The sequence below is a fragment of the Castor canadensis genome, chromosome 16, assembly GCF_047511655.1.
Source record: "Castor canadensis chromosome 16, mCasCan1.hap1v2, whole genome shotgun sequence".
Lineage (NCBI taxonomy): Eukaryota > Metazoa > Chordata > Mammalia > Rodentia > Castoridae > Castor > Castor canadensis.
Window position 1 is genome coordinate 60,708,651 of NC_133401.1, and position 60,948 is coordinate 60,769,598.

The 60,948-nt window shown below is 37.0% G+C and overlaps 1 pseudogene; it reads left to right on the forward strand.

Moving 5' to 3' along the window:
- The first annotated feature begins 28,593 nt into the window (after positions 1–28,593).
- Positions 28,594–53,540, forward strand: LOC109690623 (cyclin-I pseudogene; annotated as a pseudogene).
- The last annotated feature ends 7,408 nt before the right edge of the window (positions 53,541–60,948 follow it).

Consider the following 60,948-nt stretch of genomic DNA (forward strand, 5'->3'; position numbering starts at 1 on the left):
TTCTGTACTGTTAGTGAGGCTTTTCTAATCTCTCTCTCTACTCTCCTTCTCTCTGTACTGTGGTTTGAACCCAGGGCCTCATGCTTGCTAAGCATGTACTGTACCACTTGAGCCATACTCCCTTCCCTCTAATCTCTTTAATCTACCACCTGATGTGCATGTATAGGCATCTTCAGGGCTTCTGCATTTTCTCTCATCCTGGACTCTTCCTTGAAGTTAAGACCATTTATGCAGCTGTCTTCTGAATATCTCCTCTTGAGTGCTTCAGAGGCATCTCAACTACTCATTAATTCAGTGCATTCACAAAAGTACCTATTAAGTACCTGTAGTGTTATACAAATTCTCTCAGTTGCTAGGAAATATGACCAATTCCTTTCCCTGATAGAACTTACGTTGTAGTGGAGGAGGAAAGATAATAAATATATATAAAGAAGAGTAATGAGGAAAATTAGGCATGGCAAACAGAATGTGAGTAGTCATGCTATTTTCTTTTTTGGTAGTACTGGGATTTGAACTCAGGGCCTCACACTTCCTACCTAGGTGCTCTATCAATTGAACCACCTGGCCAGATAGGATAGTCTTATTCAAGGAAATGGCATTTATGCTGAGCCTGAATTGAGAGAATGGGCTATGTGAAAATTTGATGGCAGGCCATTTTGGGCAAAAAAAACAAGTGAAAATGCCATAACATGGGAATATGCTTCACAAGTTTGAAGAAGAGGAAAGAAGTTAGTGTGGCTGGAGCAGAGTGAGTAAGAATACGAATGGTTGAAATTGTGGTCTGAGAGCAGTAAAAGGTTATGTGTCATGGTAAGAACTAGGGATTTTATTGTAAATGTGCTAAGAAGTGCATCTTAGAGCATATTAGAGCAGAGACATGATCAGGTACACATTTTTAATTTTTTATTTGAAATTTTTATTTCATTTTAATTAAATTTAAATAGCCTTATGAAACGGTGGCTGCCACCTTGGACAATACTATTCCATTATATAATGTATATAATATGTATATACTAATACATAGATATTTATAAGTAAGATGGAAAATAATCTGTGAATCTGTGATTCATGTGTCTGCCTGCTTAAACCACTATAATTCACTCCAGGGGAGAAAACTCCAGACTGAAGGAACTCTTAAGTTTCTAAGAGCCCTTGGGTTCTGTGCATCTATGTGTAATGTTGCTCTGGTCTTAAGGTTCTAACTGGTGCTATTAGTCTATCTTCTAAAGACTTAGATATATAGAATTATCACTTCAGCTACCATATGGAGAATAGAGTAAGGGAGCAAGGAGACCTTGTTAACCTAGTGCTTGGTCAGATAATAGTGTCTTACACTAAGGTAGTGGCAGTGGTATGACTTAAAATCTACTTTAAAGTCAGATTGCCAAAATTATCTGATTAAGCTGAATGTTCGGGAAGAGAGAAAAATAGAAATATAGGGTAAATACTGAATTCTTGACTTGAGTACATATGTAAATGGTGGTATCATTTATTGAAATGGAAGGGAAGCATTGTAGGTCAGAGCAAGTTAGGAAAATGATTAAGAAAATTTGTTTTGGACATTTTAAATTTTATCTATCAACTTACATGTATGCGACACATACATGCTGTGTTATTTCACTATTCTGGATGATAGAACCCAGAATAGAGGTAATCTTTGGAAAGGAACTGCCAACTGGGAAAGACTAACTACAGGGTTAACTTCCAGGGTTCTGGAAATGTTTTTTATATCTTGATCTGGATGGTTTGCACATTGCTGAATACATATACACATAAGACCTGTGACTTACTGTATGTAGGATGCCTTTTGATAAAATACTTTAAAATGGAGATTCTTATTAGCCTTCAAGTGGAGATGTTATGAAGGCAGTTTGTGACACAGGAGTCTGTAAATCAGATCAGAGACTGGTGCTGTAGCTATATGTTTAGAGTCAGCATGTAGATGTTTTTGAAGCCATAGAATTAGATTAAATCTTGTAGGAAGTGAAAACAAATAGAAGAGAGACATCTAAAAAGAACTTTATGCATATGCATCTGTTTCTTGCAACATTTAGAATTAGGGAAAGAGAAGTATCCAGCAAAGGCAGCTAAGACTTAATGCAGTTGTAGGAAAACCAGGAGAGAAGCCATGAGAGAAGAATGTCTTGAGGGAGCGATTCCAACAATGACAAAAGTAATCAGGCGATTAAATAAAATGAGGGTTGAAGACTGAGAATTGTCACAACCCAGACCTAACATAGTCCCAATCGTCGTGATTGTGCAAATGTAGTATAGCAAACCAGAAACCTGCAAGGGGAGAGAGGGTCGTCCTCTTCCCTTTTCTATGCAATCTATTATAAAATCTTAGTGCCAGTTTTATCTCCTACAGAACTCTCAAACTCACGTTCTTCTTGACACCTTGAAAAATGAACATGTCAGGAGTGATTAGCCTCTAGATTTACCAGATTTAGCAAATAAAGATGTAGACTCTCCAGTGAAATTTGAATTCAGATAAATAGCAAATAATACTTCGATATAAATAAGTATCTCCCAAATACTGTATACATTTGTACTATTATATGGGATATACTTACACTAAACTTTTTTTTGTTTTTCTGAAATTCAAATTTACCTGGGCATCCTATATTTTCTCTGGCAACTCTATTTCAGTCTCTAAAATGAGTCTGAAGAATATGTAAGCGATGCATGAATCATAAAATGACGGACTTTGCATACCAGATTAAGGAGTGTGGGTTTTATTTTTTAGAAGTTTGAGTTTTAACATGAGGGTAGTGGAAAGCCATTGATGAGTTTTAAGTAAATGATACTAGGTTTATATTTTAGGTGCATAAAGAAGTGAACTACAAATGACCCAAGCATTGTATGCACATATGAATAATAAAACAATAAAAATTAAAAAAAAAGTGGACTACAGAGGGAAGTAAATTAGGAAGTTATTGGTTCCTTAAATCAAGATAGTGCTGTATATAAAGAAAAGTTGAATATGCAGTATTCAACTTTAAAAATTGGCACATAGCAGATAATAAATAGTGTTGTTTTGGACTGAATCTGGAGAATGAAGAAAATGGAAGACTGAGGAGGAGCCGTAAAGGGAGGCAGACAGGAAAGATGTTCAACACTTGTTTTATTGAGGTCCAGAAAGATAGGACAGGAAAGAGGTCTGCTGATATCAGCAGTAGCTAAAACTGGATTGCTCTGGATGTGAAAGTAAAGAGTAGGAGAAGTAAAGTTGGTGTTAAACAGCTCTTTGAAGAAATATGACTTATGGACAGGAGGAGCTGTAGCAGGAAGGTGATACTCGGTAGAGAAAGTTTTTGATAAGCTAAGCAAAGCCTGAATTTGTTTTAAATGCTTATAGAGCCAGGTATAGTGGCAGGCACCTGTAGTCTCTGCTACTCGATGATTGAGGCAAGAAAGTGGCTCAAGTCTAGAAATTCAACACTAATATGGGCAACAAGGCAAGATTTTGTCTCAAAAGTTAAATAAATGAAAAATAATAAATAAATAAATATTGATAGAAAAGTTGCGGTAGAAGGGAAAGCCCCAAGACACAGGAGAGTGGAAATGGTAGGGTAATGAATGAAGAATGTTAATTACATATACATTTCTCTACTAATTGAAAAGAAAATCTCTTCTGTGAAACCTGGAGCTCTGCAGCTAAAGATATTTTTAAGGATATATTTTCCCTAGGCACAGCAAGTAAAATCAACATATATGAAGTTTGTCTTCCTAAACTATTACAAAGGCACAGTCATTAAAATCAGGGTGTTTGTTTTGTTTTGAATTTGAATTATTTGTTTTCCTTTAATGACAGGTTAAATAGAGTATTGAGCTATGTTTTTATTTATAGATTATGAAACTTGTGAAGTTTTACTGACTGAGAAAACTTGCCCTTCAACCCTCAAAAAAACAAAGAAAAAGGCAAGTATTGAAGCAGAATATTTCTATAAATCATAATTTCATTAATAAAGGATGCACTTTTAAGTAACACTTTTGTAGGAACTATTTTTCAGCTATTTAATGGAATAATTAAAAGCATTTTGGAGTTTAAAAATTAGATTATACTTTTGTGAAAAAAATGCAGCAGATAGATGAATGTGTACTCTAAGTTTAAAGAAAGAAGTAAAATCTATTTTATATTTTCCAAGTTCCTTTCGAATAACTGGATGTCCATTAGTTACTAATGTAAGGTAAAAATGATAAATTTACTATGTAGCCAGAGCACCATTTTATGATTACTTGTAAGTTATTAATTATGTATTTTTCCTTTGCCATTCCAGTCAAGTGTATAGTTGGAGGTTTGTTGTTGTTGTTGTTATTGTTTACTTGTTAGTTTGTTGGTACCTATTTTATACCTGAGAAAACTGAGGTTTAGATTTTCACCCTATTTTTCTAGGAGCTGCTGCAGGTCTTTCTTGATCTAAAACTTATACTCTTCCCACTGCACCATGCTGAATGTTTTGTAGATTAGGAGGCCAGTTGCAAAAGGGCAAAGTGTTAACAAGGAGACCCATTAGTAAGAAGTTAGAAAGATTTTTTTGGTAGAGATTGTGGTGGCTTTGATAAGGGTATTTTATAAGAGAGATGGAGAGCTATACATAGATTAAAAATAATTTTGCCTGTATATTTGATGGATTGACATACAGGATGAAGGAGTGAGAAATGTTAAGAAAGACTGCCAGGTTTCACAATCAAGAGACTGGAAGAAAAAATATTTGCCAAATATTCATCTAACAGGATTAATATCCAGAATATAAAAAGAACTCAGAAAGTTAATCATCAAAATAACAATTCAGTCAATAAATTGGCAAATGAACTGAAAGATACTTTTCAAATGAAGAGGTACAAATAGTCAATAAATACATGAAAAAGTGTTCAACACCTTTAGCCATAGGGAAATATCAATCAAAACTACGTTGAGATTCTACCTTGTCCCAGTCAGAATGGTTATTATCAAGAAAATAAAGTAACAACAAATGCTGATGGTAGGAATGTAGATTAGTTTAGCCACTATGGAAATCAGTATGGAGGTTCCTCAAAAAATTTAAACTAGAACTCCCATATGACCTAGCCATACAACTTCTGAGTGTATACCCTGAAGAAGCAAAGTCAGCTTGCTATAGAGAAACCTGTATACCCATGTTTATTGTGCAAAATTATAGTCAAATTACAGAATCAGCCTAAGTGCCAATCAATGTATGAACGGATAAAGAAAATGTGATCTATGTCTATATATCTATACACATACAGATATATACAGTGGAGTTCTACACAGCCATTACGAGTAATGAAATTATGCCATTTACTGAAAAATGGATTAAACTGGAGATCATCTTGTTCAGTGAATTAAGCCAGTTCCACAAATACAAATATCACATTTTTTCTCTCACTTGTGTATACTAGGGGAAAACCAAACCAAAAAAACCAAGGTTAGGAAAATAAAAAGGGGACAACTAGGGAGGTAGGAAAGAAAGGAAAAAGGGAGAGGGACGAGGAGGGAAAAGAAAGGGTAACAGAGTGAGTAAATCTGAAAGTACATTATGTGCATGTATGGAAAAGTCATGATGAAACCCCTTACTATTTACAATTGATACATGCCAATAATATATTTGATTAATTGTTGCATACTGTAAAAAGACTTCTAAGTTTCTGTCTTGAGCAGTTGTTATGGCTAAAGATGCTACTTGATGGTGAAAAGACAGGAGGTCTGAAGATACATGAAAATGGAAATGTTGAGGGGGCATTGGCTATAAATCTAGAGGTCAGGAGAGCACCTGAGAACTGTACAGTAATCCTTGAAAACACCAGTAATGTAGAAAAAATGGGCAGAAAGAGGAAAACAAATAGAATATGGTAGCACAGAAATCAAGAAAGAGCATTTTAGCCATCCAAAGGGAGGTGGTCAACAACTTTGAATGGTGCTTGCAGGTCTATTGTGATAAAGAACTATAAAAAGTCAATTATAAGATTTCCACTTTCTAGTCCAGCACATACAAATCTTAGAAGTCGCCACTCTGTCCTAACAAGTAAAAAGGTGAACAAATTGAAAAATGATCAACTCTGCTTAGATTTGTTAAAAAAAGTGATGTCACAGGGCAACTGCTGCACCAAACATTGGAGAGACAGATAGAAGAATCCAGAGAATCACAACTTACCAGACTAGAAGCCCATAAGTACAAATACCCATGGGAACCATTGCCAGGATAGGAAAACCTAAACTGTATATATAAATTTCTAGAGGCTTAGTGCGGACAAGTCTGAGAGTTAAAAACATCAGAGAGATCCAGTCATCCTCCACTGACAGTTTTGTCAGCTTTATATTCAGGTCTTCACATAAAATCCCCCATGCTTCTGTCAGGGTAGAGGGAAAAGAGCCATTTTGAAGTAAGCCAGACCTCTCTGTCCTCAGAAGAAAGTATTTTCCCAGAGTCAAATTAGCTGGAGTCTTATCTGAGCCTAATCTACCTGGGGGATGGGAAATGCCTAACTCTAACCCTCTTTAGCCATTCTATCCCACTTAAGGGAAGGAGGGACAAAAATAATCAAGAAGTGCTGGTAAAGTTCATAGTTGACAGTGCAGAGGCATAGACTCACCAAAAGTCCTGAGCACTTTATCAGGATGCATCCCACACCCAGTCCCAGCCACATGTTCTTTTTTAAAATATGAAACACTCTTTGAATATAAAAACACATTTAGATTAGTAATAAGGGATGATAAAAAATAGTAAGGGGATGGAGAAAGATATACCACTCTAACAGTAAAAAAAATAGGAGTAGCTATATTAATTTCAGATAGAGTAGACTTCAGGGAAAGGAAAATTATCAGGGATAAAGAAATATCACATCAGGATAAAGGGGCCAAGACTCCAGAAGACACAAAAATTCTTAATATATTTGTACCTAACAAAAGAGAATCAAAATACACAAGGCAGAAAGTAGTGGAACTGCAAGGAGAATTAGATGAATCCAACTGTTATAATTTGAGACTTCAACACCCCTTTATCAGAGATGGACAGGTCTAGTAGTCAGGAAATCAGTAAGGACATAGTTGAACTCAAGAGCATCATCAAACCTGGGTGCCATGGCGTGCATGTGCCTGTCATCCGAAGCCACTTGGGAGGCTGAGATTGGGAGGATTGCTGTTCTAGGCCACCCTGGGCAAACATATTTATGAACCACCCCCCATATCAATGAAAAAAAGCTGGCCCTGGTGGCATGCACCTGTCATCCAAGCTACAGTGGAAAATAGAAAATAGGAGGATCACAATCCAGACTGTCCCTGGCAAAAAGCAATAGCCTCTTTCCAAAACAACCAGAACAAAAAGGGCTGAAGGCATGGTCAAGCGGTAGAGTGCCTGATTAACAAGTGCAAAGTCTTGAGTTCAAACCTCAGTACCACCAAAGAAAAAAAAAAAAGCACCATCAACTTAGCATATGTGACATGAATAGACTACTTTATTCAACAACAAGTTACACATTCTTCTCAACCACACATAGATCATTCATCAAGACCCATCACATTTGAGACCACAAAGTACTTCTTAACAAATTTAAAACAATAGAAATTGCTCAACTGGGCATGTAGCTCACTGGTAAGAATGCTTACCTAGTATGCATACAGCTCTGGGTTCAATCCCCAGCACCATGTGCACACACAAAACAAATTTAAATAGTAAATAAATAAATAGAAATCATACAATATGTGCTCTTAGACTACAATAGAAGTAAAGTAAAATAATAGCTGAAAAATTCCCAAATATATGGAAATTTTACAACATGTTTTTAAATAACATAGATCAAAAAGGAAATCTTTTTTTTTTTTTGTGGTTCTGGGGTTTGAACTCAGGGCCTACACCTGAGCTACTCCACCAGCCATTTTTTTGTGATGGGTTTTTTCAACATAGGGTCTCGTGAATTATTTGCCTAGGCTGACTTTGATCTGCGATCCTCCTGATCTCTGCCTCCTGAGTAGGTAGGATTACAAGCATGAGCTTAGAAATCTTTTTTTTTTTTAATAGGCCTGGGGTTTAACCTCAGGGCTTTGAACTTACAAAGCAGGCACTCTGCCACTTGAGCCATGCCTCCAGTCCTCAAAGAAGAAATCTTACTCTTTTCAAAACCTTTTGAGGTCAATGAAAATATAATTTATCAAAAATTTTGGTATGCAGAAAAATCAGTCCCTACAGGATATTTTATAGCATGGAATGTATATATTACCAAAGCAGATTGGCTGAGGATGTAGCTCAGTGGTCAAACACTTGCGTAGCATGCAGGAGGCCCTGAGTTCAATCTGTATCCCCACGCAAAAAAAAAAAAAAAAAAAAAAAAAAGAAGGAAAAGAAAAAAAAAAAAGCTTCTCAGCTTGACAAATGCACTATTATCAACTGACCAACAGAGCTAATTCCGATAAGTGATTGCAATAGGCCTTTTCTTTTCTTGGACTTTTAACCTTTTGCTGCCAATGGGATGGGCCTTATTAAACTGCCAAGCTGACAATTTTATATCCCAAAACTTTGCTTTTCTGTTGTGATTTTTCAATAGGAAGCTCAAAGTGAACTGGGGCTTTCATTTCTGAGGCCATGATAATACTTAGCAAACTCATGAATCATTGTTAGCTGAATCCAAATGTAGAAAAAAATTAAAAGTCATTGATTTGGAAAAAAGAAGGAAAAGTGGAAAGATCTAAAATTAGTCTATGTTAAGAAATTCCTACCTTAGGACACTGGAAAAAGAAAATTGAATTAAATCAAAGTAAGCAGAAGAAAAGTAATAAAAAATTAAAAAAGAAATCTTTGAAATTGAAAATAAGAAATGAAGAGAGAAAACGAACAAAATAAAAAGCCAGTTCTTTGAAAAGATCAGTACAATTGATGTCTTTAGCCAAACTAAGGAAAAGAGATGGATGACACAAATTGCTAACATCAGAAATGACAGAAGGGACATCATTACAGATTCTATAGGCATTAAATAATTGTAAAGGAATATTATGAATAACTTTGCCCACTTACTTGACAGTCTACATAAAATGGATCAATTCCTTAAAGGCACAATCTGCCAAAATTCACACAAGAGAAAAGTAGATATAGGCTGATATATATTAAAGAAATTTAATATTTAATAACCTTACAACACAAAGCACCAAGTGGAGTTCACTGATGAATTCTATAAAACACTGAGAGAAATTATACCAATTCTCTATAATTTCTTTCCTAAGATTGAAGCAAAATGAATACTTCCTACCTTATTCTGTGAGGTCAACATGTACCAAAACCAGACAAAGACATTGCGAGGCCAGGTGCCGGTGGCTCATGCCTATAATCCTAGTGACTTAGGAGGTAGAGATCAGGAGGATCGTGGTTCAAAGCCAGCCCGGGCAAATAGTTCACAAGACCCTATTTCAAAAATACCCATCAAAGGGCTGGTGGAATGGCTCAAGGTGTAGGCCCTGAGTTCAAGCCCCAGTACCCCCCCAAAAAAAAATACATTGCAAGAAAACCGCAGATCAATTTGCCTCATGAACATAGATACAAAAATCCTCTATAAGATACAAGCAAATTGAACAATATATTAAAAAGTATATACCACAACCAAGTGAGATTTATTCCAGACATTCAAGACTGAAAATCAGTTAATGTAACTGATCACATCAATGACTGAATAAGAAAAATTTCATGACTGTATCAATAGATGCAGGAAAAGCATTTGACAAAACTCAATACTCATTCATGAAACTCAGCAAACTAGGAATGAAGAATAACTTCCTCAATTTAGTAAAGAAGATCTTAAAAACAAAAAACCTTCAGTTAATAACATATTTACTGATAAGCTTAAAACTTTCTCACAAGGATCAGAAACAAGGCAAGGATGTCCTTTCTCATTACTGCTTTTCAACATTGTGCTGGATGCCCTAGCTAGTGTAGTAAGACAAGAAAAGGAGATAAAATGTATACAGATTGAAAAGTAAGAAAGATAATTTGAAAGAACTGACAAAAGAAACCTTCCTACAACTATTAAGCATGGTAGCAGGATACAAAGTTCATATGAAAAATTCAAATTCTTCCTACTTAGAAATGAACAAGTAGAATTTGAAATTAAAAGCATATCTTGATTTATATTAGCACCAAAAAATAAAATACTTAGGTATGAATCTAACAAAATCTTTATGAAGGAAGCTAGAAAACTCTGATGGAAGTATCAAAAAATTAAATAAATAGTATTCCATATTCATGGACAGGAAGACTCAATATTGTCAAGGTGTCAGTTTTTATTCAGGTGTGGAGGTACATGCCTGTAATCCCAGCTACTCAGGTGGAGGCAGGAGGATTGCAGGTTTAAGACCAGCCCGGGAAAAGTTAGACCCTATATAAAAAAAAATCCAAGTAAAAGGGCTAGGGTGTGGCAAAGTACTTGCCTAGCATATACAAGACCCTGGCTTCAATCCCCAGTAGGGATGTCAAATTTTCCTAGCAGATCTATGCATTCAGTGCAATTCCAGGCAAAACTCTTAGCAAGTTATTTTGTTTATATTGAAAATTTTATTCTAAATATTATATGGAGAGGAAAAATATTCAGAATAACTAACTCAACACTGAGGAACAAAGCCAGAGAACTGATACTACCACCTTCAAGAATTACTGTAAAGCTACAGTAATCATGACAGTGTGTGTTTGGTGAAAGAACAGGCAATGAATCAGAGTAGAGAGCCCTGAAACAGACCCCCATAAACGTAGTCAAATGGTCTTGGACAAAGGGGTAAAGGCAGTATAGTGGACAAAAGTTGATCCTTTCTACAAGTAGTGCTGGAATAGTACATCTATATACAAAAAAAGTGAACCTAGACACAGACTTTATATCTGTTTCATGAACTAACTCAGAATTGATCATAGACCTAGATGTAAAATGCAAAACTGTACGACTCCTTGACGATAACATAGGGAAATACCTAGGTGATCTTGGGTATGGTGATAAATTTTTTGTTACAATGCCAAAGGTGAAGTCCGTACAAGAAATAATTGATAGCTGGACCTCATGAAAACATTGTTTTAAAAAACCCTTCTGATTTGTGAAAGACAATGTCTAGAGAATGAGAAGACAAGCCACACACTGGGGGAACGCATTTGCAAAAGACAAATTTTATAATGGGCCATTATCCAAAATACACAAAGAACTTTTAAAACTAAACAATATAAAGATGAAAAAAATGGGCAAGCGACCTGAATAGACACTTTGGTGAAAAGATACACAGAGGAAAAGGGGTGTATCAAAAGTTGTTGGACATCACATACTACTGGGAATAGCAAATTCAAACATTAAAGTACTGCTACACACATCCTAGAATGGCCCAAATCCAAAACACTGACAATACCAAGTGCTGGTGAGAAGGTTGAACGGCAGGGACTCTCACTCATTACTTGTGGGGATACGAAGTAGTAGAACCACTTTGGAAGGCAGTTTGGTGTGTGTTTTTAAACAAAACTAAACATTCTCTTACGTTCTACCAATCACACCCTTTAATGTTACCCAGATGGATTGAAAATGTAGGTCCACACAACAACCTGCACATAGCTGTTTATAGCAGCTGTGTTCATAATCTCTAAAACTTTGAAATGGCCAAAATACCCTTCAGTAGATGAATGTGTATATAAAGTGTGGTATTTCTAAGCAATGAAACATTGTTTACCATGAAAAAGAAATGAAGTATCAAGGCATGAAAGAACCCAGAGGAAACTTAAATTCATATTACTAAGTGAAAGGAGCCAATTTGAAAAGGCCGTATGATGTATGATTCAAATTATATGACATTCTGGAAAAGGCAAAACTATGGAGACAGCAAAAAGATTGATTGTTATTAGGGGTTGGGAGAAGGGAGGGCTGGATAGGAAGAGTATAGAGGATTTTTAGGGCAGATAGCTTGTTGTCACACATTTGTCAAAACCGATAGGATATAACACACTATAAGTGAAGCTTATGGTTAACCATGAGTTTTAGATGATAGTAATGTGTTAGTATAGGTTCATCAGTTATAACAAATACACCCCTGTTGTGAAGGGTGTTGAGAGTGGGCAAGCTATACATATGAGGGGATAGGGAGTATGAGAACTCTGTACTCTGTGCTCAGTTTTGCTATGAACCCCAAACTGCTTTAAAAAACTTGATTAATTTAAGAAGTCAATTGAATTTAGAATCATGAAGGAAGCTGGTGACTTTAGCAAGCACAATTTTAGTGGACTAATGAGCACTAAACCATATTGGAACAGGTTGAAGAGTTACGGAAAGTAGCAGTCATAAAGGAATAGAACAGGGGGAGTAGAGCAAAAGAACAGTAATTGAATGGAAAGGCAAGGTCCCAGGAGGCTTTATTTTTATTTTTTTTAAGATGGGCTATTTGAGGGCTACTGGGAATGATGGGAAGGAGGAAGGGGGCACAGTGTTGACTCTCACCGAGGAGGCAGTTACAGCTCCCAGTGGCCTAGAGATCTAATGAAACTTGGCCTGAATTTCACTTATATAGCTTAACGGAATGAAAGAAAATCTTTCCCATACTTTGTACATTCTCTTTTCCTTGTTTCTTACTTCCTATGGCTACCTTTCTTGTTCTACTTCCCTGCAGTCCTCCCTTCAACCTCCACTAGTATACATTTCTCTTTCTTATCTCCCCCTTGTGTACACACACAACACACACACACACACCCCTATACAAATCATCTTGCAATTTAAGTGTGCACATCTTATATTAACACCATTTCTTTGATACTGTATGTTTTGGCTTTTCTCAAAAGCTATGCTTATAGTAGATGATAGTCCCTGAGTATAGCTCCACCATCCTGAGATTGCAGTGTATAAAATCTGCCATAATTCTTCAACGACCAATAAGTACATGAAATAGTGTGCAACATCTTCAGGTGTTATGGAAACTTGAATCAAAACCGTAATGAAATACTACTTCATATCCACTAAGACGACTATCATAAAAAGCAGTAACAAATATTGGCAAGGATGTACAGAAACTGGAATCCTCATATTTCCTTCTGGGAATGTGAAATGGTGGGATCATTTGGAAAATAGTTAGGCAGTTCTCAAAATTTTAAATGTGGATCCAACAATTCTGTTGCAAATTGTTTGCCCAAGAAATATAAAAGTACATATCCTCACAAGAAACTTGTACATAAGTATTCACAGCAGCATTATTCACAGTAGCCAAAAGGTATAAATAATCCAAATACCCATGTGATGAATAGGTAGGTAAAATGGGGCCTATCTATACAATAAAATATTATTCATCAATAAAAGCAAGTGAAGCTCTGAAGCATGCTATAACATGGACTTTAAAAATATTACACCACACAAAAGAATCCAGTTACTAAGACTACATATCATATGAGTTCATTTGTATGAAATATCCAGGACAGAGGTAAATGTATAAAGATAAATAGATCAGTGGCTATTTAGAGCGAGTGGTAGAGGAATGGAAATTGAATGCTAATAATATAAGGCTTCTTCCAGGGTACAAAAATGTTCTAAAATTAGATTGTGATGATGGCCGCACAGCCCTGTGAATATCCTAAAAAACACTGAATTTTATACTTTAAGTGGGTGAATTTTATGATACATGAATTTTATACCTCAATAAAACTGTGTAAAAAGGCCGTTCTTATATGGAAGAGAGAAGTCCTTGAAAAGATAAGGAAGCATGGATCCAGAGTTCGAGCATAGGAATTGGCCTTGAACAGTGGGATATTTCCATTGTGGCAGATGTGGCTGTGGTGGGAGAGCTGAATTTGCATTTAGAAAGTGCCCATACTTAACTTAATGCTTTAATCTCACCATATTGAAATCCTTTCTAATTTTTAAAAGGACTTCACATTTTGTACTGAGTCCTGGAATGTTTGACTCCTAGAGTGGCATCCTGTATGATGGCTATGATCATTACAGGGAAGCATAAGGCAAGATTGTTGGCTGAGATGGCAGAGGGAAGGGGGCAGAGGTTTAAGGAAAATAGGGTAGGTATAAAATAGTCATGAGAATCTGGAGGTGTGTAGTAGAGTTACTTGTCTAAGGCTACTTTATTTTGAGTTTGTGGTTATATTGACATGACAGATTGTACAGTTTTCTCCAGCATCCAAAAGATATGGACGTCAGGATTCTTCTAGGATAGTTGATGCCTACCTGTGATAGGAGAAAGGTATAAGAAATTAATTAATTATGAAATTAATAGATGATAGATGGTGAAGAAAATAGATTTATGGTAGTATATGAGCTAGATAAGGAAGAAAGGAAAGAGGCCAACGGGTGAAGAGAAAATAATAGCAAGATCAGTGAATTTGAAATGTTGGTGAAGGAAAGGTATTATTTCATGAAGATACCTGAATAAATATTGGAATAATATAGGAAGCTTTTGAAAGTGATGATTCTGTAGTTTCTGTTGAAGATATAGGCTAGAGTTTGATTATAAAGTGACAAAAAGTGTCAGGAGGGAATGGAAAAGTCAAGGAACTGAGAGGCCAGCTGTCTATGTTCCTGCTTAGTTGATGGGGATGTTTAGGGTAATAATGGCAGAAGTAGGAGGAAAAATCTGTCTGTCAGGTGTGAAATCTTCATAGAAAGAAAGAAATGAGGCCACTGAATACTTCACTGTTGGTTCTGAATTCTTACTACTTCCTTGACATGGAACATACCTTATGCCTCCCCTACCTCCTTCCCCTCTCTCTACCATCCTCTTTATTTTCCCAGCCCAACTCAAAATCCTGTTATTCTTTCAGGATCCACCTCAGATTTGACCTCCTACTTGTGTTTAATATATTTAAATTTTGAATAATTTTATAAGTAAATCATGAAACCAAAAGACCAGTTACAGAAACTTGGGACATTCAGTTCCTGGACAGCCTGTAGTTTTTAATGTAGGGATCAGTTTAAAAAATAATAAACTTTGTAATAGTTGCAATTTTCTGATGTTAGTAGAACTTTTGGTTTCTGAAATGCAAATTATTATATAATAAAAACAATTATAAATACATTTTGTATTTTCCCTAAAATTTAATTTTAAAAATTTATTTAAATGTAAAATGTTGAATACATCAAAATAAAATTAATAAAAATTAAATAAAACAAATTTAAATTATTAATTTAATTATTTAATTTAATATTTAAATTATTTATTAATATTTATTTATTTATTGCTATTATTTAGTTCTTGTGTGTGTTTGTGTTGCATGAACCCAGGGCTTCATGTATCCTAGATAAATAAATGCTCTACCACTGAGCACTTAGAAAACAGTCTTTGGGAGATGTTACCTTAAATGTGTTAGGGAAATTTATTGAGGTGAGTGTTTCAACCTTTTTGTCTTTCAATAGATTTTTTTTTACTTAAATACATAGAACACAAATTGTTAGTATTTTTTGTTCTTGTTTTTTTGTGCAGCTGGAGATGGAACTTAGGGCCTTGTGCATGCTAGTCAAGCACTCCATCACTGAGCTACATCCATAGCCCTAGAATACATTCTTTTTTCCCTAGAAATCATTTATCTAAGTTTAAATCTTTTTTTTTTCAATTTTAAGAAATAATAGGACATCTGAGAAGTACTAGAAATGTTTATTGTGAATCATATTTCATGATTGTGAATTTGTTTCAGCCTGAAAAAGAGTCTGAAGATAGAGATGCAAATGTTCAAACAAAGTTAAACTCTCATCCTGTAAAAGTCAGGGTTCCATTACCCCACCAAAGGTCTGCTCTTGAAAGCACTGCAGGTCTGTCAGTTACTAAAGCTCTGCCACCTCTGCCCCTGGAGCTGGCATGGGTAAGTGCTAGGCTTTTATGAACTCATAATGCTTGGAAAATGTACTGATTGGGAAAATTCAGAAATGCGTAATTCTTAAAAAATCTAGGGAAAATATATACAGCTATATACAGGCCAATGTTTTTAAAACTGGACTGACAGTTTGGCAGTGGTCATTGGGACCACTGGGAAGCAGATATTGAAACAGAATTAAGAATTCCATTTGCTCATTGGAAGAGGTGATACCCCATCCCTAGGAGTGAAGAAATCCTTACTGTTCAGGTGAAGAAATCAAAAGATGATACAGATAACAAGTTAGAGCTGACATATTCAGTGTACCCATACTTTTTAAATAAAAATTTTCCTAATAATCTATTTCAGATTATGTTTTGTACCAACAACTAGTTTTGAGTTTTAAGCCAGAAGGAAAAAAGGTGAAAAAATAGAAGAAAACCAACACAAGCTTTTCTATGATTTTCAAGTTCTCTTGAGTTTGGGTTCCAGATTTGGTATCCCAGAACAGACACCTAATTTTTTTAAAATTTTTATTTTATTCATATGTGCATACAGTGTTTGGGTCATTTCTCCCCCCTTCCCCCCCATTCCCTCCCTTACCCCCCTCTTACTCCTCGCTACCAGGCAGAAACTATTCTGCCCTTATCTCTAATTTTGTTGAAGAGAGAGTATAAGCAATAATAGGAAGGACCAAGGGTTTTTGCTAGTTGAGATAAAGATAGCTATACAGGGAGTTGACATGCATTGATTTCCTGTACATGCAGACAACTATTTTAAAAGAGAGGTTTATCAAAAGGATGTGATTGTTTCAAGGAATCTAAGGGTTGGAAGAGCGCTGATTGCTGGAAATAAAGCTGCCAGTCTCTGTCTCTTTACCTGTCTGTCAATTTTTGTTTCTGCTCTGCCTTTCTACTTATTTGTCTTTTCTGTTCTGGGTTTGACTCTTTCAATGTCAAGCTTTGTCTTCTCTGCAAATTGTCTCTGTCTTGATATCTCCCCTCCATTTTGTCCTTTTATATCTTTCTCTCAATTGTTTCTGCTCACAGTTTAATTGGTCTCTCTCTCACTCGCTCCCCCTCCGTCCCTCCCTCCCTTTCTTTCTCTCTCTCCTCTCTGCCCTCCCTCCTTTCCTCTTCCCTTCTCTTTATCTTTTCTTTTTCTCATCTTTCCTCTCCCTGTCATTTCTTCTCTCCACCTGCCCTTGCCACCACTCCTCTCCCGTCCCCTCCCCCTCTGTTGGCCTGACCCCCCTCCTGTTACTCTCTTTAGCTTTTGAGTCTTTTCCCTTTTTTCTTCCCTCTTTTACTGTTTCTTGCTTTGCTCACCTATCTTTCCTTCCATCTTCAAGAAATAGGGAGTCTGCATCCTGTTTCATAATTTCTTTAACTTTGATATCCATATACTAGAGGATCTACATATATTTAAACTTATGTAATTTAAACCAATTATTTTTCTATGCACGTTTTAACAGCTCCAGGAAGAACTAGTGATTCATTTCCATAAAAAGTATAGTAATATACTAGGAACTAAACAAATATTGAAAGTAAAATACTCTTTAGGCGTTAACAAAGGTAGCCAAAGCACTGTTTCCTAATGCAACACAAACTTCTCTTCCTAAATTCATAGTAATTTCAACCAAAATATTTTCATACATTGCTATGCCACATACAGTTCTCTTGGGAGTTGTTTGACCTAGCCAAGCCAGAAAATTCTTTTGTTTCCTGTCAAGTGGTTTAAAATTTAATTAGCAGATTAAAGATTTTATTAGTATTGTACTTTATGGTCTAATCTACTAACTTTAAATTGTGGTTTTCCTATGTTAAAATGATTTCTGCTCTTCAACCCCATTCTATAAACAGTTACAGCAAACAAATTCTGGTGTTCCTGATAAGAAAAGCAGAGGCCTGTTAACAAGCACTCCAGCTTCAGAGACAGCTGATTTTGTGGTAAGTATTCACCTTTGACCCTTACAGTATCTGTTTGCTGACTCCTCCTCTCTCTGTTATTCCACTTATGTTGTGCCAGGGGAATATTGCCTACAGAGATTAATATCTGTATTTTTCTGTTGCCTTAACATGCTTTCATTAGAAGTACTTTGTATACTGCTTTACACATGAAGGAGATTCGAATATATTGTAGTGTCAACTGGGGTTCTTTTTTAATCAGAAAATATATATGTAACATAATATTTAGAATTTTAGCTATGTTCCAGTGCACCACATTCAAGTTCATTGACATTGTTGTGCAACCATTACCACCATCCAGTTCCATAACATTTTTTCATCTTGCAAAACTGAAACTCCAAACTTACTAAATGATCACTCCCTATTCCTTCCTCCCCCAGCCCCTGGCAGCCAGCATTCTACTTTCTCTATGAATTTGACTACACTAGGTACCTCATATAGGTGAAAGCATACAATATCTGTCTTCTTGTTTGTTAGTTTTTTTTGTTTTTTGAGATGGGGTCTGACTCTGTTACCAGGCTAGCCTCAAACTCCTGGGCTCAAGTGATCCTTCTGCCTCAGTCTCCTACATAGCCGGGACTTCAGGTGCACACCACCATGCTCAGCAATATTTGTCTTTTTGTAACTGACTGACTTCATTGACCATAATGTCTTCAGGTTCATCCATGTGGTAGCATGTGTCTGAAATTCCTTCCTTTTCAGGCTGAATAATATTCTGTTGTATGTATAGACCACATTTTGTTTATCTATTAGTCCATCAGTGAACACTTGGATTGCTTCTACTTTTGACTGTTGTGAATAATGCTACTATAAAGATGATATACAGATATCTGCTCCCTGTCTTCAATTTGTTTGGGTATATATTCAGAAGTGGAATTTCTAGACCAATTCTATTTTTAATTTTTTGAGGAACTGCCACACTGTTATTATTGTGGTGACATCATTTTACAATGCCACAGTCAATGCCCAAGGGTTCCATTTTCTCTACATCTGTGCCAGCACTTGCTATTTTCTGTTTTTCTGTTTTAAACAGTCTCAGGGTTTGAACTCAGGGTCTTGTTTTGCTAGGCAGGTGCTGTACCACTTGAGCCATGCCTCAATCCCTTTTTTCTTTAGTTATGTATTGGATAGCGTCTCAAGTTGTTGTGTGGGGCTGGCCTCAGACGTCACTCCTACCTGTGCGCTCCTGTGTAGCTAGGATTATAATGCACACCACCACTTCCACTTTGTTGATTGAAATGGAGTCTTGTTAACTTTTTGCCCAGTCCAGCCTCAAATTGTGATCTTCCAGATTTCTACCTCCTTAGTAGCTGGGATTACAGTTGTGTACCACTAGGCCTGGCCTGTTTTTTTTTTTTTAATTTTTAAAAATAATGGCCATCCTCATAGGTATGAGGTAGAATCTTGTTGTGGCTATAACTTGTATTTCCCTAATGATGGTAATATTGGACATCTTTTCTTATGCTTAGTGGTCATTTGTATACCTCCTTTGCTCAGTTTTTCAATCAGGCTTATTTTTGTTGCTCAGTTGTGCAACTGAAGTGCTTTGTAGCAATTCTTTGTATATTTTGAATATTAACCCATTATCTGATATGTGATTTGCAAGTAATTACTCTGGTTCCATGGGTTGCCTTTTCACTTTGTTGATAGTGTTCTTTGATGCACAAGTGCTTTTCATTTTGACATAGTCCAGTTAATCTACTTTTTGTTGCCTGTGCTTTTGGTGTCATATCCAAGAACTCATTGACAAATCCCATGTCATGAACTCTTTATCCTATACTTGTAAGAGCTTTCATAATTTTAGCTCTTATCCAACCAATTCTGGTTAGGATCAGCCGAGCAGCAGGAATTTAGCTGGCTGGCAGGGCAGCAACAGGAGTTCTTCCCCCATGGATGGCAACAGTTTTAACAGAAATCCATGCAGCCGCTCAGCCGGCAGTGTGGGGACAGCTCAGCTGCAAAAGGATGAGACACCAAGGTTTTTGTAATAGGACATATTTGTGGCTTCCGAGGTCTCCACAGGGACTTAACTGTAAGAGTCCCTACGTCCAGGGAAACCCAAGGTAGGACACCTTTTATAATCGTTGGTTTAGTTATTATACATTTATCATTTGTCCAGAGACCGTTCTCCAATCATGCATCATTATTATCACAATCCTCATAACAAGGTTGACACTCCTAACCTCAACAGGTTCCTAGGGGAACACAGGTAGAGCTAACCCAAGGTCAGATGTGCATGCTGGCGAAAAGATTTGTTTTTTTTTTTGACAGTACTGAGGCTTGAGCTCAGGGCCTACGCCTTGAGCCACTCCACCAGCCCTTTTGTTTTGTTTTGTTTTTTGAGGTATGATTGAGATAGGGTCTCACAGAACTATTTGCCAAAGGCTGCCTTTGAACTGTGATCCTTCTGATCTTGCCTCCTGAGTAGCTAGGATTATAGGCGTGAGCCACTGGTGCCCAGCTAGGAAAAGGGTTTTGATAACTCTCTGCTCAAAGCTTTCCAGTGTTCTAACAATTACTACATTTTCTATAAATGAGTGTGTTTTGGTTCTAATTTATTTTGGGTTGATATTTGGTGCTAAAATGTGTAGATGAGGGACAAATGTACCAAAATGAGATCTTATAAATTCCAAAATTTATTTTAACTGAGTTATAATTCATATTTTATAAAAATCACCATGCTAAAGAAGAGCATATAGTAGTTTTTTTTTTTGGTATACTCACAAGACTATAACCATCACCATGATCTATTTTTAAGAACATTTCATGAACCATCCCACTCTCCAGCCCTAGAAACTTCAACTTACTTACTTGCTTTATAAGTTTCATATAAAGGGAACTTATATTTCATATAAATGGAATCATATATCATGTGGCCTTTTGTGCCACATGACATAATGTTTTCAAAGTTCATCTGTGTCATAGCACCTGTCAGTGCTTCATTCCTTTTCTTTGACCAAATAATATTCCATTTTATGGGATACTGCATTTTGTTTGCCAACTCAGTTTATGGCATTTGGATTATTTCCACTTCTTATCTATATGACTACTATGAATATTCATGTATAACTTTTTGAGTGAATGTGTTTTTAGCTTTCTTGAGTATGTATCTAGAAGTGGTAGTAGCATTGCTGGGTCAGATTTTAACTGTACGTTTGCTTTACAAACTCATTTATTGAAGTATAATACACATCCCATACACCTCACTTACTTAAACTGTACTATTCAGAGGGTTTTTTTAGCATAGTCACAGATACATGCTTTCATCTCACAGAACAGTTTTATTACCTCCAATAGAAACCCCAACCCTTAATAATGCCTTGCTTCTCCATCCTACTCCTCAGCCTATAGATTTCCTTATTCTGGACAATTCCTATGAATGGTATCATAATATGTGGTCTCTTAGGACTGACTGCTTTCACTTAGCATAATGGAATCAAATCCAGGGCCCTGTGTATGCCAGGCAAGCATTCTACCAGGCAGGCTTTTTAACCACTGAACTATACCCCATCCCCTACTGTAATGTTTTTAAGGTTTATCCATGTACCAGCACATTTCAGTACTTCGTTTCCTTTTATAACCAAGTAATAGTCCATTGTGTTGATGGAAATTTGGGTTGTTTCCACTGATGGTTATTATGAATAATGGTGCTGTAAACATCTGTGTACCAATTTTGTGTGGATGTATGCTTTTATTTCTCTTTGGTTTGTATCTAGGAGTAGAATTGTTGAGCTCAAAATTTCACTTGTTACTGAAATGGTAACTCATTTCAGTAGCTGCCAGATTGAACTGGCTGAGCAAATTTACATTTGAGGCCATCCTGGGCTGCACAGGGAGAGACCCTCTTTCAAAACAAAACCAAAAACATTCCCAAGAACAGTATATGAATATTCTGATTTTTCCATTTTTTTACCAACATCTGTAGCATCCATCTTTTTGGGTGAGAAGTGGTATCTTGTGATTTTGCATTTGGGCATATTGCCTATTTGTATATCTTTGGAGAAAAGACTATTCATATCCTTTGCCTTTTTGATGAAGGCAGTATTAGGGTTTGAACTCAAGGCCATGTACCTTCTAGGCAAGCACTCTACCACTTGAGCCATGACCCCAAGCTTTTAGTTTATTTTTCAGATAGGATCTCATGCTTTTTTCTGGGTCCAGCCTTAGACCATGATCCTCATACCTCCATCCCAACATAGCTGGGATTACAAGTATGCAGCACCATGCCAAGTCATGCCCATTTCAAAATTAAGTAATTTGTTTTTTGTGGTTGAATTGTAAGTTATTATATATTATGGATACTAGCCCTTTTTTAGACATATAATTTGAAAATATTTTCTTCCATTCTGTGGGCAAATATTAGTGTCTTTTAAAAATACTTTGAGCTGGCAGAGTGGCACAAGTGTGCGTTTAAACCCCAGTATCACCAAAAAAGAAATCAGTTAAAGATACTTCAATAACAGTTAATGTCTTGATATTTTAAGGCCCAAATTTTCTTATCAAATTAATCTAAGACTCATTGCTCTTTGCTGCCACCAAATGTAGATCCCCTTCAACTATAACTCAGGCCCTGGCTGGCCAATCTAAGAAAGGCTAGTTGATCAAGGACCTCTGACAACTTCCTTTTCTAAGGTATCATTTTAATATGACATTTTGAAGACTTTCTTAAGACATGCATGAAATTGTTCTGTCCTCTGGAAAGGAAGAAGATCTAGGCAAGGGTAGACACCACTTTAGCTCCTACCCAGTACATCTGATAATTCCCATGCATAGGTTCAGAGAAGAGTACCCAGGTCAGATCTAGTTTGTCAACATCCCAAAGCTTCCCGGAGTCTTCACCTAAAGAGGACTAGTTTAATTTTTAAAACTTTGGTGCAGAATTATGCAGTGATTTCAGTAATCTGATAGAGATGAATATGGCACTCAGGAGAGAGTTCTACCAAGAGGTATGATTGCCAGTGTGAACATTTCACTTAGGAAGCACCTGATCAATATTTATTGGATGAATGAATAGAAAAAAATTATACTATAGCAAACAAGAATTCCTGCATGAAAAAATAACTTTAAAGCAAAAGAGCATGATGATCTTCCTTATAGATTGGTTTGTCCACAGTTAACATGTATATGTTGAAGAATTATTTCCAAATGTTCCTAATTATATTCATTCAAATGAAATTGCCGCTATGTCAAATTCATGAGAAAATACTTCCAATGAGATTGTATTTTCAGCTTTAATTACTTGAGTAATTTAATTAACATAAATAATTGTTTTTGGAATTTCTACAAAAGTCATATATTCTTTTATAGATTGATTTGTCCTCAGTGCAAAAAAAACTTTTGAAGAACTATTTTCAGATGTCAGCAATTATGTTAATTCAACTGAAATTGTTCCTGTGTCAAGTTTGCAAGAAAATTCTTCAAAAGAGGTAACATTTTAATTTTACCATGAATTACTGAAATAAATAGTTATTGCTATACTAGATACTTTGTATATAAGATCCTTAGAGGTATCTGTAACTCAGTTGAGGATAACATCATTTACATCTGTGAAGAATCCCTTAACAGATGCATGATTTGCAAATATTTTCTTAAATTGTATGGGTTACCTTTTTATTCTGTTGATGCATATTTTTTAATTTTCATGAAATCAGCCTAATGTGTGTATATTTTCTTTTGTATGCCATGCCTTTGTTGCCATATGCAAGAAATCATTGCCAAATCAAACGTTGTAAAGCTTTCATGTTTGTTTCTTGAAAAAGTTATATTCTTTTATGTCTTACACTTAGGTCTTTGGTCCACTTTGAGTTGATTTTTTGTGTATAATGTTAGATAGTGACCCAAATTCAATTTTTATGCGTTGATATCTAGTTTTACAGCACCATTTGTTGGAAAGATTATCCTTTCCTACCTGAGTAGATTTGGTACCCTTGTCAAAAATCATTTAAGAAGATCCAAGATGGCAACTAGGGCACAGAAGCAGACACTGTGAGCTCCAAGACTCCAAAACATCGCTGAGATGCTGGAGCCACACTTGGCAGGAATAAAACAGCAAGGAGAATCAAAACATCAACATCCTGAACCCTTAGCCTGTGGAAAGCTTCTCCACGCCACGTTACACTGAGAAAACAGGAGGGCTACCGCACCGCCAGACAGTGGCTCCAAAACCTACTTGGGAGACATTTGGCAGACCAACAGGTGAGCACCAAGTGTCACGTGGTTTTCTCCCAGCCACCCCTGGGATAAGCCAGCATAGCCAGCTGGGCAGACTGAACCCCCCCAACAAAAAAACCTGAACAATAAACAAGGAACTGAAAACTAACACAAAGTGGAGGGATGGAGTTGCTGAAAGCACACCGGAGAAGGGGTATGGAACAAGATGCTGATCTCCACACGAACTTTAAGTAAACCAAGGCTGGAAAGGCAGATGGGCTGACAGCAGGTGGGTGAAAAGCCACTGCTTGAAATAGGTCAGGTAGCGGTCCACAAAGCTCATCTCCTGAGCCAGTGAGCAACATCCAAAGTCCAACAACACTGCAAAATTGAAAAATAATCAGAAAACCAAAACAACACACTTACGGCAATGGGCCAGCTGACGGATCACTGACCTTGCCCGAGAGAAAGGGGGTGAGGCAAAGAAACAAGCCTCCAGGAATCAAGCACCGTAAAAACCCAAGTCCAAAGCAGGACAGCTGGTGGGCTACAGAGCTGATTCTGGAACCTGAGGACAACATACAAACTTAAACTGCCATACCCCACTGTGGAAGGAGCTGACCAAGTAGCTGCCTCTGAAAGACAGAACAACAAAAAAACCTCCAAACACTACCCAAGCACCTGGCGAGACTATGACAGAGCTTCTGCTTAAATACCAACACCAGTATTGGATGCTGGAGGAGTAACACCAGAACTCAAACTAAGACTGAAATTTTAATGTTCCTGAACCTGGAATTTTTTGTTTGTCTGTTTGTTTGTTCTGTTTTTTGTTTCTTTGTTCATCTTGCCATGTTGATTTCTTTGGATTTTTGTTGTCGTTGTTAGTTTTAGTATTGTGAATTAGCAAGTACTAAATTACACCCAGAGCAGGGACAGAAATAATACACACACATTTAGCTACAAACCCAATACAGCCACAAAACAAAATTAAACCAAGGGAAAGAAAACACATAACTGAAACCAGCAGCTATCCTATCAAGAACAGAGTTGCACAGTACCAAGTGAAGCGATGGGAAGAGGAGAAATGGTTGGAAACCATTCACCCCCCCAAAAAGAGCTTAATAGAGGATTCAGAGGGAAATGAAGAAAACTGATACTCAGTTCCAGACTGCAACAAAACAAAGATAAATGACACCAAGGAACCCAACGATGTCCACAAGAACAACCTCAAAGAAGAAATTGTGGAAGCAATCACTGAAAATGTAGTGGAGATGTTATTAGACATGGTTAACCAAAACATACAAGAGGCACTCAAGAAATTTCAAGACACCAAAAGTAAAGAATAGGAGAAGACACAGAAACAAATAAACGAACTCATAGTAGCCCTAAATAAACACCAAGGTGAAACAGAAAACACTATCAATAGACAAATGAATTAAAGATGAAAATAGACAATATTAATGAGGAAGGGACCCATGATATGGAAAACGTCAGAAAAAAGAATGACACAGAGATACAAAACACAATGGAAGGCCACTCCCGCAGACTAGAACAGGCAGATGACAGACTCTCAGAACTTGAAGATAAAATGGAAATTAAAGGAAAAACTGAAGAGCTATTAGTGAAACAACTCAAGACCTGTAAAAGGAATATGCAAGAACTCACTGACTCTACCAAATGACCAAACCTGAGAATCATGGGCATTGAAGGAGAAGAGGGGCAAGAAAAAGGGATTCGTAATATATTCAACAGAATAACAGAAACTTTCCCAAAGCTAGAGCGAGCTATGCCCATTCAGGTACAGAAAGCCACCAGGTCTCCATACAGACTTGACCAGAATAGAACTGCCCCCACAACATACTATCTTTAAAACAACAAGCACAGAGAATAGAGAAAGAATATTGAAGGCTGTAAGGGAGAAAAAACAAATAACATACAAAGGTAAATCCATCAAAATCACAGATTTCTCAATGGAAACTTTAAAAGCAAGAAGGGCATGGAGTGAAGTATTCTGGACACTAAATGAAAACTCAACTCTAGGATACTCTACCCAGCAAAACAGAAACTGAAACAATATATGCCCACCAAGCCACCACTACAAAAATTCTTCAAGGAATTCTGCATACAGAAAATGAAAGCAAACAAAACCATGAAAGGACAGTCAAAACCAAACCACAGAAGAAAAGACAAGGAATCAGAGAGTAACATTAATTTAGCTGCGTACAATCAAACCCTTAAACAACAAAAACAACTAAATGACAGGAATCACCTCATACTTATCAATATTAGCAATGTTAACGAACTTAACTCCCCCATCAAAAGACACCGTCTGGCAAACTAGATTAAAAAGGAAGATACAACAATCTGTTGTTTACAGGAGACCCATCTCATTGACAGAAACAAGCACTGGCTTAGGGTGAAAGGCTGGAAAAAGACTTACCAAGCCAATGGTCCCTGACAACAGGCAGGAGTAGCAATACTTAGCTCTGACAAAGTAGACTTCAAACTTACATTGATGAAACGAGATAAAGAAGGACACTCCATACTAATAAAAGGGAAAATACGCCAAAAGGAAAGGAAAATTATCAACCTATATGCACCGAACGCCAGCGCACCCAACTTCATCAAACATACTCTGAAGGACCTAAAAGCATATATAGACTCGAACACACTGGTAGTGGAAGACCTTAATACCCACCTATCACCAGTTGATAGGTCATCCAAACAAAAAAAGCAACAAATTCTAGAACTAAATCACACCATAGATCAAATGGACCTAGCTGATGTCTACAGAACATTTCATCCAACTTCCACACAATATACATTCTTCTCAGGTGCCCATGGAGCTTTCTCCAAAATTGATCCTATCTTAGGTCACAAAGCAAGCCTCAGCAAATATAAGAAAATAGAAATAATCCCCTGCATTCTATCTGATCACAATGCATTAAAACTAGAACTCACTACAAAAACAACAGTAGAAAACATACAAACAGTTGGAAGCTGAACGACACATTGCTCAATAATCAGTGGGCCATTGATGAAATAAAAGAGGAAATTGAAAAGGTTCCTTTTTGCTTTACATGTTTTATGCACAGGGTCTCATATTTATGCCTAGGCCAGCTTGGACTGTGAAGCTTCTGTTCATGCTTTCCCCCTAACTGGGCTGACAACCATGCACCACCATGGTTGAGATGGGGTCTCACTTATTTTTTAGCCCATGCTGGCCTCAAACTGATCCTGCTGATCTTTGCCACTGACATAACGAGGATTTAGGGTTCCTTTGTCTCACCTCCCTCATCTTTACCAACATTCTGACTGGGTGAGATGGACTCTCGGTGTAGGTTGGATTTGCATTTTTTAGATATGGTTTGTTTTATCCCAGACCAGTGTCCAACCGTGGTCCTCCTATCTATGCCTTCCTGAGTAGCTGGGATCACAGGTGCACACCACCTCACCCAGTTTATTGATTGAAATGGGGGTCCCACTAATTTTTTGCCCTGGCTATCCTTAAACCACATCCCCCAATCTCTGCCTCTTAAGTAGCTGGGATTACAGGTGTGATCCACCTTACCTGGTCTCAGTTCTTAATTCTTTATCATTTCATACATTGCTATTTTATTCCAGTTTAGCAATTCCAATAGCTGGTGTTGTAAGGGTTTAAATTAATTGTTTGATATATAGTCTCATCATGGGAGCTTAATTTTTCATGGGTTTGGGACCTCCTTTATTGTTGTTATAATGAAGTTTTAGAAGTAGGTAAAATGTACTCATTCTTCATTTCTGCCTGGAACTATCTTGAGCTGAATCTTGAAGAACAACTCTGACACTGACCCAGACTACAAGCCTGATTATTTATTGACTTGACCTTATTTAATAAGGATCCTGTAGTGCTAAATTGGGGATCCCATCCTCCTGAGAATCTGCATCTGTTTCTGCTATAGTAGCTGTAGCTAGGATGGGTATCAGTGTGACGGCACTCTACCACCTTGAGGATTCTTGCCTAGTGCCAGAATCTTAGCCTCAGCATCCCCTTCCTCCAACTGGCTCATTTACACTGTCCTTTCCTTAGTCCACCACTGCCAGGGACAGTGGTTTGCTAGGCTGGGTCTGGAGGCCACTGTGAGTTTAGAAGTATGATCAGTTTCACCTGATCTGTAAATAAGAGTTGAGTGCAGGCTGGTAGAGCGGGTAGACTTTTCCCACATACCAGGAGAATGGAAAATAGGCGGGAAAATAGCAGGAATCCATCACCGAGGATACTGTGGATGTTACAATAGAAGAGGTTTCCATATAGACTTTATTTAAAATGGGAGGAGCCTTTGATAATCCTTCCTGTGAGTTTTACTTATGAGTTCTAACAAGACATGTCACTTCTGAAAGATAGAGTGCTTCTTTACTCAGAGACTGTCTGCTTGATGGAAAATTATTAAAATTATCTGAGTTGAGAAATCAAAGAACCAGTGTTAAAATTTAAACTTATATTTTAACTCAATAAATCACGTATACGCTTTCTCATTTTGGAAGGCTTAAGTTTCCATTCTACCATTACTTGTTCCCTGTCTTTAAGTAAGTTACTCAGTCTCTCTGACACTAAGTTTCTTCTTTTGTAAAATAGGGATAATATGATCTGCCTTGCTTAGTTCTTGTGTTAAATGAGCAACCTCGGAGTGTAGGCAGGACTGGAGGAGCGAATGCGAGTTGCAGCTCTTGCAGAGTTCTTGGAAACTAAAATTGGAGCTGTGCAGCTCCGAGACCGAGCGACCTTAATGCTGTCGTCGGAGAAATGTGAAACCGAAGAGGTTAGGGTTGCTACTGTCCAGTCTGAAGTAGGATCAAATCAAGTGAAACCTGGCTTTAGAATTGGCTGCAGAAACTTCCCCCTTACACCTGTCACTGAAAAGGAGTCTTTAAAAATTGCAGACGATAGAGGATTATTTTGTGGTGTTACAGGCTTTGTGAGTTTTTGGTTGCAGTACCTGTTGCTGGCAGAATTAACTTTTTAGAATTTTCAGATTTAATATAAACTTGGATCAAAGATAAAAAAAATTTAGTCGTAAAACTACATTTGTTGGTGATACTGGGGTTTGAACTCAGGGCCTGAGCTTGTTAGAGTGAAACTACATTGAGGAAGGTACTATGTCTTCCAAATTGCCTGCGTACTTAACTGCAGTGTGGAAAATGGCAACTACAGCGAGGCCAAATGTCAGCTGTCACTCAAACGTGGTAGAATAGAAGAGAGCCCACTTGGATGACAGTAGTAGGAAGAAATGAGAGTGTGTGAAATTTTGCATTAGACAAATTGTGAAATGGTTGTACCACGCTGGTTTTAAAATATTTAAAACTACACTCTCTCAATTGAAATATTAAATGAAAAGAAATTCAACTGATTTTTAGAGGAAGAAAAATCTCAGTTGTGAACGTTTAGGAAAGGTGCTTAGTGAAAGACAGTTTTCTAGTATTGATTTTTTTCCAATGGGGAGTAAATGTCTTGCTCTGCTCATGTGACATTCTTTGAACATTTCTGTTTCTTCCTTTGCAAAATGAAAGTGTAGATAATACTAGATAACTACACTGGGACATCCCGTAACTCAAGAGGCCATAGGAAGCAGGTTCTGGAGAGAGATTTAAAAAGATGACATTTGAGCAGTCAACTGCTTCCTATTTCTGAGCATAGATTGACTTTGGGTACCCAAGTTTACAAGGGACTCAAGTCATTGGTGTGTAAAAATATTTTCATGTTTCTTTTAAATGTAAAGTCTACTGTATACTTGTGTAATATTTTACAGTTGCCAAAGAACTTTCTCATCAGTTATCTCATTTGCTGTTTCACAACAAATCACAACCCCCTTGTGAGATAGTCAGGACAAATAGCACTATAATATAGATAACTATGCAATCCTTTTTCCAGTATGGAAGACCAGAAAGTGCACTGCACCACAGCGATTGCTTTAAATATAAAATGAGTACATGTGAGAAATGGTTAACATCATACATCAAGTGACTTGCAGATCTCATCAACTCAGGTCTTTTCAAAAAATTCATTGAGCTGTGTAGTTTATATACAATAACATAAATACATTTAAGGGTACAGTTTTGTGAATTTTGTTGTGTGTAAACGGTGTACACTCATCACCCCAGTGAATTTTTAGAACAGCTCTATCATTTGGAAAGTTCCCTTACGTTCCTTTGCTGCCAGTCCCTAACTTCCTCTTCACCCAAGGCAATAGCTGATCTCCTTTCTGTCATTGCAGCTTTGACTTTTCTAGAATTTCGTGTAAATGTCCAGGCCATACTTTATGTTGTCATGTGTCTGGCATTTTTACCCAGAATGATGATTTCCAGATGATTTCGTGTTGTTGCCTTTGCTTGTTGTTCCAACCATCCTTTTTTTACTGAATGGTATTCCATTGTATGGATATGTCACAATTGCTTATCCACTCACCAGTTGGAGGATATCTGAGTTGTTTCCAGATTTGGGCTATATGAACAATTCTGTGCATAATTGTGTACAAGTCTTTATTTGGAAAGATATTTTCATTTCTTTTGGGTAAATGGCTAAGAGTAGGACTGTTGGGTCATATGCTAAGTGTTGTGTTTAGCTCTTTAAAATCTTCCCAATCTCAAGTTGCATATGGTGACACATGCATATCACAGTCCTCAGGAGGCTGAGGCAGGAGATTTTAAGTTCAGGTCCAGCCTGGGCTACACAGTAAGACTGTCTCAAAAAAATTTTTTTTCCCCTTAAACTTCCAAAATAGTTGTTCTGTTTTATTTTCTAAGTACCAATGTATGAAGGCTACAGTTGTGCCATAATCTTCAGTGCTTTATGTTATTCTTTCTTAGAAATTAAATGTACTTCAAACTGGGCACTTGTGGCTCATGCCTGTCATCCTAGATACTTGGGAGACTGGGATCCAGAGGATCGAGCTTTGAGGCCAGCTGGACAAATAGTTCGTGAGACCCCATCCCCCAAAATAACTGGAGCAAAATGAACTGGAGCTGTGGCTCAAGTGGTAGAGTGCCTGCTTTGCAATTGCAAAGCCGTGAGTTCAAACCCCAGTGCCACCAAAAAAATCCTAAATAAATAAAGATAAAAAGCATTTTATTGTAAAAAGTCATGTAACATTTACTGTCTTAACCATGTTTGACTCTTTTGGTTATAGCCATTCTTGGAGGTCTAGTAGCATCTCAAATGGCATTTGCCTAAGGTGGTATTCAGCATCTTTTTATGTAACCCAGGTTTGTGAGTAGACTAAAACTTAGTTTTATTTCCAGTCTACCATGATTTTCTTTCTAGAATTTTTTTTTAAATTTTGTTTTGTTCCCGTTAGTTGTTTAAGTTGTTAAATCAAGCATGGGCATAGTTGGACATTTGTAATTATCTGTAGCTCAGTGTTTTAAGAGGCAGCTTCTAGAGTGACTGTTCACCAGGATTTCCACCAAAAGTCCTGAATTGTGCTGTTTGTCTCACCACTGAACTTACGATCTGTGGTGAAGTGGATGGAGTTACTGTCATTGTGGTAGTGTACCCGGAACTAGTAGTGAGGTCAGTCTCCTGCAAAAAGCTGTTTGGAGTGGGATGATTGACACTGGAAAGATAGTCCAGGTGTGTATTGCACCTGCCTTTTTAGAATTGTTTTGGTAATTAAATGTCATGGCAGATACTCAAATGTTAGAATTCTCCCATCCCTTCACTCCCAGTTTCTGCTTTGCAGTCTTTCTATTTTTTCCTCTGGTTGTGAGGTCTCACTCAGATTTCTTGATAGTTCTTGGGAATAATCTGATTCATGTATTTGCACATTATTTGGAATACTATGCCTATAGCACGTCCTTCTTTAAAGCTCCAGTAGAACCCATATTTCCCCAGTATTCCACCATTGTTCTCTTCTCCTCTGCTCCCTCTCCCTTCCTCCTCCTCTCCCCCCTTTGTCTTATCTTTCTTTTCTCTCTTCTGTGCTGAGGATCAAAGCAGGCAGGCCTCATGCATGCTAGGTAATCACTTTACCAGTGAGCCGCATCTCCAGCCCCTGGCTGTTATTTTCTCGGGTTGTGATTGCATTTTTATGTATTCATATCCTTCACTACATTGCAAGTTCCATAAGGATGCAGCCTGTTTGCTGCTGTACTTCTGGTTCCTGGCCCAAAGAAGACATTTACTAAATATTTGCTGAATGAACAAATAAAAATAATCAACTGAATTGAAAATTGATTTAACAAAAATGCTCCTGTTTGGAGTTATTTGCCTGAAGCTATTCATTTAATGAGTAAGCAAGTTTTTTATTTTTTTATTCTGAGATAGCTTGATACTGGGCTTTGAACTCAGGGCTTTAGCTTGGCTAGGCTCCAGCCCCTCCCACCCTGTTTTTTTTTGGATAGGTACACTTTTTGCTTAGGCAGGCCTTGGACTGTGAACCTTCTACCTGCACTTCCAGTATAGTTGGGATTAGAGGTGTGTACCGCCACACCTGGCTTATTTGTTGAGATGGGGGTCTTGATAACTTTTTCCCCCTGGGCCGGCTGCAGTCTTCCCCAACTCTGCCTCCTGAGTAGCTGGGATTACAGGACGAGTCACCACACTGGGCTTAAGAAAGTTTTTCTTTGACATTGTTTGGCAGTTTAAAGGAAAATTTCATTGTTTAATTTTTTCAAAGATTTCAAGGATGGCCTCACTTTCCAGGATAGATTATGTTCTCCACTTAAGCTCCTTATAACACTTATAATTTGTGTGTGTTTGTGTATGTATCTGTCTTCCCAGACATTGATAATTGCTAAATAAAGAATGAATAAGTGAGCGGGGGAAGGGGGAAGAAATGATACAAACATTGTATGCACATATGAATAAAAGAAATTTTAAAAAAGAATGAATAAATGAGCTAGTGGATTTTTTTTTTGGTAATAAAGAGCTCAGTTTTAAGAATGCAACAGGTTTTGAAGTACCATGGGGATGTTTTTCCATTTGAACATTTTGGTTCTTAAGATTGTTAAGTAGACCTTACAGGGAACTGGAGCATCAATTTCACGTAGCTCATTAGGAACACAGCCAGAACTCTGAAGACCTACTTCCTTGTACACATACTGCCCAATATAGAGTATCCCTTGGAACAATAGCATTTTATTTCAAGTCACCCCAAACATGTTGGCCACCCTGGCATACTTGTCCCTCATGTAATCCTGGTGGTTAGAGTGGCAGAGTTGGTATCAAGAACATGTGGTGATGAACTGTCTCCGTTTATACAGTCATGGTTGCATTCGGAGGTTGCAACTAGTGGGTTCCTTGAGGCTTTGTCTCCCTGCTCTCCTTTTCTGTTGTGATCTACTATATAATTTTCAAAGATTTCTGTTCAGACCGAGAAAATGCACATTGTGAAATTAATGAGATGAATCAAAGTCATTGTCTTGGGACTGGGTTTTTTTGTGTGTGTGTGTGACGGATTTGAACTCAGGGCCTCATGCTTGCTAGGCAGGTACTCTTACCACTTGAGTCACTCTGCCAGACCTTTTTTGTGATGAAAATTTCCAATATAGGGTCTTGAGAACTGTTTGCCCAGGACTGGCTTTGAATGAAGATCCTCCTGATCTCTTTCTCTTGAATAGCTAGGATTACAGGCGTGAGCCACCAGCACCAGGCTCTAAATTAAGTCTCTTTATAGAAACATCAGAATATGGATTTTATACTAATTTTATATTAATTTTGTTTAATTACTAGTTACTTTAGAATGGAAAACATGAACTACACATTTATAATAATGCAGAGACATAATAGAAATTATTTGTGAATGATTTAAATATTAAATTTGTATTAGAGAAATACAAGACTTTGCAAGTCTGGAAATGTTTTTGTTTTTATGCTTGCTTGGTAGTTATAGAATTCTAGGTTGGGAATCACTTTAACTCAGAAATTTGAAGACATTTGTCCACTGTCTCTTGCTTCCTGTATTGGAGCTGAGAATTTCTGAAATTTTCCTTTTTTCTTCATTCTGAATAATGTACCTTTTTTAAAAAAAACAAACAAACAAAATTTGATTTGCTAGTGCTGGACTCAAAGACATTTGATGACTTACATGATTTAGTTTATCACTTTTTCATTATCATATTATTTTTGTACTGGGGTACATTGTGACATTTCTAAAAATTCTTATACTATATCATAGCTGAATTCGCCTGCTGCATCATTCTCTCCCTTCCCCCTACCATGTCAACCCTTCTCTATGGAACTTTTATTAGTGAGATCCTCCAAGGAGAAGCCTCCTTTATTGATCCTTCAAGTTTCTTTACCAATTTCTGTCTTCTTAGATTTCTATTCTACTTCTGGGAAGGATTTCATAAACATTTTTAGGCACATTTTTATATGTGTGTTTTTATATCAACTATCATATTTTTAATTTCCATGAGCCTATTCTGATTCTTTTTCATAATCCCCTGATTTCAGATGTCTCGCCCAACTTCTTTCTGTGAGATACTTCATCGCCCTGAGTCTGGTGTTGGGTAGTTTCTGCAGAGAATACATATCTGTTCTGTGTAAAGGCCAAGGTTAAGACAAGATGGAGAAGGCAAACTTGAGAGTACAGAGAGTCTCATTCCCCCATCTTCAGTGTATTAAAACTTAAGTCGTGTACATCTTTAGTTTGTTTTGCAGTGCTGGAGATTGAGCCCAGGATCCTGTGCATGGTAGGCAGCAAGTTCTGTACCACTGAGATACATCCCCAGCTCAATTCATGTGCCATTTTGATAATTTCACAGTCTTTAAAAATATGTACTGGGCATGGTGGTACACGCCTGCAATCCAAGTATCCGGGCAGCTGAGGCAAGGAGAATTAGGGTATGTAGTGGACTCTGAGGCCAGCCTGGACTGCATGGAAAGACCCTGTGTAGCTGAGTACTGGTGGCTCACACCTCCCAATCCTAGCTATTGGGAGGCTAAGATCAGTTAGATCTAGGTTCAATGCCAGCCTGGACAAAAACCAAGTCTCCATCTCCAAATTAACCGGCACAAAAAAGGCTGGAGGAATGGCTCAACAGTAGAGTGCCTGTCTACCAAATGTGAAACTGAGTTCAACCCCCAGTACCACTACCAAAAAAAAAAAAAAAGAAGATTTAGAATTGAAATCTGCTGCAAGAAGTCTTTAGTATGGTATACCATTAAATAACCTCTCTCTACATATTCATCTCAGTTCATAACTTTCAGCAAAATTTTGTTGGAAAAAATGCGTACTTTTCAGGAAAAATATGTGACTCTGCCTCTGAGAGATTACTTGTTAAGGTTTTTGGTTCTCAAATGAAGTCTTTAGTTTCACCAAGAATCTCTTTGTTTCTTGTTTAACCATCCAACCTCACCTTAGCTGGCTCAGCTACTCATCTAAATACATCAGAAGGCAGGCAGCATATACTGCCAACATTATTGCCCACCAAGTCCTAACCCTCCAAGGAGTCCAGTTGTTGCACTGACACTTTCAAGAGTGAATTCTCCTATTCCACATGAGGAGTTTCAACCTTACCCATTCACTTCACTCGTGCCACAAAGTCCATAATTCCTGCATTTGGCAAAAGGGATTTATGTATTTGTTCATTCAAGCGTTCATTTATTTTTTGAGATAGAATCCTGCTTTGTAGACCAGTCCGGCCTTGAACTCTACATCCTCCTGCTTCAGCCTCCCTAGTGCTAGGATTATAGTCATGTACTACCAAGTCTAGCTTGTCTTTATCCTTTTTAATGGATCAGTGAGTCAGTGATTCTCAAACTTGACTATGCATCACAATCTCCTGGAGAGCTAGTAAAAACTCAGATTGTTGGGCCATCCCCAACTTGTATTTCTGATGTTTCTAGTTAGCTCTAATATTGTTAAAATGGGGGCTACACTTTGAGATCCACTAGGATTTGTAAAATGATGATTTACTAATTATCATTTCTTCTGAATTTCTTGCTAAGCAGGCACTCTACCACTTGATCTATGCTCCCAGTCCTTTTTTCCTTTGGTTATTTTTCAGAGAGGGTCTTAACATTTCTTTGCCCAGGGCAGCCTCAGACGAGAATCCTCCTACCTATGGCCTCCCACTTAGCTGGGATCATATGCCACTGTACCCAGCTTATTGATTGAGATTGGATCTTGCTGAGATGGAGTCTTCCTTTTTGCTCAAGCTTGCCTCTAACTGGGATCCTCTTGATCTCTGTCTCCTGAATAGCTAGGAATACGGGTGTATGGCACTGTGCCCTGATCTTTTACTCACTTTTGAAATAATGCTTTAGTTTTCTAGCAGTCTCCAAAAGTGACCAATAAAGCCTTTTTGGGTGGTGTTTGTTTTCATAATATTTAATTTGATCCATTGCAGTGCTTTGTATTTTTTAGTGAATCCACTTTGGTGATTGGGAGTCCTTTGAGATTGGTTGCTATGTCCTTTTGACATGACTTTAGTTGTCTTTCGGGCACCAAAATGTGCCACTCCAGGCATATTTCTTTCCCAGAGCCATTTTCCCCAAGGATCCCAGTTTGTGCTACTGGTCTTCCTTATTTCTAGGTCTTTTCAAGGAGCAAAGCCAAGACATTGGCATGTTTTTCTTTTTCTAAAAGGTAAAGTAATACTGAATTTCCCATTCAGAATAAATTTTATACTGTTTTTAACATTTATATCTCCTGTGGTAAAAATTCTGTTTCCCAATGGTCTTACTATACTTAATTGCTTTATTTTATAATGGTTTGGAAATAACATTACCAGCTATATTATTACTAACAATAAAACTGTTGAATGCAGTTTTATTTCTTTGAATTTTTTTTACTTTTAGGTTACATCCTGTGTTTTAAAGTCTATGGAAGTAATTCTTCTGTAGGTGATTATGTCACCAACTGAATATATAATAGATTTAATTTCTTTTATTTTAAAGATCTATGATTGTGTTTTGTTTTAATTTCTAAAACATGGGGTAAAATACATATGATTCCAAAATCAAACTATAAAACAAAATAATTCCTATAATTCTAGCCTCAGTTCCTGTTGCCTCTCTTCTGTTTTCTCCTTCCCCATGGAGTAACCATTTTTATTTAGCTTTCTTTTTTCCCCATTGTTTCTTTTTGAAACTGTTAGCAAATGTAGATGTAATCATATCTCTTCCCATCTTATGTAAAAGGTAGTGTGCTGTTAACCATTATTTTATACTTTTTTGTTGTTGTTGTTTTGCTTTTGAAATAGGCTCTCACTATATAACTCCTACTAGCTTTGAAATTCACTAGGTAGCCCCAGCTGGCCTTGAACTTAGTGATCCTCCCAAATGCTGGGATTGCAGGCATACACCACCATGTCTGGCTTGTCTTCATTCTTTTTAATGGCTGAAGAGGAATCCATTGAATGTGTGTAACAGTTTATTTAACCATTCTCCTATTGATAAGCTTGGTTGTTTCTCATCCTTAGTTTAATGCTACTATGAGAGGCCATTTGCGAGTCTTCCACCTGAATACTCCCTTTCCCATTATACATTTAATTTAGTGGGTACTTTCTGGGAACAGTATATTTTTAAATAACTCCTGGAATTATGCTTGGTTCTCCATTCTGGATTTGCCTTTGAATCCATCATGTAGTCTGTCCAACATCATGTCTCCATCTGTATTATGAAGACAGTTGTTTTAATTTTCAGCTACAGAGCCTTTTAGGCCTAGAAAGAATTCAGAGGGGACATAATAAGCAAACTCAACTGACAGTTGTGAGAGAAATAACAGGAAACTTCAAACATTTTTTAAAGAGTTGACTATTTCTTTAATTTATCCCATTGCTGTCATCCCAGTCTTCTACTCTTTTAAAGTACAGTTTATTGAAGTATAACATATATGGGAAAATATACAGACCATAAACCTAACAATTTCACAAAGTGGATACACTTATGTAATCAACACCCAGCTGTAGAAACATTACCAGTATCCTGGAAGCCTACCTCATTTCCCTTTTTAGACACCTTCCCTCACCTCTGGAAAGGGTAACCACTATCTTGACTTGGTCCACTGTAGATTAGTTTGTTTGTTTAACCATACATAAATGGAATCATATTGTAATTGTGTACTTATATTTATGTGTGACTTGTTCAACATATTTCAAATTTATCCATATTGTTGCATGCAACAGTTGTTGTTGCTGTGTAGTAGCTTGTGTGAATATATAATAATATGTTCATTCTTTTATTAATTGTTTTTTTGGTAGTACGGGGGTTTGAACTCAAGGCCTCACACTTGCTAGGCAGGCGCTCTACCACTTAAGCCACTCCATCAGCCCTTTATATCCATTCTTTTGATGGAGAATTGTTTCCAATCAAAGGGATGTTTCTAATTTTTTACTATTAATAGAATGTTGCTGTGAATATTCTTACATCTTTTAGTGGAAATATTCTGAACAATTTAATGGTCACTCTTTAAAATTCCTAATCTTTGGAGCATACATTATGTGAAAATAATTCTCAAGTTCTACGGAATGTATTATACACCATAAATTGTACGTGTGTCAGAATTATAGAACCAACTTCGATATAACTATGAAAAGTATTTATCCTTTACCATGTAGAGGATATTGATGAAATCAGACCTTTTCATGTAAAATAGGCAAAAGTCCACTAGTAAGCTGTGAAAATAACTTCTTTGGCATTGTGCTAAAGTAATTATAAGTGCCAGAAATAATGTGTGAAATGCTGGTAAGTAGAACCAGGTGAGATTTTCTTCAGTTAAAGGAAGGAAGGTTACAGACAGATACAGATAGAAAAAGGATTCTGGGGAGTGGGAACAATATGAATTGTCACAAAGATACAAGATCACAGATGTATTCTGGGAACTTTGGAGGGGGTGTACAGATTTGCTTGCAACTAGGATTTGCAAAAATAAATAAAGTCCAGATTGTAGAGAGTGTTATACCAGTAAATTTTTGTAAATAGTAAGTGGTACCTGGAAGTTTGAGAAATAATAATATTTGAATGTGTATGTGGTTCTATTGACTACAGTTGTTAACCGTGACCTTCAATTTTAAAAGCAGCTAATGAAGCTATAGTTAGTGTAGGCAAAAGCACATATTTCTTATGCTTGCATTCAGTAAATGTGTCTACTTTTTAAAAATACAGAACTTTATTAGAGTATAATTCACATAGCATACAATTGACCCATTCAGAGTGTTTATTGCAGTTGTTTTTAGTTATCCATAAAGTTGTGCAGTCAAAACCACAGGTTTAGAACATCTTCATCACCTAAAAAGAAAGTCTGTACATATTAGCAGTAACTCCCAATTACCCAGCCCTCTCCCACACACCTTTTCAAGCCTTAGACAGCCAGAATATACTTTCTGTCTCTATAGGGATAATTTAAAAAGTATCCCTAAGATACACAGACACAGAAAGATTAGAAACAAAAGGTTGGGAAACTGATATCCAGACAAATAATCAAAAGAAAGCTAGTGTAGCTTCAGTCACATCGTCAAAAATAGACTGTAAGGCCAAAAAAAATACTAATGGCAAATATAATAACCAAGGCTTAATTCATTAGAAAATTATAACATGTTTTAGGAGCATGTAAAGCAAAAATTGTCAAAGAGAAATGGACATGTTTACTTTTACAGTAGCAGTTTTAACATATCCTACTTATTGAAGATAAAGCAGCAGAAAAATTAAGACTAAAAAATGTGTTAGAGTTAGGCATTGTGGTGCACTTGTAGTCCCAGCACTCATGAGACTGAGGCAGGAAGGTCACAAGATTAAGGCCAGCCTAGACTACATAAATGAGATCTGCCTCAAAAAAATTAAGAGAACAAAACCAAATCAACATTCCCGTTTGCTGTGATGTACATATACTGAAACCTGCACTTGGCAATTGGAGGAAATGTGATCTTTTCATAGAACAGTTGCAGAAAGAATTTGAGTCAAAGGAGAAAAACCCCTAAGTGAAATTAAAACAATTAGAACCAAATTATAATATCAGATTTAAAAACTTGAGATATAGCTAAATCTTACTGACAGTGAAACTTATAATGCTTGTATAAGAGGAAAGGTTTAAAGTTCACTAAGTGCAGTGTTCTACAGAAGGAGCTGGAAAAGGGAAAACAGTCAGATGTGGTGGTACGTGCTTGTAACCCCAGCATTCAGGAACTCAGCCTAAGCCAAAATGAGACCCTGCCTCAACTAAATATAAATAAATAAATAAATAAAAAAGAAAACAGAAGGTAAAGAGCCAAAATTAATGAAAGAAAAAAATGTAGAGAGGGTCAAAAAACTGAAAATTGTTCCTTTAACATAGATTAACCCAGTAAAAATAAAGAAAGTGAGACTTAGAACATTAATATTAAGGATAAAAAGGGAACATTTCTATAAGTAAGCAGAGATAAAAAGATATGAGAATGTTATTAACTTTGGGTGTTTTCTTTTTTTTTTTTTTTGCCATCCTGGGGTTTGAACTCGGGGCTAATGCTTGCTAAGCAGGCACTCTACCAGCCCTGTTTTGTGTTGGTTTTTTTTGAGATGGGGGTCTCACAAACTATTTCCCTGGCTGGCTTTGAACTGCTGTCCTCCTGATCTGTGACGCCTGAGTAGCTAGTATTATAGGCGTGAGGATTATAGGCATGAGCCATGGGCACCCTTCTGTTGTTACTAACTTTTATAGCAAAATATTTATTTACTACTTATGTGCCAGGCAGAATTGTAAGGCCTTTAATTCATTTAACTCTATAAGGTAGGTAATTTTATCCTTATTTTATGATGAGTGAACTGTGGAAGCAGAGAGAGATAATTTTCTCAAAGTTTAACAGGTAACAAGACATAGAGCATGCTATGGGTTAAATATGGTTTGTCCCTTCCAAAACTTGTTCTCGAGTTTAATGACTATTTTGGAATAATAAAAGATGGAAATTTAATCCAGCTGTGCTGTTTAGAGGTGAGGCTTTTGGGAGGTGATTAGGATTAGGTAAGGTTATCAGAGTAGAGTCCACATGATTGAAATATTGGTGATTTTATAAGAAGAGAGAAAAAGACCAGAAGAGAAACATAAATGTGCTTGCTATCTCTCACTATGTGATACCCTGTGCTCCCTTTGGGCTCTGCCGACAAGAAAAGTTTATTGCTAAATCCAGTCCCTTACCATTTGACCAGAACTTTGTGCAAAAATAAATGTCTTTGCTTTATAATTTACCCATTATGTGGTGTCGTATTTATTAACAACAGAAAGGGGACTAATATAAAACATTAAGGAAAATTAATGGAAGAATTCAGCTTCCATTTATGGTAATATTTTTCAGCAAAATTAGAAAAGGAATGTCCTTAATTCTGGAGAATGTTTGGTAGATTAAAGGTGTCCTCCAAAATCAAGCCAATATACTTGGGGAAAGAGCAGTTCAAACAGATTAACATTAGTTTGGCAAAAGCCAAAAAACTGGAATTAATAATATGGAGTAGTGAGAATCCTTTTGTAGTCCTAAATTGGTGAATCCACTTTGGAAAGCAATCTGGCATTGCTCCAGGCAGTTGTTAACTTCTCAAAGAATTTTCATGTAACTTTCCATATTTTCTAGCTTTCTACTCAGGGCCATGTTACTGTTGTGGCCAATTGGCTCTAAATGACATTTACTTGTATTGTTTCTGGACTGAAGCTTGGAAGCATGGTGTAAGTTCTTCATGCTGTCATCTGTGTAAACAACCCTTATCCCTAACTCACCTTTTGAAAGGAAGCTGCCCTAGAGAGCAGCTGAGCTCACAGTGGACCTTAAGCTACTGTTTGTGTTTGTATTCTGTCCTTCCTCCTTCTCTCCTGTTCCCCCTTACTATCTGTGTCATAGTATATCCTAGCCTATTCTGACCAAAGCACACTCCCTTGTATGGATTCTAGAAAGACAGTCTTTTATATGTGACCAGGAGAATGTTAATAGGAACTCCTATGATGCCATTTCTGGGCTGTAGTGTGAAGGCCCCAGAAAAGGAGCCATTGTGTCTAGAGCCATAGAAACCAGTCAAATGATTGTAATGCTTCAGTCTGATAAGTAATGTCTTCTTTTCAGCTGAATTAGCTGGGAACCTATCAGTTATGCTTTGAATTTATATACTTTTCTGTTTCTGTAAGAACTAGAAATTTGGTTTCTCATTTTGTGACTACCAGATGAAAAAAAGGGGAGGAGAAGAGAGGAAAGACAAAAACTAATTGTTCATATCTCTGTGACCAATTTTGAGTTATTAGTAAAATTAATTAATTCCAGGTTTAGATCATGCTCCCCTTATAGAAAATTAGAACTGTTTTTGATTCTTTTTCTTTTTCTTTATGGTACTAGGGGTTGAACTCAGGGCCTTGAACTTGCTAGGCAGGCACTCTACTGATTGAGCTACGTGCTCAGCCCTTTTTGCTTTAGTTACTCTTGGGATAGGGTCTCATTTTATACCTGGATCAGCCTAGACAGCCGTCCTCCTATTTTTCTGTCCCACCTGGCTGGAATGACAGGTGCACACCACCAAACCCCCCTTTTTATTGGTTAAAATGGAGTCATACTAATTTTTTGACCAGGATGGCTTTGATTTAGGATCCTCCTGATCTCTAACTCCCAATTAGCTAAGATTATAGGCATAAGCCAACACTCCTGACCTTGGTGCATTTTGTTTTTAAGCTAAGATATTTGGTGCTAGTCACCTTCTTAATTATCTCCTTTGATGTGTCTCTAGTGTTATAATTTAATTTTCTTTGTAAATCAGTTTTATTGAAATATGTTTTAACTACATAAATGCTAATCGTGCCTTTTTATTTTCTGGTGTTTTTGTATATGGGGTCTTGCCTGTTCTGAAGAGGCTAACTAATCCCTACAGATAGCAAGGACTGCCACATGAGGAGTAGGTCTTTCATATGCAAACAACAAATCTAGAACCTTACCTTCCTAATACTCATACTTCTGGGTCACAAATCACTAATCACCCCAGGAACAGTTACCAAGGATATTCAGTATACCTGGAGGCCACTGATCATCCATGGCAGCCAGTCCTAAATCTGCTCACCCTTGCCACGTTTTCTTTTCGCACTCTTTTCCTCCTAACCCACCCTGGTATTTCTCCTTGTGGCCATGTGTGAACTACTCCCCTAAGGCATATATAATATATCTTATTTCTAGAAAACTGTGAGTATAAACTTCTTCCTTCATTTCACCCATTTCTGCGTCTATGTCTCCATGTCTAACATACCTAATTACAACAAATCCCCAGTATATTTTAAAACAGTGTACGTGAATGAATTTTGACTGTTGTGTATGCCTGTGTAGCATAGACAGGATTTTGTATCATCCCAAAAAAGTTGCCTTGTACTCCCTTGTAGTCAGCCATCCTTGACCTCCCCCCTCCCCACACCCCAAAAAAGTCCCTGGTCCACTTTCTGTCACTATAGATTAATTTTGTCTGTTCTAAAATTTCATGTAAATCAAATCTTGCATATTCTTGAATCTTTGTCTGATTCTTTCACTCAGCAGCTTGGGATTTTTTGCGGGGAGGGATTGGTTTTTGATGTTTCTGGTTGAGGGAGGAGGTTGTACTAGTGCTATGCAAGTACTTTACCACTTGGGCCACACCACAGCACTTTTTCGCTTTAGTTATTTTTCAGATAGGGTCTCACACTTTTGCCTGGGCCAGCCTTGGACTGTGATGTTCCTATGTATGCTCCCTGCATAGCTAGGATTGCAGCTATCCCTGGCTCATTGTTTGAGACAGGGTCTTGCTAACCTTTTTTGCCTGGGCTAGCCTCAAACCATGATCCTTTTTCCTCCACCTCCCAAATAGATGGGATTACAGATGTGAGCCACTACCTAGCCCTCAGCAACTTGCTTTTGAGATCATGTTGCTGCTTGTTTAGCCTGTTGCTTTTTATTAATGGCCAGTATTATATTGATATTCCAAAATTTGTCCATCTGTACACCAGTTTTGATCATTTCCAACATGAGGGACTATTATGTGTAAAGCTGCTGTGAACATTCACATATAAAGCTTTGTATAACATTTCTGTTGAATGAATACCTTTGAGCTTGGTTATATGCAAGTATATTTTTAACTTTGTAGTACATTGTCAAAGTGTTTTCCAAAGTATTATACCATTTTAGTTCTTACTAGCAATGTATGATAATTCTAGTTATTACCAACAATTAGTATGAATCTTTTTGTTTTTTTTTTTAATACTGGGGTTGGAACTTAGGCCTTCACGCTTGCTAGGAAGACTCTACTGGTTGAGCTACACCTGCAGCCCGGTATCAGCCTTTTCAATTTTAGAGAGTCTGTTGGGTGTGAAGCAGCATTTCTGGATGCCTGGTGATATTGATCATGTTTTTGTGTTTATTGGCTTTTCATGTATTTTCTTCTGTAAAGTGTTCAAATATTTTTCCCCTTTTAAAATTAAATTATTTGCTTCGTTTTTTCTTTGTGTTTGTTTTTCTAGAGGTACTGGGATTGGAACTCAGGGCATTGCACTTGCTAGGCAAGCATCCTACCACTTTAGTCATGCCTTGTTTCTGTGGTTATTTTTTAGAAAGGGTCATACTTTTTGCCCAAGCTGTCCTGGACTACAATCCTACTACTGTAGGCTTTCAGCTTTTTTCCATTGAGATGGGGTCTTGCAAACTGTTCTGCCTGGGCTGGTCTTGAACCTCTATCCTCCTGATCTCAGTCTTTCAAGAAACTAGGATTATAGGTATAAGCCCCTAGTACCTGACTTAAGTCATAAGATTTCTTCATTTATATTTGGATGAAAGTTGGTTTTTTTTTTTTTTTTTTTGGTGGTACTGGGATTTGAACTTAGGTAAGTGTTCTGCTACTTAAGCCACACCACCAGTGAAAAGATACATTGCTAATTATCTCCAGTCTGTGGTTTGCCTCTTTACATTTTAGTGATATCTTTTATAAAGATAAGAAGTCTTAAATTTTAATAAAGCTTAGTTTATTCTGTTTTTCAAGTTTTTTTGTGGTGCTATTTTTTTTAATTGCTGTGGTGGATGACATTATACATTTACAGAAGTTCTTACAATATATCAAATATATCACACTTGAATCTACCCCTCCATCATTCTCTTTATCCCCCTCCCTCCGCAGCCATTCCTGGAATAGTTTCAACAGGTATCATTTTTTCATTTACATACACGTGTACACGGTATTTGTACTATATTCACCCACCCATGCCTTTCCCCACCTCTTTCCCCCTCACACTGGTACCAACCCGCCAAGGCAAGACCTGTTCTGCTCTCTAGTCTCTGATTTTGTAAATGAAGAAAAAAAAATGACATTTTTGTATAAGTTAGCTACCCAGGGAGTTTCCTTGTGACATTTTCATGTATTTTTATATATTATTACCCTAATTGGTTCATCTCTATTTTACTCTCTACTTTAGTCCCCCTTTTATGGTGGTCCAACATTTTTCAAGTTTTGTAATTTTTTTTTTGAGTTATAAGAAAAATTTTTACAACCCTAAGGTCTTGGCATTTTTTTTCTATTTTCTTCTAGAAGTTTGCTGTTTCTGATCTTTTATGTTTAGGTCTATGACTCATTTTGAGTTGACCTTTATATATGAAATTTGGTAGGGTTGAGTTTCATTGTTTTCTACATGAACATAACACTTTATTCAGCGTCATTTTTCTAAGAGGTGTTATCTTTTGATATTTGCTTAATTAGAATCCAGTTACATGTATCTCTCTTGATACATTCTAGTTCGGAGGGAATTTTTTGAGGGATTTTCAGAAGGAATCAATAAAATTACCATACATTGTATACTTGAAGTAGTATATGATTATGCATGCTTGTGTGATATAGAAAGAATTCATAAGGTTTTATTCTAATAATCAGTCAAAGCACAGTGCTCTGTACATACATGTTTAGCACATCAGAACGCTTGCTTTGGGACTTAGACTTAGCTGTATTTAAAACTTGATAATGCTTCACTCAGCTCGTCTAAGCATTCTAAGGTGTCAAAAGCAAGAGTACCCAACCTCGAAAAACCTAGAATCCAATGGCAGAGATTCTGCATATATCTAAAATGAAAACATATATTTGATAATATGTGAGAAAGGGTGTAGCTTTTATATTCTCATTTACCAGTGGTTCTCATCATAGAGTGCACATAAGAATCACCTGTGCACCTCTTTAAAACTCCTTCATTCTCAGTGTTCTAGGGGAGATTTTTGGGCCCGTGATTATATTTCTTTGTAAATGGGCATAACTTGTTTAGTAGCAGCAGTTGTGTGAAGGTGAATCATATGTCAGGTTGTTCATTGAAGCATTATTTGAAGTTTCCAGTTAAAGTTGCTGTGCCCATAATTACAGGATTGATCATAAGTTATTATTTGTACATCCGAACGTTGGGCAGGATGTCTTGATATAAATTTCCACATATACTGAGTTTTTTCTTTTTTCTTTATCATGTATTAGTAACATTAGGGGATTTCATTGTGATGGGTTCATACATGTGTAGCATGTATTCTCAGTTTTTAAAAATTGCAAGACAGTTTGCAATATGATCTCCTTTTGCAAATGTGTGCATGTTCTATAATATTTGTGCATGTGTAAGAAAGTCTAGAAGAAAACACAAAAATGTTGAGAATGATTATATCAGGGAGAAAGATTGTTAAGATAGACTTTTTCATATCTACTTGTTGATTGTTTTAATTCCCCTGGCCGAAAAATCTCTTGGTTCTGTATTTTTTAAAAAATATAATTGAAGGAAACCAACAAAAAGACAAAAAGTTAAAAAGATACATGTGTAGAAAATAAGTATGAAAATTAAAACTTGATCAAGGCAGGTATGTTGGTACATGCCTGTAATCCTAGCATGTGGGAGATGAGATAGAGGCATGAAATCATGAGTTTAAGGCCAGCCCAAGGTATACAGCAAGACCCTATATGAAAAAACCAAAAGAGGGGAGAAAAAAAAGACTGGAGGCATGGCTCAAGTGGTAGAATGCTTGTCCAGCAAGCACAAAGCCCTGAGTATAAACGCCAGTACTACCATGATAAAATAAATAAAACAAAACAAAACAAATTGCGACGATCAACATGACCAGTAAGTGGTAGAGTTGAAACTGTAGAATTATCAGACTCCAAGGGAGAAATTTTTCAGAGAAATACTTACAATGGAATACAAAGTTTAGCTTATTTTCAGTAGAAAAAATTTAATTTGAATTTTATTAATTGTATTTTTTTTCTCAGTTCAGTCTATGGATTTTTGTTGGACTCAGAGATTCACACTTGCTAGGCAGGTGCTTCTACCCCTTGAGCCAGGCCCCCAACCCATTCCTATAGAGTTTTTAAAATGAACTTTTCATTGAAGAATAACATACTTTACAGAGTATACAAATATTAACTATTTAACTCAGTGAATTTATACACAGTGCCAAGCAACTAATACCCAGCTCAAGGAACAGAGTATTGCCTGTTTTCATGAAGTCCCCATTATGACCCACACTATCCTGACTTCTGACATCAAGGATTAAATTTGCCTGGTTTTGAAACTCATACATATAGAATCATACATGTGCACTCTTCCTTGTCTGACTTTATATATTCTTGCACTCAACATGATGTTTTAATTTATCCAGTGTAGCCTGTGTAGCCTAGTTCATATATTATCATTGCTGTAGGACAGGATTTCCTATTGACATTTTAGATGGAATAATTATTTCTTGTGAGAGCTTTTCCTGTATGTTGTAGGATGCTTACTAGCATCCCCGGTCAGCCTCCACTCACTCGAGCAATTAGTGCTTTCCAGTTGTGACAGCCTAAAATATTTCAGACATATGTCCCCTAGGGTCAGAATCCTCTCTGAGCACTACATTAGTACAGTGTTCCATTTCACAAGGATACGACAATTTGTTTACTCACAAATATTGTTGATGAATAGTTGGGTCATTTGCAGTTTGGGGTTTAATGAATAATGCTGCTAATGAACATTTTTAAACAAAGTGGGTTTTTTTTGGAAGTATGTATGCATTTCTATTGAAATATGTGCCTCAGATTGAATTTCTAGGTCATGAGATAGATTTCACTTTATTAGATTCTGCCACATAGGCTCTTTTAGATTGTGTAGGAAAACAAGCCAAACATTCAGCCACATTATTTTACAAAGTAGTTGTATCTATTTTCACCCTGACACTCATGTATGAGAATTCAATTTGCTTCACATCCCCATGAGGCTTGAATTTGAATTCTGAGTTTTCGAAGTTTAGTGCCTTTATCTTAATCTTTTTGGTGTTCCTGCATATATGACACATATAAGAAAGAGGCCAGTTGCTGAATGACTAAGACCTGAGTTCTGGCTCTGCTTTGATGTCCTTTGGGCCTGATGTTATATCACACAGCTCTGGCAATTGATTAGCCATCAAGGGCTGCCCTTTCCAGAGTTGGTGACAAGGTCTTTCTTCCCACCAACTGCAGAAGCTCTGTAGACAAGGCGATGTTTTCACTTTCTTGGTTAGTTTCACATCCTAACATAACTGTCAAAACTAAATGCCAGTAACTGTATGATTTCAAATTGTTTTCAAGCTTTGCCAGTCAAGTAAAACTTGTCAAACAAATGAGATTCTCTTATTTTCTTTTTATGTTGTGGCTATATTTTTACAGAGGGATAGACATCTCTCTGTGTCTCTCTTTTGGTAACACTCAGCTCAGCTCTTCCAGATATTCTGCATATTCCTTAAATGGTAAACAGGCTGAATGCAAACATGCCTTTCCTGGTTTTTTGTTTTAAGGCATCACCATTGTATCATCATTATCATCATCGCCATTAGTTGCTTTTATTGAAGAGTTATTTATGTATGTATATGTACTTTATATATATATGTATAAATTTGGGATGAAATTCACATAACATAAAATTAACCAGTGGTATTTGGTAGATTCACAGTGTTACGTGACCACCACCTCTCGTTCCAAAACATTTCCATTACTCCAAAGAAAACCCCTTGTCCATTCAGGAGATCCTTTTTCTCTTCCTCCTCACAGTCCCCTGGCAACCACCAATCTGCATTCTCTTTCTTTGGATTTAGTTATTTTGAATATTTTATGTAAATTGAATCACATTTGACCTTCTTTAACTTTTCTTTCATTTAGTGTATTTTTAAGGTTCATCTATGTTGTAGCATGTATCAGTACCTCGTTCCTCTTTACAGCTGAATAGTATTCCATTATAGTTGTGTGTGTGTGTGTGTGTGTGTGTGTGTGTGTGTGTGTTCACTGATAAACATTTGAGATGTTTTCCACCTTTTGACTATTGTGCATGGTGCTGCCATGAATGTGAATGTACATGTATTTCTTTGAAGTTCTATGAGTCTTATACACAGATTGATTCATACATTTAACACCACTGATAGACTGATAGCAAACAACTCCTTTGCCCCAAAGAACGCTTTTATGCATGCTACCCTTCTGCTTTAAAATAGATCCTTTGCCTGCCTCTGACTCCTGGCAACTATTGCTTTCTTCTCTGGCTTTATAGCAGCAGGAAATGTAAGTAGTATCTTAAATATTATGTTGTTTGACTTTGCTTAAGTATTGTAATAGGTTTCTCAAGTTAAATTTTAGAACTGGGGATAATGTTTTAGAAATCAGGGATTAAACATAGTTCATACTTGAATATTCACTAAATCCAGTTTTTCCATATGAATTTTGATAAGAACCAAATTAAAATTACTAGCATAAAATTCTCTACTACCTAGGGAGCAGAAATAACTGGCAAGAATGCTATTTTTAAAATTCAGTATCAACTTATATGATTAATTACATAGATATTTTATTTTTAAATGAAATGTTTCTTCTCCTTACTGTTTTTGTTGTATATGTGTATAAAAGATACTTTGAGATTTTACATTTTCTTCTGCCAAAATCTTCAGTTGGATGTGTACTGATATGTTTACACATTAATTTTAAAAGTGCAGAGGAAAGTTTATTCAGCTTTTCTGAAAGCATAGCATGCACAATAAAATAACTGTTTGCCAGGAAAAAAAAAGCCTCTTGTTGTCTTCTAGTACCAGTTGGTATTACGTAGGTTTGTTTGCTGTCTCATATCTTATTTATAGTTGTTTGGAAATGGAAACTAGATGCTAAACAACACTAACATCCCACTGCAGCTTAACTATGCATTGGAATCTTTATTTGATTATAGTTCTTTTTACCTGCACAAATACTTCTAAGAAACTGGCAACTTGCTTAGGTCAAACCCATTTGTATATACTTTAATGCTGAAACGATAGGTATTATATCTAAATGTGTTCAGATGATATTTATAAAAGCTATGTAGCATTAATAAATTAGAAATCAATAGAAGATATTTTAGGATCCTCAGGTTACCGAGAGAGAGAGCATGAGGAAATGTTTATCAGATAGTTCATCTGGCTTTGGAAACTTCCCAGACCCTCTTCCTCTCAAGAGCTTCTATGGGGAGAAATCTGAAGTTTGATGTCTGTCTGTTTCTTAAAGTATTCCAGAGCTATACTAAATACTCTAGGGCAGTAAGGATTTGCACGTGTTTAAAAATTATGTTGTTGATAATTTGTCGTGTGTCTGTTCTTTTCTTGGTATTTGGTAGTTAGCAGCTATCTAACCTTGCTGTCCTTTTTCAACGTGCAGTCCTAAGCATTGGGATGGCTGCATTTTATACTGGGAGTGACCTTTGCGAATTGTCCTGATTACTGCTTCATATGACAAAAAGCCTTTGTAAATGAATTTTTCAAAATCTTGCAGAACATAATGGAAAACTGTAAGATTAAAAAAATAGGTTTCAAAAGTCAATCTGAAAAGTTAGAGCTGTTAGTGTTATGCTTTAGAGATAACAAGATGTGTCATATCTGCCTTTACACTATTTGGACAATAAAAAACTATTGTGACTTGTTTTTAAAAAACATAAAGGAATTAAATAATTGACTTAAAGTATATGTTTTATTCATTTACTCAGTATACTTTGGGTAGTTTTTTTTTTTTAAATTAAATGCCAGACACTGTATGCTGGGCCTATGTTAAAAAAAGAAAGAGGGAGGGAGGGAGGGAGGGAGGGAGGGAGGGAGCGAGAGAGAGAGAGAGAGAGAGAGAGAGAGAGAGAGAGAGAGAGAGAGAGAGAGAGAGAAAGATCTTCTAGCTAGGGTAGAGTCCTTTTTTTTTTTTTAAACTTGAAATGCCTTTATTAAGCATTTTACAGAGTTTTCGCCTGAGCACATAATAGGCAATTACAGCATAAAGAGGAAAAAACACACTAACACAGTACTTAACTAGGATAAAATACTCCACTACAGAAAGAAACAAAAGTGCAGTATTTTAAAATGGTGTATTGCAATGAAGTACGCCCCATTAATGTCTCATTTTAAAAATGGCTACAAGTGCTACACTTTACAGTTTATTAACATATGCATAAAGCTGAAGAATGTAATGTGAAATAACAGTGATGGTGGGGAAGGAAGATGATAGGACAGTGGAGGTAAGAGCTATGGTGGAAGAAAAAGAATAAAGTGTTATGGAAAAAGTAGAAATGAGGAATAGAAAGAGTGTAGCAATCCACTTTAATAGATACAGCTAGGAAAGAACTGGAAATCTTGTCAGTTGATTTTTATTCATTAGCTTAAATTACCAAGACATTATTAAGAATAAGTCATGCTTGGAAGTATAGCTTAGTACTTTCTTAGCATGTGCAAGGCTCTAGGTTCAATCCCCAGCAATGCAAAAACAATCTGTTTTATCTACCTACGTACTTACCTGCTTGCCTGCCTGCATGCCTGCCTACCTACCTACCTACCTTCCTACCTGTCTACTTAAATTTTCTTGAGCATCCCATATCATCAGTCTTCCTTCCTTCAGCCTTTTGTGCCCCAAGCTTGTCCCTTGGCTGAACACATATTTTTCCTTGTGGAATCATTGCATGGAGTGGCATTCTTCATCATTTTTCTGCCAAATATCCCTTTGGCAGCTTGGTAAAACACTTCTCAAAAACGTGTTTATAAATACTTTAAAATGGAATATATAGGATTTAAAGGAAAATCATTCATTATGTTTAAATAGTTGTCAGAATATTAAATCAGTCCTCCTCCTTTCCCAGCTTCCCTGATAGCAGATGCTGTAGTGCCTTGGTCTCACATTTTCTTACTTTCCTCCTGTTTTCCTTCTTTTTCTTCTCCCCCTTTTATGATTTCCCCTTGGTGGTGCTTCCCCTAGGCAGGGGCAGAACTGGGCTCACCCCACCCATCTCGGGCCATCATGGTACTAATTCACCATCTGACCCACTATCTACAGCTGTGCCCAAGTGCCACAGCCTGGATACCCTTTTCTCAGTCCTCAATTGTCCTGGTCCTCATTCTGTGCACTCTATGTGCCCTTAAAATGAGGTGCTAATTAAAATGAGGATGACCCCTTGTCACCATTGTGAGGCCTACACCTTTGCTGGAGGAGGAAAAGGGACTGAACCATGGGCCTTGTGCATGCTAAGCACTGCACGCTCTACCATTGATTGAGTTAGGTAGCTGTATCAAGCTGGTCAGCAGGCAAATCTAAAGGATAAAGTTTCCAGGGCCTTTGGAAAGCCAGAGATTGTCTTTCCTATTGGAAAAGGCAATCTCTAGGGAAGCCCAAATGTGGAAGGTGAATGTGCTGAAATGTGTACAAATCAATGTTTATCTGTTCCAAAGAGATGAAGTAATTTAGTGGCTGGCCAAAGTCAAGTACCAATTCATATTTTACCCAGAAGCATTTGCTTTGACTAGCAAACAGTCTTTTGGACAAGTTTTTAGCTACCATAAAGGCCCACCCCAAATAGTTGGAATTGTATTGCAATCAGCTGTTTTTTCATAGCTGCCAAGATGGTTAAGAGGATGAGAAAACTCCAGTACTGAAGGTAATAGCAAGAGGTAGTTTTTTTGGCTATAGCTTTCTGAAATTTTGAGAATAGGGAATTATTATTCTTGAGAATGTAAATTGGAATCTTCACACTGCCACACCATTGGATTTTCTTCACATTTTCTTTCATGGTGTTGAAAGAGTAGGTCTCAGTTACTTTTCAGTTTACCCAAATTGAGCCTGTCTATAAACATTTGGCAATCCTTACCAAACAACTACTTTACTGTATCACCTACAAATAACTTCTGAAATTCTAAGGATCCGTACTTGCGCTGGACATATTTGGAAATAGAGAAACTCATTGCTGATTGGCTTCCTCACACACAGATCAATAGCTCCCAGTTGATCCACTGTCAGGAGCTGGTGGTACATCACCTTTCTACCCTGTAGTCTTCCCTGCCTCTAAATTCCAGTTATGTCTACTGTCCCCTGAAGCACACTCTCATGACCTGTTCAGATTACATCCCTCCTGTCTCAAGGCCCAGATTTCTCCAAGGACAGCAGCAAGCCACAAGTGGCAGCCAGAGGTACAGCAGGCTTCTAACATCATCTTCCAGTTGCCCGTGGGTGCAAGCACACTTGTGCTAACTATAAAGTAGAAGAAATGAAGTGGGTGACTTTTATGATGGAATCAAACAGTTTTTATAATGCAAAGTGTTTCAGAAAAAAATGAGTTCTGTGTGTGGCACTGACTTCTCAAGATAAGACGGACAAGCTTCCCCTTCTCCACCTCTGCAGTGGAGTATGTACCTCATTCACAATTCATTAAATAACATATCTACCTGTGGATCTAATAAGTATTGTAATTTTGAATATTGATGAATGTAAATAATTTTCTAGATATCTGCACCAACATTAGTGTGGTGAAACTGATTCCTTTTGGTGGCCAAAGTTACAGATCTGCCAATACCAGTATTTTTTTTTTTGCCTGCATTTAAAAAGAAATACTAAATTATAATTAGAGGCTGGTAAAAGTAAAGACAACATTCAACATTTTTCCCCATCCAAATTCACTGACATATGGAATCATAGATCCTTTGTTTTTGGTGAGGGGGTGGATAACGACTGGGGTTTGAACTCAGGGCCTCCTGCTTGCTAGGCAGATGCTCTACCACTTGAGCCATTCCACCATCTCCTAAATGATAGATCCTTTAGGTTAGTAGACTCCATATTAAGAATCTCTGCTCTCGAGTTGTTAGTTTAGGCTGTGAGACTGACACTTGAATGAGTGGTTACAGTTAGTAACTGAGGAGAGATTTTATCTCTTTTATCTTTGCATTTTCTTAGTCTCACAGTACCCAGTAAAAATGTTAAGCAGATGACTACAATGTGCTCTTAATAGAAGTAGATACAAAAATCTTGGGGTGCATATGGGGGGTTACATATTCAGTGGTTACCTCTTGTACCCCTTTGTAGTCAACCATCCTTGACCTCCCCCTCCCCATACCCCAAAAAAGTCCATGGTCCACTTTCTGTCACTGTAGATTAATTTTGTCTGTTCTAACATTTCATGTAAATCAAATCTTGCATATTCTTGAATCTTTGTCTGATTCTTTCACTCAGCAGCTTGGGATTTTTTTGGGGGGGAGGGATTGGTTTTTGATGTTTTTGGTTGAGGAGGGAGGTTGTACTAGTGTTTGACCTCAGGGTCTCATGCTTGCTATGCAAGTACTGTACCACTTGGGCCACACCACAGCACTTTTTCGCTTTAGTTATTTTTCAGATAGGGTCTCACACTTTTGCCTGGGCCATTCTTGGACTGTGATCTTCCTATGTATTATAGCTAGGATTGCAGCTATCCCTGGCTCATTGTTTGAGACAGGGTCTTGCTAACCTTTTTTGCCTGGGCTAGCCTCAAACCATGATCCTTTTTCCTCCACCTCCCAAATAGATGGGATTACAGATGTGAGCCACTACCTAGCCCTCAGCAGCTTGCTTTTGAGATCATGTTGCTGCTTGTTTAGCCTGTTACTTTTTATTAGTGACCAGTATTGTATTGATATTCCAAAATTTGTCCATCTGTACACCAGTTTTGATCATTTCCAACATGGGGGACTATTATGTATAAAGCTGCTGTGAACATTCACATGTAAAGCTTTGTATAACATTTCTGTTGAATGAATACCTTTGAGCTTGGTTATATGCAAGTATATTTTTAACTAGTGTTTTCCAAAGTATCGGACCATTTTAGTTCTCAGTAGCAATGTATGATAATTCTAGTTATTACCAGCAATTAGTATGAGTCTTTTTGTTTTTTTTTAATACTGGGGTTGGAACTTGGGGCTTCACGCTTGCTGGGAAGACTCTACTGGTTGAGCTACACCTGCAGCCCGGTATCAGCCTTTTCAATTTTAGAGAGTCTGTTGGGTGTGAAGCAGCATTTCTGGATACCTCGTGATATTCATCATGTTTTTGTGCTTATTGGCTTTTCATGTATTTTCTTCTGTAAAGTGTTCAAATATTTTTCCCCTTTTAAAATTAAATTATTTGCTTCGTTTTTTCTTTGTGTTTTTCTAGTGGTTCTGGGATTTGACCTCAGGGCATTGCACTTGCTAGACAAGCATCCTACCACTTTACTCATGCCTTGTTTCTGTGGTTATGTTTTAGATAGTGTCACACTTTTTGCCCAGGCTGGCCTGGACTACAATCGTCCTACTGTAGGCTTTCAGCTTTTTTCCATTGAGATGGGGTCTTGCAAACTGTTCTGCCTGGGCTGGTCTTGAACCTCTATCCTCCTGATCTCAGTCTTTCAAGAAACTAGGATTATAGGTATAAGCCCCCATTACCTGACTTATGTCATAAGAGTTCTTTATTTATATTTGGATAAAAGTTGTTTTTTTTTTTTTTTTTTTTGGTGGTACTGGGATTTGAACTTAGGTAAGTGTTCTGCTACTTAAGCCACACCACCAGCGAAAAGATACATTGCTAATTTTCTCCAGTCTGTGGTTTGCCTCTTTACTTTTTAGTGATATCTTTTATAAAGATAAGAAGTCTTGAATTTTAATAAAGCTTACTTTATTCTGTTTTTCAAGTTTTTTTGTGGTGCTATTTTTTTTTAATTGCTGTGGTGGATGACATTATACATTTACAGAAGTTCTTACAATATATCAAATATATCACACTTGAATCTACCCTTCACCAAACTGAGAATGTTTTTCAGTTTTTCAGGCAGAGCTTTTGAAATATGACTTCTCTCTTTTCTGTTTCATACAGGAACATAGGAGGTTAATGGTTTCTTACAATCAATCTGCATCATCCTGCATGTTTCTTCAGTGAGGCACAAGATGAATAAGGCTTACAAAAGAACAACTGACAGCGCTAGGCACATCATTGGCACTGTCCAAATATTACTGAATTAATTAAATAAAAACTTTCAGGTATGATTAGAATAGTATATAATGAAGCTAAGAAGGAGTTAAAATGCATGGATAATCAAAGGGAAGTAGGATAGAGGAAGAGATCAGTTGGTATTTATAGGTGTATAATACTCAATTTCAAATGATTGATGAGGCAGAGGAGTTGATCACATGGGAAAAGTATGAATTGTTTAGGTATTTTTCTTTAGAGCTGACATTTGTTAATGTATTGAGAGTAAAACTTGTGTTTAGCACAGTGTTTTTTCAACTACTTTTTTTCTACCATTGGCCCCAAAGAGTCTTTTTTACGCCCTTAATCTTTTCCTGTGCTCATGAAATTTTGATGTCAAAGATATGCTGTGTATTTTGCTTATGTACAGTGGCCCTTAAGAGGGCCACAATCCACTTAATATATAATTTTTTCCCTCTTCCTCCCAAGAACTCACAGGGGTGAGATGGATGCCATCTCATCTGCATTAAGAATAAATGATTTATACCATTTTAGTAGTCATTGACATTCATTATTTGAGTTCACATGATCTTCTGAGGCCCAGCGTCATTGTGTAAAAGGGGCCGTCTATTCCAGCATAATTATTTTCTGTTAGCATTCCTTGAATGTGTCAGATAAAAAATAGGCAGAGCAGATAAAGATAAGTTGACATAAACTATAAATAACATCTGTGTAGAGTCTCAAAATAGTTTGTGGTTCATCCCTGAACACATTTACCAGTATGTAAATTAATGTTATGCTTTAGACAATAGCTTAATACTGAGTAAAGTTTTGCTGTAGCAGATAATGTTTGTGGATGGTAGTTGTGTGTTTAACACTTAATGATTTGGCTTAGATATATCTGCAGCTAGATTTTGATTTTAAAAAAGGCAACATGATGGAGTAGAAACCATAGTGGATTAGATAGCAGAAGACTTTGGTTCTAGTATAATGAGAGATCATTCTAAACAAGTTGAATGCTAAGTTAATGACTACTACAACGTTTTTTTTTTTTGCCTTCAAAGGCCATAATATTATTTACATTTTTTTCTTTAAGTAAAGGGTGTTTATTTTCCAACACTGGGTTTAGTAAATTTGGTCCTGCCACTGTTGGCTGGAGATTGTTCTTTGTCCCATAAAAATGTTTTCTTTTCTAGGCTTATAACATTGTACCACACCTTGCTCTTGGTTTTGGTTGTTGGTAAACTTCTTACAGATAGTTCCCTATTGGTAAAAATGTACAGATAGTTCCCTAGTATTCTTCAAGAACTTTGACACTTAGTTTATAATCATTCTTTCCAGATCACTGTGTCATCTCAAGTAGTCCAGACACCTAACATTCTGGCCTCTCAGTTACTTCTTTTATCCTCTACCTTGTCATGTTCCTCTTCCTTGAGCCTATTTATTAGTTAACTGAAAGTGATCTTTGCATTCTGACCATAACTTCAGATCCTTATTCAAACTTGTTCTTTAATTTCATTAAAAACAGTATTTTGCCTATTTGTTGTATCCTTTCTTTTCTTCAGTTGTATCTATTTGCTACATTTCCTTAGCTAGTAAAGTCCAGACCTTCTTACTATTAGTTCTCTGTTTTTAGGTGGGGGTTATACTAGGACTTGAACCCAGGGCTTTGTGTTTGCTAGGCAGGGTGCTCTACCACTTGAGTCATACCCCCATACCTTTTTGCTTTAGACATGTTTCAAATAGGGTTTTATGTTGTTTTGCTTGGGCCAGCCTAGACCTGGTCCTTCTATTTATATAGTTCCCTTGTAGCTGGGGTGACAGGTATGCACCATCATGCCCAGTTTTATTTGTTGAGTTGCAGTTTCACTAACTTTTTTGGCTCAGGATGATCTCGATCTGTGATCCTTTCAGTCTCCACCTCCCAAGTAGGTGGGATTACAGGCATAACCCAACTTGCTATCACTCTTAACAGCCTTGCTTTCTGTTCTTCCATTGTAACTACTCAGAAAATCTACTAAATCCATTGTCTGCCTTTGTTCCTTTCAGGTTTTGGATCTTCTGTACAGAAAATTAGTGCTGTTATAAATTTAAGGTATTCAGTTCAGCTGGACCCTCTATTGTACTTCTGCTTTTCTAGGGTTACCGCTTTTCCTCATTTTCTTTCATGATTTTACTTTGATGACTTTTATTTCAAACCCAGTTTGGGCCACTTATCTCATGTAAGTTTATAAATGTACTTGACTTCTAATTTTCAGGGGAAAAAGACAGAAAAGTGATCACATCTAAATACTCAGTTTCATTTCTCCTACTTGCACAGCACTTCCATCTGCAGTAATTTTTATTTGTAGGTCACTTTTTTCCTATCTCACTGAGTATATTCTGTAGTTTCACTAGAGGCACTGTTGTCCCAACTTCTCTGGGATCACAGTGTACAAATTCTCTCCAGTTACCTGTGAAGTCTTACTCTGATTCCTTCCCTCGAGTTAGAAGTATATACCTTAAGTATATACTTTTTTCCTTTATGTATTCCTGGACGTTTCATGCACACATACCTTTGTTCTTTAAGAGAAAAGCCTCTTTTAGCTTCACCTGTTCTACTTCTCTGTGGTGATTTCTCCCTAACCATTTAGGGCTCCCTTTGACTTTGAAAACTTCAGTTTAGAAGGTTAACTATATGTGCCTCCCCCTTTCACAGGAAAACCTCTCAGAATTTTATATATTTGCTCTCTTTCTCAGCTCTTTTCAGTCCATTGTTAGAGGACTGTCCCTCTTCCCCCTCCACTAACACTGTTCTAGCAAGAGTACCCAAACCACCAAACTGTCACATTTCATGAGCACTTTCAGTCTTTATAAATTTTGGCCTTTGTACAACTTTTGGTGCTGTGCAATGATCCTTTTTGTCATCTTCCTTTACGTCCTTGGCTTTTGTAATAGCACAGTATGAACTTTATCTACCTCTCTTGTGGTCTATCTGTACTGATATTTCCTGGCTTCTTTGCTTCTCTTCTCTCTGTCTTTAAAATGCACTTTAAAATTCTAGTTTATTGTATCTACCATTTGAGTTACTCTGTTAGCTTCTTCATTTATTTCTTTATTCAGCTTCTGCTAGCTCTTTCTTCGAGAGCAGGTTCGGTGTTGTCTTGTCCTGACCAGTACTTGGCATGTAGTAGGTATAAATCTATATTAATGGATGAATGAACTATTCTATCTCTAATATCTTAAACTGTAATATTCTGTGGTATGGTTTCCTGTTCCTTATTGACCCTCATACACATTATGCTTTTATATGTGTATAAACTTCACTTCAACTGTTCTGCCTCTATTTCCTTCAAAGCTCCTGGCTTCTTACTTTCCTTATCTTCCCTAAATAGCTTAGATTCCACTGGCCATCATTTCAGCTGCATTCTTGCCAGTCTTCTCCATCTTCAGGAACCTCTTTCCTTTTGTCCCATTTACTTGTCAAAATTCTTACATTATCTTAGCCTAATCCAAGGTCAAGCATGTTGAGTGTCTGCTAGAAAAAAAAGCACCTAACTGTAGTTTGTGACCAGTCATATTCATTATCTTCAACCTCATATAGACTTGCAGCATTGCTCAGAAATCTCATCTTTGGTCATCATATGTTCATTCTAACAGCTACTATTCTTTTTTATCCTGTGTACCTGAAAACATCTTTGTCACCTTTCTAGTGAAAGAGCTATTCTCTCCTCTTGCTCCTCCTCCTCCTCTTTTTTTTTTTTTTTGCTGGTGCTGTTGTTTGAACTCAGGGCTTCACACTTGCTGCCAAGTCCCCAGCCCTCTTTCTTATTTTTGAGCTAATACTTTCACTGATAATCTATATACTTTCCTCCTCCATTTTCTCCAAGATCTTGTATCTTCCTTTTTCCTCAGATTCTTTGTCATTAGTGGAACAGAATAGAGGACCCGGACACGAAGCCACACAACTATAACCAACTTTTCTTTGACAAAGGCGCTAAAAATATACGATGGAGAAAAGACAGCCTCTTCAACAAAAACTGCTGGGAAAACTGGTTAGCAGTCTGCAAAAAACTGAAACTAGATCCATGTATATCACCCTATACCAATATTAACTCAAAATGGATCAAGGATCTTAATATCAGACCCCAAACTCTAAAGTTGGTACAGGAAAGAGTAGGAAACACTCTGGAATTAATAGGTATAGGTAAGAACTTTCTCAATGGAACCCCAGGCGCTCAACAACTAAGAGACAGCATAGATAAATGGGACTTCATAAAACTCAAAAGCTTCTGCTCAACAAAAGAAATGGTCTCTAAACTGAAGAAAACACCCACAGAATGGGAGAAAATATTTGCCAGCTACACATCAGACAAAGGACTGATAACCAGAATATATAGGGAACTTAAAAAACTAAATTCTCCCAAAATTAATGAACCAATAAAGAAATGGGCAAGTGAACTAAATAGAACTTTCTCTGAAAAAGAAACTCAAATGGCCAAAAAACACATGAAAAAATGCTCACCATCTCTAGCAATAATGGAAATACAAATTAAAATCACACTAAGATTCCACCTGTTAGAATAGCCATCATTAGCAACACCACTAACAACAAGTGTTGGCGAGGATGTGGGCAAAAAGGAACCCTCTTACACTGTTGGTGGGAATGTAAACTAGTACAACTACTCTGGAAAAAATTTTGGAGGCTACTTAAAAATCTAAACATTGATCTACCATATGATCCAGCAATACCACTCTTGGAGGTATACCCAAAAGACTGTGACACAGGTTACTCCAGAGGCACCTGCACACCCATGTTTATTGCAGCACTATTCACAATAGCCAAGTTATGGAAACAGCCAAGATGCCCCACCACTGACGAATGGATTAAGAAAATGTGGTATTTATACACAGTGGCATTTTATGCAGCCATGAAGAAGAA